The 60,948-nt window shown below is 46.7% G+C and overlaps 10 non-coding genes across 10 annotated transcripts; all 10 read right to left on the reverse strand.

Annotated features, from left to right (window-relative positions):
- Positions 1 to 35,668: 35,668 nt before the first annotated feature.
- Positions 35,669 to 35,740, reverse strand: TRNAW-CCA (transfer RNA tryptophan (anticodon CCA)). The gene has a single exon. It is a non-coding gene; the product is annotated as a tRNA-Trp (tRNA).
- Positions 35,741 to 36,675: 935 nt separating this feature from the next.
- TRNAI-AAU (transfer RNA isoleucine (anticodon AAU)) lies at positions 36,676 to 36,749 on the reverse strand. The gene has a single exon. It is a non-coding gene; the product is annotated as a tRNA-Ile (tRNA).
- A 1,862-nt stretch (positions 36,750 to 38,611) lies between these two features.
- TRNAW-CCA (transfer RNA tryptophan (anticodon CCA)) lies at positions 38,612 to 38,683 on the reverse strand. Its single transcript has one exon. It is a non-coding gene; the product is annotated as a tRNA-Trp (tRNA).
- A 1,589-nt stretch (positions 38,684 to 40,272) lies between these two features.
- TRNAW-CCA (transfer RNA tryptophan (anticodon CCA)) lies at positions 40,273 to 40,344 on the reverse strand. Its single transcript has one exon. It is a non-coding gene; the product is annotated as a tRNA-Trp (tRNA).
- A 939-nt stretch (positions 40,345 to 41,283) lies between these two features.
- Positions 41,284 to 41,357, reverse strand: TRNAI-AAU (transfer RNA isoleucine (anticodon AAU)). Its single transcript has one exon. It is a non-coding gene; the product is annotated as a tRNA-Ile (tRNA).
- Positions 41,358 to 43,223: 1,866 nt separating this feature from the next.
- TRNAW-CCA (transfer RNA tryptophan (anticodon CCA)) lies at positions 43,224 to 43,295 on the reverse strand. The gene has a single exon. It is a non-coding gene; the product is annotated as a tRNA-Trp (tRNA).
- Positions 43,296 to 50,932: 7,637 nt separating this feature from the next.
- On the reverse strand, positions 50,933 to 51,006 carry TRNAI-AAU (transfer RNA isoleucine (anticodon AAU)). Its single transcript has one exon. It is a non-coding gene; the product is annotated as a tRNA-Ile (tRNA).
- Positions 51,007 to 52,646: 1,640 nt separating this feature from the next.
- Positions 52,647 to 52,718, reverse strand: TRNAW-CCA (transfer RNA tryptophan (anticodon CCA)). Its single transcript has one exon. It is a non-coding gene; the product is annotated as a tRNA-Trp (tRNA).
- A 712-nt stretch (positions 52,719 to 53,430) lies between these two features.
- On the reverse strand, positions 53,431 to 53,504 carry TRNAI-AAU (transfer RNA isoleucine (anticodon AAU)). The gene has a single exon. It is a non-coding gene; the product is annotated as a tRNA-Ile (tRNA).
- Positions 53,505 to 54,265: 761 nt separating this feature from the next.
- Positions 54,266 to 54,337, reverse strand: TRNAW-CCA (transfer RNA tryptophan (anticodon CCA)). The gene has a single exon. It is a non-coding gene; the product is annotated as a tRNA-Trp (tRNA).
- Positions 54,338 to 60,948: the final 6,611 nt, after the last annotated feature.

Below are 60,948 nucleotides of genomic sequence, written 5' to 3' on the forward strand. Positions count from 1 at the left end.
TTTTGCTATAAATAACGAGCAAAAGTTGTTCCATTGTCCATAAAGTTACAGTCTCTAAAGTATTGGGCTATCGTAAAAGTTAAAGTCACTAGGGAAATTGGGGCTTGTAGCATAGTTCATCAATGGTCTGTATAAAAGAGGTTGTCAAATTCTTCTTCCAAGTGGATGTCTTTGTACCTTGGAGGAAAACAAAGGAGAAACGGGTGAAAGAAACGGACCGTGGAATCACATTTTCATCACAACATTGTCTCTATCGTTGGGTCATAAATCAAATTAGTTGTTGTTAGTACAGTGTCCTCGCTCCTTAGACTCATCACCCTGGTATAACTTTTACTCTTCGTTAAAACCCGGACGCATCTAAATATCAGGCCAACCAATATGACGACTCCCATAATACACAAAAGAAATTTCCCTACATCCATAATATTACCTTGGGCCCATTCTCCTAAGCCCGAGAACCAATTTCGTGGGTTCAACCATGACACCCAACTGGTCAGCTCATTACCCACAGCAGCGAGTGTGAGATTGTGTTTCCTTCGAAACTCCCACTTTAATTGTAAAATGTCATCCATCTTTTGGTCTATGACCTCGGCTGGGTCCTCCGTGCTGTTTGTAATGTACGTGCAGCACTTTATTCCATATTGAGTTGCTAGGGTAACACAATACCCGCCTGTCACAGCTGTGAGGTAGTTGAGAATCATCCTATGCTGAACCAGTTCTGTTTTGTAGGCCTGTAACTCTTTCCCAGTGTACCTGAACGTGTCGTCATACATTTCGGTGATATTGTCTAATAAATTTGCAAGCGCAGATATATATTTATAATTTATCACTCCTCTGGCGGTACGAGTGATATCTAACGCGAGTAGGAATTGAATCCCGGTGGATTCATGGATCAGATCAGAGGCTGGATGCTCTGTCCTCTCTATCAGGTGCCGTTTAACGACGTGCTCGTAATGAGTGTGAGTATAAGGAGCTTGGGCACTGCGGTGAATATCTTTCATTTTGTTATGGGTTACAGTCATTACTTCAGGCAGTACTTTTCCAATATAGCACAGTCCCTCTGAGTTTGGGGCAAGCCACTTATACGCCTTCCTCCCGCATATGAAATATGCATCATCGGGGAGAACATATGGGACGGAGTATGACATTATCATGTTACAAATTTTCCATGTGAAATCTCCTAACCCTAACTCTCCCATCTGTTTAGTACACGTATCAGGTTGTACGATATGTGCACAGTATCCTGGTGATACTTCTCCAACTCACATGGTCCTACTTCCTAGAGTGTACCTATACCGGAAATATTTTCCATGGTCGGCTATCTGGCGTATAAGTTCTGTGTCTATGGGCATTCTGTCGGCTCTGTATGAAAAGGTCATGGTTTGATTACTCCATGACACTTCCCAATTTCCCGGCTTTCGGGGATTGGAAATGTTAAAGCACACTAAGGACCTATCCACATGATATTGGTGGAGCTTCAAACTAGGAGGACTAGAGATATTAAACCTCTTGTCCACCGGCCTCCCACCACTTAGCTCAAGTACCTCTCCTACAGTTAAAGGGAATGGTACTAGTCCTGATTTGCTATGACCTTGAGGTACTTGAGAGCATACCCAACAGTCTGTCTGATTTAACACTTTACCCACTAAGGAGTGATAGTCACTCAATGGATGCCGGTCCATGTGGACATTAAAACTGGACTGACATTTCTTGATGCACCCATCCTCAACTATATTGTCACAATGCCTACAGATGCAGTTCTCTTCAGCTAACAATCTTTCACAATTTCTTCTATTGTCAATGCTACCAGATCGTTTTCTGATACTCGCCTTTACTCGGAGATTATGTTGCTCTTGGAAATTTACGCCTGCATCCTGGTCATCAGAACCCATTCCCGATCCTTTCTCGACCTCCATGGTACTCTCACCGAAACAGACTGCTCTGGTCAACATCATGGTCAACAGGAAAATCCGGATCACAGTCTCTTGGGGCAAGTCCATCTTAGAGGAGTAAAAGGAGAAAAATATGAAAGGGGAAAGGAAATAGGAGGGAGGTGGGAACTGGAGAAAATAACAAATGGGAAAAAGAAATCTGGCTCGACAAGCTTCCGGTTTTATTATTCTCAGCACTCCGGTGTCGTCTCAATCCTCCCTGAACAGACACTCTAGTGATACAACCTCTACCGTCTGTTCTTTATCACGGGACCTCTCTGGGTCAGTGACCTTTTTACAATGAGACGAATGGACCCAAGTCTCTCTCTCGGCAATCTTCAATGCTGTTGTGCTGGTCAATAAGACTTGATATGGTCCTTCCCATCTGTCAATAAGGCAACCTGAGCGTAGAAAATTCCGTATCATTACATAATCCCCAGGTTCAATGTCATGACAATTACTGTCTGGCAGATCAGGAATCACCAACTTTAGATTATCATTCTGATTCCTCAATTGCTTACTCATCTTAACCAAGTACTTTACGGTTACTTCATTGTTACATTTCAAATCATCCTGGGGGTTAATCATAACATGGGGTTGTCGACCAAACAGAATTTCAAAAGGAGACAGATTAAGAGGGGACCTGGGAGTGGTTCTGATGCTGTATAATACGATTGGCAAAGCTTCAGGCCATAACAGTCCTGTTTCAGTCATTACCTTGCTCAATTTATTTTTAATAGTGCTGTTTACTCTTTCCACCTTCGCACTCGCCTGGGGGCGGTACGGAGTGTGCAGCTTACTATTAATTCCCATCAACTTACACATTGTTTGAAAGACTTCACCTGTAAAATGGGTTCCCCTATCACTTTCAATGATTCTAGGGATACCATACCTACACACAAATTCCTGCACAATTTTCTTTGCAGCAAATACAGCGGTATTTGTGGCCGCGGGAAATGCTTCAACCCAATTTGAGAACACATCAATACAGACCAATACATATTTTAAATTTCTACAAGGTGGCAATTGTATGAAATCAATTTGTATTACCTGGAAAGGACCATCTGTCGGAGGGATATGGGATGGCTCTGTCGGTATTGCCTTTCCGATATTCTTCCTCAAGCAGGTGAGACATGTCATCGCTCTTTTACCCGCATGGGAAGAAAATCCTGGGGCGCACCAATAAGCTCTTACCAACTTACACATTCCTTCTTTGCCTAGATGAGTCAGCCCATGTGCCGCTTCCGCTAGACTTGGAAGGTATGCTCTGGGTGCCACTGGCTTACCCTGTCCATCTGTCCAGAGTCCTGAGGACTCCTGGCCATATCCTTTTGGCCTCCAAACTGCCCTTTCCTGTGGGGAACACAAATTTTGCATTTCACACAATTTCTGTTTGTCTACAGTATTAAATACCATCAGTCGTGTACTATCTGTTTGTATGGGGTTACTAGCTGCTGATTTAGCAGCTTCGTCTGCTCGGCTGTTACCAAGTGATACCGGGTCTTGGCTATATGTGTGAGCTTTACACTTGATAACAGCCACTCTGTCGGGTTCCTGTATCGCTGTTAGAAGTCTTTTGATGTGGGCTGCATGCGCTACGGGTGTGCCAGCTGCCGTCATGAAATTTCTGAGGCGCCATAGGGCCCCGAAATCATGGACTACTCCGAAGGCGTACCTAGAATCTTTGTAAATATTGGCTGATTTGCCCTTAGCCAATTCATATGCTCTGGTTAGGGCAACCAGTTCAGCAACTTGTGCTGAGTGTGGTGGGCCTATCGGTTCCGCTTCTATGGTACCTTGGTCATCTACGACTGCGTATCCAGTACACAAGTCTCCCGAGTCCATCTGTCTGTGACAACTACCGTCAGTGTAAAAAGTAAAATCTACATCTTCCAGTGGGTTGTCACTGATGTCAGGCCTTGCCGTGAAATTTTGGGTCAAATATTCCATACAATCATACGTGTCATCCCCTGTATTAAATCCTCCTTCACCATCACTCTCATCCTCCACCCTTTGTGCCTGTCCAGGCACACCTGGGAGATACGTTGCAGGATTTAATGCACTGCATCTCCTTATGGTGATGTTTACGGGGGCCATCAATGCCAATTCCCATCTTGTAAACCGCGCTGATGAGACGTGTCTGGTTTGGGCCGACACTGCATGTGGTGTATGAATTGTGAGGTTGTGTCCTAGCACTACATCTTCGCTCTTTGTGACTAGCAATGCTATTGCTGCAACGCTTCGCAAGCATGTGGGGAGGGATCGCGCTACTGTATCTAGCTGAGCGCTATAGTAGGCTACCGGCCTGCTGGCATAACCATGCTTCTGGGTTAAGACACCTGCTGCGCACCCAGCACTCTCTGTTCCGTACAGCTCAAAGGGTTTCCCATAGTCAGGCATACCTAATGCCGGTGCCTGCGTTGGGCACTGTTTAAGTCTCTCAAATGCCATCTCAGACTCGTCTGTGTGCGAAATCCGATCAGGTTTGTTTGAGGAGACCAACTCCTGCAAAGGTAGGGCTAGTATGAAAAAACCTGGGATCCAGTTACGGCAATACCCACACATTCCTAAAAATGTTCTTATCTGTTGCTGGGTTTGTGGCAGGGTCATGTCACGAATTGCTTGAATTCTATCAGCGGTATGGTGTCTCAGTCCTTGTGTTAGACAGTGTCCCAAATACTTCACACGGGTTTGGCATAATTGTAACTTGTCCTTGGAAACCTTGTGTCCTGTGTCTGAAAGATGAAACAGGAGTTGTTTCGTATCCCTCAGGGACGCTTCCAGTGAATCTGAACACAGCAGTAAATCATCCACATACTGTATCAATATTGATCCACTCTCTGGTTGGAAAGACTGTAAACAATCATGCAGGGCCTGTGAGAAAATACTTGGACTGTCTATGAAACCTTGTGGTAATCGAGTCCAAGTGTACTGAACTCCTCTGTATGTGAATGCGAATAAGTATTGACTGTCAGGGTGCAGAGGTACCGAGAAGAAGGCGGAGCAGAGGTCAATCACAGTGAAAAATTTGGCAGTGGGAGGGATTTGCATAAGGATGACAGCTGGATTTGGCACTACGGGGAATTGACTCTCAACTATTTTGTTGATCCCTCTTAGATCCTGCACTAATCTGTAACCCCTCCCCCCACTCTTTTTAACAGGGAAGATGGGACTATTGGCAGTGCTGGACGTTCTTACCAGAATGCCCTGTTGTAGCAAGCCCTCTATTACAGGGTAAACTCCTAACTCCACCTCTGGCTTCAGAGGGTATTGTGGGATTTTTGGAGCTATCCTACCATCTTTTACTTGCACAACTACTGGGGCTACGTTTGCCACCAATCCAGTGTCTTGTCCATCCTTGGTCCAAAGTGATTCCGGTATCTGGGAAATCATTTCCTCTACCTTGGACGGACACCTATTTACAACAACAGTGTGTGACATTAATCTTGTTGGGGAGTCTAGCATATCCTGTGCTTCCTGAGCGTGGTTTTCGGGTATGTCCAAGAACACACCTTCAGGAGTACAGTATATGACGCATCCCATTTTGCACAATAAATCTCTCCCTAGGAGATTAGTCGGAGCCGATGCAGCCAGCAGAAAAGAATGCTTGGTATGCAAAGGCCCTATCGTAATCTCTGCAGGTTTGCTTAAAGGGTAGTGCTGTACTACTCCTGTTACTCCCATGGCTGGAATTGTTTTACCAGTGGTTCTCATGCCCACGGTCGAATTTATCACTGACTTGGCCGCCCCCGTATCTACAAGGAAATTTAGAGATTTACCAGCTACATCAATTGTGACCTCGGGTTCATTTTCAATACTCGCAATTAATTTCACTGGCTGCAGATTACAGGTGTGGCCCCGCCCCTATGGTGCGTGGTGACCTCCCTGCATTGCGCTGGCAGCTATTACCTGTGAAGGGGATAAATGGGAACTATCAGAGACTTGCCAGTCTCTTTTTGGGGGATACTTTTTTGTTTCCCCTGCGTGTGGCTCATAACTCCGTCTCTGCGGTCCTCGATCCCAATTTCGTGTGTCATGTCGTTGTCTAGGGGGTTGATATGATTTTGGTGCATTTTTCGATCTACAGTCTCGTGCAAAATGTCCCTCTTTATGACAATAATAACAAGTTACCACATTTGACTTACCCACAGGGGTCGGAGATTTATACTGAGGTGGCCTTGTGGTCAGGGCCTGTATACTTACTGCCATTAACTTATCACTTTGTGACTCCCTGTGTCTGGTATATTCCGATCATGATCAATAGCGGCCTCTCTCAAAGTAGCCACCGACAGACCTCGCCAACATGGTTGGGTGGTCTGTACCCTCGTCCTCAATACTTCCTTTAAACCATCCATTAACACAGATACTGCTACTTATCTATGATTCACATTAGTCTTAATGTCTTCTATGCCTGTATACTTAGCCATTTCCTGTAGTGCCCAATGAAAATAATCAGCAGCTGTTTCTCCCTCTTTTTGTTTGATGGAGAAAATTTTGTTCCATTTGACAACAGCTGGAAAATACTCTTTTAACTGTAAATTTATTCTCTTTACATTATCTTGGTTGTACACATCCGTAAGAGATACCTCTTCATCTAATTTACAGTCAGCTATAAATCTCGCTGAGTCGACATTGGAGGGTAAACATGCCCTCAGCAATATCTGCCAGTCTTTGTTATTGGGCTCCACAGTATTTCCTAGCTCTCTAATGTATTTCTGGCTTGCAACTAGATCTTTCCTAGGATCAGGGAATTCAGACACCATTGATCTTAATTCCATTCGGGAAAAGGGGCAGTGCATGGCGATGTGTCTGAGAGGAGTGACTCCTGAAGTGTCAGTTTTCCCATTTGGCACTGCAATTACCCTAACGGGATTAAGTTCAATAACATCATTCTGAGTAGATTCTACAACATGTGGTGAAATGGTTTCAGCATAGTGTATGGTGCCGTACTTACCAGTTGATACGACCTCACCTGTCCCTCCACTAGGGGCCTTTGATACTGCTCTTACTGGTTGGGACGTGCCAACAACAACCTTTACTAACAATATCTAGCTATGTAAAAAGGGGAAAACAGTTAACAGTTCATACACTACAGGCTAACATCAATATCTAAACATAATAACTACACATATACAATATACAACAGTTTAACAATAACAGAGAGAGGGAGATAGTATGGCAAATACAAACAGAATAAGTTGGTTACAGAGAATAACTTACACACTGGGAATGATCGCTGCGCAGTCCTGGTACCAGCTCCCTAGTTAGTCAATGATGAAAACCGTTGTGGAGAGAAGACTGAGCTGGCCAGGCTGGCTGTTCTTATATACACTGCGTACAGTACACTACAAAGGGACCTATAATCTCATTGTTCATTGGACACAGGAATGTCTCCCCGCATTATAACAACAGGTCATAGGTTAGTTTGAACAGGTGGGTTGTGACTATATCGAACTGCTCAGGTGGGAGGGAATCTGAGAATTCAAGCCGCATGGATAATGAACCGCAAATATAGTAAATGTCCAGAAACTACTAATAGACATAACTATACGCAGGAGCGATTAATCTTTACCTAACCAGCACCGGATTGTTTCTAATAAAATGTTCTTTAGTTAGGTACCAAACACAACTGCTCAAACCCTGTCTGACCCTTCATATCATGCAAAGAGGAATTTCTCTGTCCAGCGACCAGTTACATTAAACAAACTTACAGTCATTATTAAGGGGAACATTATCTATAAAACATACTATGTGGTTTTATTATTTAACAATTGAGTCGCCCGCTAGACGCACACAAACTCTACCGTAAATGCACATACCACACGCTCGAGCGCATGGCCGAGGAGGTGCCATCACGCAGCTGCGAGTATCCGCACGCACGGGAAAGAATGTGCACGTGCAGCGGGCAAGCGCATGAGGTGAATATATGGCAACGTGTAGCATGATATTTTTCCGACTTTGACACTGTGCTCAGGTGCCGTGACAACAGTCCTGCCTCTCAACCTTCCCGGAACAGGCACTCCAGTGATACGATTTCCTCCACACTCTGCTCTTTGACACGGGCTTTCTCTGGGTCAGCGACCTTCTTACAGTGGGACGAGTGGACCCAAGTCTCTCTCTCGGCAACCTTTAATGCTGTCATGCTGGTTAGTAAGACTTGGTACGGTCCTTCCCACCGGTCAATAAGGCAACCTGAGCGTAGAAAATTTCGAATCATTACATAATCCCCAGGTTCAATGTCATGACAATTACTGTCTGGTAGGTCAGGAATCACCAGCTTTAGATTGCTGTTTTGATTCCTCAACTGCTTGCTCATCTTAACCAAATATTTCACAGTCACTTCATTATTGCATTTCAAATCATCCTGGGGGTCAATCAGTACATGGGGTTGTCGAGCAAAAAGAATCTCAAAGGGTGATAGGTTAAGTGGGGACCTGGGAGTGGTTCTGATGCTGTACAATACAATTGGCAAAGCTTCTGGCCACAACAATCCAGTTTCAGCCATCACCTTGCTCAGCTTGTTCTTAATAGTGCTGTTTACTCTTTCCACTTTCGCACTCGCCTGTGGGCAGTACGGAGTATGCAGCTTACTATTAATTCCCATTAGTTTGCACATAACCTGAAAGACTTCACCTGTAAAATGGGTACCCCTGTCACTTTCAATTATCCTAGGGATACCATATCTGCACACAAATTCCTGCACGATCTTCTTTGCAGTGAACGTAGCAGTATTTGTGGCAGCGGGGAATGCTTCTACCCAATTTGAAAACACATCAATATAAACTAACACATACTTTAAATTTCTGCAGGGTGGCAACTGTATGAAATCAATTTGTATTACCTGAAAAGGGCCGTCTGTTGGCGGGATATGGGATGGTTCTGTTGGTATTGACTTTCCAATATTCTTCCTCAAGCAGATAAGACATGTCATTGCTCTCTTACCCGCATGAGAAGAGAATACTGGCACACACCAGCAGGCTCTTACCAGCTTACACATACCCTCTTTGCCCAGATGAGTCAGACCATGTGCCGCCTCAGCTAAAGTTGGAAGGTATGCTCTGGGGGCTACTGGCTTACCCTGTCCATCTGTCCAGAGTCCTGAGGACTCCTGGCCATACCCTTTTGACCTCCAGACTGCCTTTAACTGTGGAGAGCACAAATTTTGCATTTCACTTAATTTTTGTGTGTTGACGGTATTGAATACCATCATTTGTGTGATGTCTGTCTGTATGGAGGTACTGGCTGCTGATTTAGCAGCTTTGTCTACCCGGCTGTTACTAAGTGACACTGGGTCTTGGCTGTACGTGTGGGCTTTGCACTTGATAACAGCCACTCTGTCAGGTTCCTGTATCGCTGTTAGAAGTCTTTTGATGTGGGATGCATGCGCTACAGGTGTGCCAGCTGCCGTCATGAAATTTCTGAGGCGCCATAGGGCCCCGAAATCATGCACTACTCCAAAGGCATACCTAGAATCCGTGTAGATATTGGCTGATTTACCCTTAGCCAATTCACACGCTCTGGTTAGGGCGACCAGCTCAGCAACTTGTGCTGAGTGTGGTGGGCCCAGGGGTTCGGCTTCTATGATACCTTTGTCATCTACGACTGCGTATCCAGTACACAAGTCTCCCGAGTCCGTCTGTCTGTGGCAACTACCATCAGTGTAAAAAGTAAAATCTACGCCTTCCAGTGGGTTGTCACTGATGTCGGGTCTTGCAGTGAAAGTTTGGTTCAGATATTCCATACAATCATGTGTGTCAGTGTCTGTACTAAATCCTCCTTCACCATCACTCTCATCCTCCACCCTTTGTGCCTGTCCAGGCACACCTGGGAGATACGTTGCAGGATTTAGTGCGCTGCATCTCCTTATGGGGATGTTTACAGGGGCCATTAGTGCTAATTCCCACCTTGTAAACCGTGCTGATGAGACATGTCTGGTTTGGGCAGAATTCAGTAAGGCTGACACTGCATGAGGTGTATGGATGGTCAGGCTATGTCCCAACACTACGTCTTCGCTTTTACTCACTAGCAAAGCTATTGCTGCAATACTTCGCAAGCATGTGGGGAGAGATCGTGCTACGGTGTCTAGCTGAGCGCTGTAGTAAGCTACCAGCCTGCTGGCATCACCATGTCTCTGGGTTAAAACACCTGCCGCACACCCAGCACTCTCCATACCGTATAATTCAAAGGGTTTCCCATAATCTGGCATACCTAATGCAGGTGCCTGTGATAGGCACTGTTTGAGTCTCTCAAATGCCAGTTCGGACTCATCTGTGTGCGAAATCCGATCTGGTTTGTTTGACGAGACCATCTCTTGCAAAGGTAAAGCTAGTATGGAGAACCCTGGGATCCAGTTTCGGCAGTACTCACACATTCCTAGGAAAGTGCGGATCTGTTGCTGGGTTTGTGGCAGAGTCATGTCGCGAATCGCCTGTATTCTATCAGCGGTGAGGTGTCTCAGTCCTTGTGTCAAGCAATGTCCCAAATATTTCACCTTGGTCTGGCACAACTGTAACTTATCCTTTGAAACCTTGTGTCCCGTATTAGAAAGGTGAAACAGAAGCTGTTTCGTGTCTTTCAAGGACGATTCGAGTGAATCAGAACACAGCAGTAAGTCATCTACATACTGTATTAATACTGATCCGCTCTCAGGTTGAAAGGATTGTAAACAGTCATGCAAAGCCTGGGAGAAAATACTTGGGCTGTCAATGAAACCTTGGGGTAGGCGAGTCCAGGTGTACTGTACTCCTCTGTATGTAAATGCAAACAAGTATTGGCTGTCAGGGTGCAGAGGGACCGAAAAGAAAGCGGAGCAGAGGTCAATGACAGTGAAAAATTTTGCAGTAGGAGGAATTTGCATGAGGATGACAGCTGGATTTGGCACCAGGGGGAATTGGCTCTCAACTATCTTGTTTATCCCCCTTAGATCCCGCACTAGCCTGTAACCCCTCCCCCCACTCTTTTTCACAGGGAAGATGGGACTATTGGCGGTGCTGGACGTCCTAACTAGGATGCCCTGTTGTAGCAAGCGCTCTATGACTGGGTAAACTCCTAATTCCACCTCTGGCTTCAGAGGATACTGTGGGATTTTTGGAGCTATCCTGCCATCTTTTACTTGCACCACTACAGGAGCTACATTTGCCATCAATCCAGTGTCTTGTCCATCTTTGGTCCAGAGGGACTCCGGTATCTGGGAGATCATTTCCTCTACCTTGGATGGACACCTGTCTATAACAGTAGAGTGTGACATTTACCTTTGTGGAGTGTCTAACATATCCTGCACTTCCTGAACGTGATTCTCGGGTATATCTAAGAAGACACCCTCAGGAGTACAATATATGACACACCTCATCTTGCACAATAAATCTCTCCTGAGTAGATTAGTCGGAGCCGATGCAGCTAGCAAAAAGGAATGCTTGGTCTGCAAAGGCCCTATCGTAATCTCTGCTGGTTTACTTAAAGGGTAGTGTTGCACTACTCCTGTTACCCCCATTGCTGAAATTGTTTTACCCGTTGTTTTCATACCTACCATTGAATTTAACACTGACCTGGCCGCCCCTGTATCTACAAGGAAAGGTAGTGATCTACCAGCTACATCAACTGTAACCTCGGGTTCATTTCCAAGGCTAGCAATCAACTTCACAGGCTGCAAACTACAGGTGTGGCCTAACCCCTATTGTAAGTTGTGACCCTCCCGCAGCGCGCTGGCAGCTACAATATGTGAGGGGGGCAGCTGAGAATGTCCAGAGGTCTGCCAGTCCTTCCTAGGTGGGTACCTCCTTGTTTCCCCTGCATGTGGCTCATAACTCCTCCTATGCGGTCCCTGATCCCAATTACGTGCGCCATACTGTGTGTCATGTTCTGGTCTAGGGGGTCGATATACCTTATGTGGGTCTTTAAAATTACAGTTCCGTGCGTAATGTCCTTCCCTCTGACATTTAAAACATTTTACCACATATGACTTACCATCAGGGGTCTGGGGTTTAGGCTGATGTGGCTTCGTTGTCAGGTCTTTTAAACTTACTGTCATCAGCTTATCCCCCTGTGACTCACTGTGCCTAATGATGTTCAGATCATGCTCAATAGCGGACTCTCTTAATGCAGCCACCGAGATACCTCTCCAATTTGGTTGAGTGGTTTGTACCCTTGTTCTCAACGTTTCCTTCAAGCAGTCCATTAATACGGACACCGCTACCTCTCTATGATGTACATTTTCCTTAATATCCGCGACCCCGGTGTATCTAGCCATTTCCTGCAGTGCTCGATGGAAATATTCAGAAGCCGTTTCACCTTCTTTTTGTCTAATGGAGAAGATTTTATTCCATTTGACAACAGTTGGGAAATATACTCCTAACTGCAGATTGATCTGTTTTACGTTCTCCTGATTGTATTCATCAGTGAGAGGTACCTCTGCGTCTAATTTACAGTCAGCAATGAATTTTACAGGGTCAATATTGGAGGGCAAACATGCCCGTAGCACTGTCCGCCAATCTTTGTTTGTGGGTTCGGTGGCGTTACCTAGTTCGCTAATAAACCTCTGACATGAGGATAGATCTTTTCTGGGATCGGGAAATTCAGACATAATTGTCCTCAATTCTGTCCGGGACCAGGGGCAATGCATAGCAATGTTCCTGACGGGAGTGATTCCCTGAGTGTCAGTCTTCCCATTGGGGACTGCGATCACCCTGACAGGATTTAGTTCAATTACATCATTCTGGGTTGCTTCTACAATGTGAGCACCTCACATTGTAGAAGCAACCCAGAATGATGTAATTGAACTAAATCCTGTCAGGGTGATCGCAGTCCCCAATGGGAAGACTGACACTCAGGAAATCACTCGCGTCAGGAGTGAATTGTCTCTGCATAATGTACTGTACCGTACTTACCTGTGGACACGACCTCACCTGTCCCTCCGCTAGGGGCCTTTGCTACTGCTCTTACTGGTTGGGCCGTGCCCACTTGTGTGTCTTGTATGGTGGCTGCTAGAGAGAGTGCCGATATCGTGCTGGGCTCATCTTCTTGGTCGCAGTCCTGAGGGAAGTTTAAGATGGGATACAACTTGCACGGGTTAGTATTAATACATTTATTAAGTTCACTCTTATCATATATTAGTATGCCATTCTCTGTAGCCATTTTCTCTCCTGTAATGTACGGTGGTGGTTGTGCAGTTGCTATCAGTTTCCTGCTAGGGTTGGAACCAGCTATTTGAGCTAATCCCCTTTGCATATCACCCTCCTGTTGCCATAAATGTAAACAATCTGTATGTCTAATCCTTTGTTTTCTGGATTTTATTAGACATATCCTTCTCCTTAAATTTTGCAACACCTCAGGACTAAAACTGCCTAACTTAGGGAATGGTTCCCTATCTTCCGCAGTCATACGTTCCCATTCATTGCATAAAACCTCTACGTGTGATCCATATTTCTCACACATTATGTATCTCGCCGACCCTTTGGGCCGCGGAATATCAACCTGAACCCTGGTTGATCGTCCCTTACTTGAGCAACTGGCCCCCATTCTTTGCAGGTATTGCCTTCTCAGCTAATTCCTACAAAAACCAAAATACTCAGTGGTAAGGCGACGGTGAAAGTTCTCAGAGCGCTCTCACCCACTCACGCCCACGTTGGCCAATACACCTGAGCACTGTCCTCAGCACTGGTCGTACCCAACCTAGGGCCCTACATAACCTCTATTTACTGAGAGAGTGTGGGAGTGACTTACCCTTCCCAGTAAATATCAGTCGTTGGAGATTTCCTGAGTGACCAGCGAAACTACCTTAGAATAAAAAACTGTTACACAAATCACGTTGCGTGTGTTACAATTAGCGTCTATGATCCCGCGATTTTACGCAAATGGCGTAAAGGGTAACACTTTGAACTAAATGTTGCACACACTAACGCGTGGTACAATCGCACGGCGTATAAGTAACTGTTACTTATCCGCTGTACGACCAATGGAATCGTTTTTCAGGCTGCGAAACCTCAGCCGGAGCTTTTCATAACAGGCATATATGGGTACTACGCTAACCCCGTGGCTGCGCTCTCACCGCTGACCTTTTAGGCCACGGTATTCAGAGCATCGCTTGACTTAGTCAGCAGATTTCTGACTTCGTTGACCTCTTGGTCTGCTGTTATACTAATTGCTCCTTTATACCTTAATCAATGTTAACGTGAGAAAGCCACTCCCACGCCACCAAGTGTCCACTCACCTGCTGTGATCTCCTACGGGATCCCGAATTCTGGGTTCACAAAACCTTTATTGTTTGCACACTCACGCTCGTTCACTCATATACACTTTGGTTTTTCTGTACAGAAAATTAACTTTCATTCAGATAAAACAGCCTAGTCCCAGAGGTGACACAGTAAGAGAAGGTTCTTTTAAACTAAATATTGGAAACTGAACAAATTTGTGCTATTATCGCGTGGCTACCGTATCACCTAAACTAAAACAATGCTATTGTGTGATTTGTATTTAGTGGGCGTACCTGTACGCACGTTGCGTAAACACGCCACGTGTGTAGGCCTATGCGTTGCATACGCAGTCCCGAACGGTGTCCGAGACACGTGTACAAAGGCCGTACGTCCGCAGTACTACAAATCCCACACTTCTATAAATGTAAGCGATATTTAACTATAATCGCTCACTTAACGTTACACACAGTTTCCACTGTATCAACCTTTACAACTAGGCCAGGCTGTGTGTGCGTTTTACACTTACTCCCTTAAATATTAACTCTATATGTTAACTAAATAGCAACAAATTTTCCAGTACAGATCAAAATAAATCTATTAATCAGTGATTATGGCAATGGTGTGAGCAGATATGCAAAGTACAAAATACAGATGTATGCGTGTGTTGCGTGCGCATTTGGCGCCAAAACAGAAATTTACAGATTTTACAAAGAAAACTAGCTTTTTCGTTCTTACCTTACGGATCCCTCCAGCATCCCTTCAAACCATGCAGGGCAGACGCTTATCTAATCAGCACTTATTATATCCCCCGACCAAGAGAAGGTTTACAGGGGATACTCCTCCGCCCTTTGCTGATAGATAAAGTCTGCGAAAACTCTGCTAGGCTGCGGGTATGAGAAGGAACTGGACGAGCTCCCAATTGATAATGTCGATATTATCCTAGACCGCAAAGCTATACCTCTAATACACTTTTACCGTTGAGCCGCTATGGCCGCTAGATTACGTGCACGTGCTACGCACTCTGTACGCTATTTGCGTACGGAGTCCCGTACGTGGTACGTACTTGACGTACACACGCCGCGCTGAGTGTACGGAGTACGCTCAGCGTGCGCACACACAATGAATAACCTTTAAACCTTGTTAATGATACAATGTAATAATATGTTTACACTTTAAACCCTTAACAGTAAAGTACTGCAATGATGTTATACCTTTAAACCTTAAGTAGCGCTGGCGATACAAAGTATCCGCAGTGCGTACACCTTATCAATGCTGATACACCTTATACAGATAAATCTACTTTAAAGCCCATGCAGGAAAGTGAAAACACAATACTGTTTGTAGTTGAAACCACAGGGTTTTAAGGCCACCGTGGATTGATTCCAAAAGATACAAACAATACAATTTATACACTACAGGCTAACAAGTAAATCTAAACAGAATAATGGCTACAGAGAATGTACGTACGTGAGAATATTCGCAAGCGCAACCCGAATCCGGTCCTCCGCTCATCAGGTATATAGCGTTCAGAGTCTTCTGACCGGCCAGGCAACAATGGTCCTTTTATACACAACATGCATACACAATACAATGGTCACTGTAATCTCATTGTTCATTGGACACAGAGATATGTCTCCACATTACAGTAAAGGTCATAGGTGGATTTGAAAGGGTGGGCGATGTCTTTCCCCAACTGCTCTTGTGGGTGGTATCCTCTGGATTCCCGCCGCATATGTAATTTACAGTAAATACAGTTAATGTTCATACTCTACTTTTGCACATAACTATACGCAGGAACAAGCGATCTTTCTCTAACTAACACCGGAATGTTACCCACAAAATACCCTACAGCTGGATACTAGACATCACCTTCCAACCTTTATCTGACCCTTCCTATCATGCAAAGGCGAATCTCTCTGTCCAGGAACTGTTTAAACTAATAATACTCGCTGACATGGTCTAGGGGAACTATATCTACAAAATGCACTATTTGGGTTAAATATGTAATGTTCTAATAACGCGCTACGCGCTCACAAACCCCGCCGTAAATACTTATATCATGCGCATGATCGCCGGAGCGATCCTACGCAAATTGCGGATATGTGCACGCACGGCGGACTGAGTGCACGAGCAGCGGGCATGTGCATGGGGTTAGTACAAGGCATATGCATTATGATATTTTTCGACTGTGACACCAGGTATGTGCAGAAACAGAAGTGATACATCCTGAAAAATTGTTGATGGCTCTAGTAAACCTCTAATAACAGAGAGAGAGGCATGGGACCACAAAAACCATTAATAGGTCATCCTTTGGGATTACCATTGTCTTTGCCAGATAGCCATGACTTACCTGTCTTAGAAGATGGAGAAAAAACGAAATGTTCTACAGTGAGGTCTAGGCTAAGTGGAACAGTCACCTTTCCCTGCTCATCCTCCTTGAGAGCTCTCCAGCTATCTGTATTACTGACACACCTTCGCCCCCTTTTCTCCTTGACGCATGCCACTCCCTTGTGCTTCATGACTCTGTCCTCTCTTGGATCACCTTCTATCTGTAGTGGTCCCTCTTTTCTCGGCCTTATGCTTTTCTCTATATACCACTTTGTTCAGTGACCTGATCAACTTCACTACCACCTCCATGCAGATGACACCCAAATCTACTCCTCTTCCTCTGAGCACTCACCTTCACTTTTACTCTATGTGTCCCATTGCATTTCTACAATCTCTGCTCGGTTTTTCCAAAGTTGCCTAAAGTTCAACTTGTCCAACACAGAGCTGCTCATCTGCCCTCACCCAGTGTCACTAGGCTTCCATTCAAGTTTTGACTACAGTCTACACCAAACTCTCACCGGGTCCCCATGCCCAGTGCCTTGGTTTCATTCCCAACTCACTTTTACTCCACACATTCAGATCCTTGTGCTGTCACAACACCACCTTTAAACCATTGCCAGACTACACCCCTACCTCACTCTGGATGATGTCAAAACCTTTATTTATTCTACTGCCAACTTCATTTCTGTAGCCCTTACTTTCTTCACACCTCTCTGGACTCATGGTGATGATTATGCACCACTTTTCACCCTCTTAGAGCTGCCTCTGACCTGCACCTTTCCTCCTCTTGATATCCAAGACTTAGTACATCTCATCCAAAGTCTGTCCTCTACCCTACTGATCCAACTCCCACTGGGGGTACTACCAGCTACAGTCCTAATCTCTACTCTGAGTCCTACAGTTGTATCAGCAGTGACCTCCGTCCCTAGATATTTGTTGAAACAAGCAGGGCCCTTTTGAATCGATGTTTCATGCCTGCACCTTCTACATCAACCATAAAAACATTGGCATGAACGACTGTATAGTATATAGTGCAAACAGAGCTCAGAGGGGGTTCCAAAGCCTCTCTGCTCCCCGGACAATATAACATGTGAATATGGTTGCCATGGTAGTCCATAACAATGTGCTGAATTATAAATCATTCACTGCAGCCTGAAGAAACAATCCAAGATCTAATGTTAAATACCATGATTGTTCCTATAGCCTGATACAATGATTTATGTTAAAATAAACAAACCTAATTTTTTTATGGGATTACTGCTTTAATATTTAGAATATAGATAAAATAATTTCAAACTTGCAGCAGTTTTCATCATCACTGCAGAAAATTATACTGTACCTATGGGACATACTATGGAGGAGATCTATCAAACCTTGGAGAGAGATAAAGTACCAGCCTATCAGCTCCTGCCATGTTACAAGCCATGTTTGAAAAATGACAGTTAGGAGCTGATTGGTTGGTACTTTTTCCATACTAGCATACTCTTCTGGTTTCTTTGGGAGACACCCGATCTTTCGGATATTTTTCCGCACCCCTGGAAGAGTAGGCATCCCTCCCGCATTCTGCCCACTTCCTAGTGAAGTGGGCAGAATGCAGAGATAAATCCAGGGAATCTGCGGCCCCTGTGGAGGGTCGTGGGGCCTAACAACGCGATTATCTGCTAATTGTGTACTTTTAGCCCTGCCCCATGTGCAAATATGATCCAATCACAGCATTTTCCATGCTAGTGGATGAGGCCTAATGACCCTGGTGGCCTGGCCCCACCCCCGTCTCTGCCCACATGCAAGAAACTGAGTGACAAATAGTACCATTGTGCTCCGAAAATGTGACGGTTGGTGAACTGCAACATGTGATCTGCCAAGTGGTCTGGAAACTGTGAAAGTTATTTGGGCACATCAGCTAGTTTCTTTTAATAAAGCTACCATAATCTGTAGCACTAGTTACTTTATATCAAATTTAATGGGTATTTATAAAGTGCCATGATATGTACAGATGTACAGAGAATATTTTACCATTCACTCTAGACCCTGTCCCAGTGGAGCTTTCAGTCTAATGGTCTGATTCATAGATGTACGTAAAGCCAATTATTTATGTACATTTCCGGTGTTTGTGGGACAACACATGTGCCTGAGCCATTCTACTTATGTGTAGAACAGTTCCTGTGTGCTTACATGTAGTGCACCCCTCACCACAGTCTGATTGACAGGCTGCGGCCATTTGGGAGCAGTGAGGGTGGGTGGTGCTGGGCAGCATTCTAGAAAATGGGGCATGTTGCCACAGTTTCATAGGCAAGATGAGGCCTGGGTCTGAGTCTTCCTGTCCCTACCACCTTGAACATGGGGACTGCGATGGGGTCCAATGTGGCCCCACCATTTGCAAACCTCTTCACGAATACAGATTTGTCCTTGCTCATCACTAGTGTGATTCTTAGCACCAATGATTTGTTTGATACAGCAAGTGAGCACGCACATAGACCCTTGCAAATAGTCACACCCGCGCTTCATAGAGAAAGCATAATGCAACCGCAGGTGCAACTATTCACACCCAATCATGGGTAGGAGCTGCCACGATGATTGAGCATGTGTGTACACATTGTGACATGGATGAGAAAGGACTCGTTTGTATGTACGAGAAACAACATACACTGGCAAATTCAAGTTTTTATAAATACATACTTATTTATGTACGGTTCATTAACAACCTATTTATAGTGTGGGCAGGGGGAGTCGGACAAATGACACAATGTATTGACAACCAGAACTCTTTGAACACCACCATTAGGTTACAGTGAGACCGATGTTGAGTTAAGAAGGAGAATGTACTATCGAATAAAATTTATTGAAAGGAAATGGACAAAAGTACTTTGATGAAAGGGGATAGTTTTCACCCTCTTCCCTTAAAACGTGGTTTCCCTTTATCACAACTTCGATAGAACTGAACTACTGTACGTCAAGCCCCACAGCACGGGATAGACTGAGGCCACACTGCTGACGGGGGCATGCTGCAAGTCAGGGGGGGGCATAGAGTCGCGGCACGCCCCATCTTCCTTTAAACCAAGCACTTCAGGGTGGGGGGAGGAGAGAGACACAGAGAGACGGAAGTGTCATGGGTGTGTGAAGTGTCAGTTCCTGTGCCTTGCTTCTACGTTTTCTGATCCTGTGATGGACATTCAGTATGACAGTCGACATCATTTAAGTTGTGATAGTTGTTATGTTATCTCTTTTTTTTTTTGCAAATAGATTTTATTGAAATTTCAATTGAACGAAAACAGGAAGTTGCAGAAACATTTGAATAGCTTCTCAGATTGTCAGAGGTACATCATCTGGAGAGACTTAACACCGTGTATAATAAAAGAAAAGAAAAATAACTGTATAGGTGGATGTCCTCTTTCCACTAACGTATCATACTTCCAGATAAAGAAAAATATATAGAGCATAAAGGAGTAAGAACCATAAACGTTTCATGAATTACAACTTCTTGATGCAAAAGGGAGAGAGTAGAAGTAGGAGAGGATAGAGGAGTAACGAGATACAAAGAGAAAAATAGAAGGGTAGGGGGTAGTATTACTCTCAGTGTAGAGGGGGAGAAAGAAAGGTAGCTTAGAGAGATAAGGTTTAGGAAGGGGGGGGGGAGGTTTTCTCTTCCTGTCCTAAGGGGCTTAAAGCATGATTAGTTACATATGGCAACTGGAGATAAAGGGGAGGGGTTTCTCTTAAAGAGAAGATTTGTAATGGGTTGACTCTTTGTATTCCAGCCATGGGCTCCAAGTAGCTATAAAGGAGGTGTTTTTCATTTCTAGAGACAAAATGAGATCTTCCCTTGCCATATAGTGGTCTAATCGGGCGGACCATTCTTTCATAGTGGGGGGCACTGTTGATTTCCAGTGAACTGGGATCACTGCCTTAGAGGCACTTAGAATATGGCGAAGTAGTGATTTCTTGAGATGATAACTAGGTGTACGCGTGAGATTTAATAACCAAAAGCTAGGGCAAAAGGGTAAGTCCTCACCGAGGATAATGCTAGCTGTCTCCACCACCTTGCGCCAGAACGGTTGCAAGAGAGAGCATTCCCACCATATATGTAGTGGGGTGCCTACTGCTGTCTCGCATCTCCAGCACGTGTTGGGTACTCCAGGATAAATTTTCGCAAGGATATTTGGGCATCTATACCATCTTGTAAGTATTTTGTAGTGAGTCTCCAAGACTAGCACATTGGTAGTTAATGAGAAGGTATTTTTATAAATACCCTCCCAATCGTCTGTGGTCACCAAACCCCCTAGGTCTAATTCCCAATCCCTGACAAATTTCGGTTGGGAAGAGAATCTATGATTCAAGATCCACTTGTAAAACGTGGAAAGAGTGTGTCTAGGGTATGTGTGGGAGAGGCACATCTGTTCAAATAGAGTCAGTGCTCGTATACCCTTTCCAGAAGAGCAAAAAGTCTGTAGGTAATGTTTAAGTTGGAGATATCTCCAGATTTCTTTATTGGGTAGGTTCCATTTAGTTTGCAGTTCGGGAAAGGGCATTATACCAGATGAATCTAGCATTTGATTAGTTCTCCGGATGCCCTTTTCTTGCCATGCATGAAACGACAAGGAGTGGCATCCAGGGGGAAACTCAGGATTCCCAAACAGTGGTGAGAGTGGGGAGGGATGTGCTGAAATATGTGGGATAGAGCGTAGGAGACGCCAACACGAAAAGATGGGACCAGCCAGTGGGTGCATTACTTGGGGGACTTTAGAAAGCCAGAGGGAGTTTAAGCTAAGAGAGGGAAGAGAGGCCAGTTCAATGTCTACCCATTGTTTCCTGTGGGGTTCACTACTCCATTCCATGGCTCTCGTAAGGAGTACTGCATGGTAATAGGATAAAAAGTGAGGAAGTTGGAGACCTCCTTGATGTTTCCGTCTAAAGAGGATCTCATGCTTAAATCGGGGTTTTCGCCCCGCCCAAATGTAGTCTCTGATCTTTCGTTGTAGTAAGAGGAACCATGATCGAGGAATAGTAACAGGTAGAGTTTGTAGTAGGTAAAGAATTCTGGGTAAAATATTCATTTTGATTACTGCTATTCTCCCTATCCATGAAATTTTTTTCCCGCCCCATTTGGAGAGATCAGATTGGAGTTTTGAAAGGAGTGGAGGGAAATTCAGTTGGTAAATTTGGGAAAGATCCTTGTGAAGGGTTACTCCTAAATATTTTAACTGTGTTGGATGCCATGCAAAGGGCGAGATAGATTGTAGTACTTGGAGGCTGGTCTGGTCTAGTGTTAAATTCATTGCTGTAGATTTTGATAAATTAATTTTAAAATTGGAGAGAGTACCAAACCGCTTGAACTCTTTAAGGAGATTGGGTATAGAGGTCAAGGGATTGGAAATCACTGCAAGGAGGTCATCTGCAAATAGGGCGAGCTTGTACTCCGTCCTCCCCACCTGTAGCCCTGTGATGTTAACATTCTGGCGAATGGCCCTCGCCAGGGTCTCCATGCATAGCACAAAAATAAGTGGTGACAGAGGACACCCCTGACGAGTCCCATTCCGTATCTGGAACGGGTCTGATAGTTCACCATTGATACGTACGCGAGCAGCGGGGTCAGAATACAGGGCCCTAATTCTCTGGAGGCTTACCATGCCCATGTGTTCCAGTACCCCCAATAGGAAATCCCAGTCCACCCTGTCGAACGCTTTTTCTGCGTCTGTTGAGAGGAGGATGGAGGGGGATTTACAAGTTGATGCGTAATGAATCAAATCGAGAACCTTCGTGGTGTTGTCCCTGGCCTCGCGGCCCGGAACGAAACCCACCTGGTCCGAGTGTATCAGTTTTGGAAGGAAGAGTTTTAAGCGATTCGCCATTAATTTGGCGAAGAGCTTCAAGTCTACGTTTAGTAGGGAAATTGGTCTATAGCTGGAACATTGTGACGGGTCTTTGCCTTCCTTATGGATCACTGTGATATGTGCGAGCATAGACTGGGGGGAGAAGGAGGACTGGTCTGAAACCTGATTAAAAGCTCTGAGCATCATAGGTAGCAAGACATCTCCAAATGTCTTATAGTAGGCTAAAGAGAAGCCGTCAGGGCCCGGGCTCCTGCCATTTGGGGTGGTCTTAACAGCGTCTTCGAGTTCAGCCAGAGTGTAGGGGTTCTCAAGTGACTCGACTTCTTCAGGTGTAAGAGTGGGGAATTTAATTTCCCTTAAAAACTCTGCAATGGAGGCCTTTCGGGAGAGATCAGATTCTGCCTCCGTGGAGCCTCTTAGGTTGTATAATTGGGTATAATAATGTCGGAAGGCTGCTGCTATCTCTGTCGTGGTGTGTTGTGTTGTTCCCGTATGAGATTTTACTTTAGATATAAAAGATGCCGCGCGTTGAGCCTGGAGAGCCCGCGCTAGCAGCTTCCCAGGTTTGTTCCCCCATAGGAAATAGCGACTACGACATTTTCTAGCCTCTAACTTCAATCTGTGGGACATAAGCGAGTCTAATTCCTTCCGAGCTATTAGTAATGATTGAAGGTTTTCATCTGACATGGTGGATTTATGGAGAAGTTCTAAGGCTTGAATTCTTTGTAACAAGGCCTCCCGTGCCGCCATATGTTGTCTTTTCCTATGGGCACCCAGTTGGATGAGTTTTCCTCTTATTACACATTTGTGTGCCTCCCAAACTACCACTTTAGAGATCTCCTCTGTGTCGTTGACCTCAATATAATCGGCTATCGCCTCTCTGATCTGCTGCTGGCAACCGGGGTCCTGGATGATCGTCTCGTTTAGTCTCCATGTGTAGGAGTTCGGGCGGGCTGGGGACAGGCGAACCCCCAGAGAGACGGGAGCATGGTCTGTCCAGGACATGTTGCCCACAGCAGATACCTCAGCCAGATGCAAAAATCTATGCGAGATAAATAAGTAGTCAATCCTAGTGTAAGTGTTGTGAGGGTGTGAATAGAAGCTAAAGTCCCTAGTGGAGGGGTGTTGTAATCTCCAGACATCCATAAGTTGGAAGTTATGTAGAATCTTCCGGACCCTACGATGTAATTTATCTGAATACCTTGGGGAGGGGTTGGAGGAGTCTAACCGAGGCTCCAAAGACCAGTTTAAATCCCCGCCAAAAAGCAGAATCCCATTAATATGAGGTTGGGCTAGCGTGAGGACTCTTTCCAAAAAGCCTGGCTGAGCCTTATTGGGGGCATAAACATTAAGAAATGTAAGAGCTCTATTAGCGATGGCGCAGTTTATAAGTAAAGCCCTGCCGGGGACAAGTTGGTGACAAACAACATCAGCGAGGGCAACATGCTTGGCGATCAGAATCGCTACCCCCAATGTCTTACCATCAACGTTATTTGAGAAATACCCTGTGGGGAAGTCTCGATTCCTGAGAGAGGGGGCCACTCCCTCTTTAAAGTGGGTTTCTTGCACAAAGGCAATATCTGCTTTTTCGGCTTTCAATTCTCGTAAGGCCCTTGACCTCCTCTCAGGAATGTTGAGTCCCCGGGCATTAATAGAAACCACTTTTAGTAGCGCCATTTATCTGTTCCAATAAGAAATAGTAAATCTGGTCTTACCGAGATCCCAGCAGCATAGAGTAGGGTTTGGGCATTGGTGAGTCTAGGTAATTTTGGAAGGGAAGAGAGAACCTGAAGAAGAGGAGGGGAGAGAGAAAGGGATAGGGGAAGAACAACAGAACAGAAAAACATAGCAATATAGAACAGTTGAACATGTGGAAACGTAGCACCGCTCCTGGTGATACGAACAACGGGGACAGTGTCCCCATCGATCATTCCAGGACCAAACATTGCGGTGCAAATGGGGTAACGAGGGGGGGGAACGGATCCGCCCTCCCACACGAACTATATCAATGGAACATAATGAATAACCACAATAATGTGAACATTGCATGCCATCACACTAGGTACAGTACATTACCCGAGCTACGATAGTACAGTAAATACCGTGGCAGAGTTGCTTAAATCTCACTCTATTCGGGAAGTTAAAATGTCTAGGTCCCTCGGGCATGACGGGACTATTAAATATAGAGGCGAGAGACCGAGAGGCAACGCGCCCCTCAACTGCATGGTGTCTCGAGGGAGGCAGTCTTCATATAAAAGCCATGGATCCTCCCATGGGGACTTGACATATTGGAGTAGTCCTCTCCGTGCCCGTCAGTCCTGCGTAGCGAGGAAAGGTTGCCATTTTAAAGGTGGTGCGATCAGGTCTTCGCAGTCGAGGGAGAAGATGGAGACAGAGGGGACGAAAGGGAGCGATTCCTCTTCTGTGCTGCTGAAGGAGATCCCCTTGTTTGGAAAGGTATGTCAGCCCGGGGAGGCTGGGGGGGGCGTATTCTCGAGCCTACGGATTGCCACTCAGGGACCTGTACTGGGTCAATAGATAGGGTGGAGCAGAAGGGGGCGACATCCTCGGGGGTCCGAATCGTTGCAGACCTGCCGTCATTGGTCGCTGTGATGCTGAACGGAAAACCCCACCTGTATTTGATGTTGTTTTTACGGAGGGCGTCTGTTTGGGGTTTTATTTGACGTCTTGACTGTAGGGTGTGACGAGAAAGGTCCTGAAAGACCTGGATAGGTGCGCCGTTGAAGTCTAGGTCTCCGGCGTTCCGGAGTTTCCTGATTATCTCTTCTTTTTGGCTGTAGTAGTGTAGGCGGCAAATAATGTCTCTTGGTCGGTCGGACTGCAAGCCTCTGGGACGCAGTGCTCTGTGTGCCCTGTCGAAAACAATGGGGTCGTTCGGGTCGGTTTCCAGGACTGCACCGAAGATCTTGTTGAGGACATCTGAGATGCTTTGCTGTGGTATGTCTTCTGGAATGCCCCTCACTCGCAGGTTATTCCTACGTCCCCTGTTGTCTATATCATCAAGATGGTCGTGCAGGTTCTGAATCTCTTCTGCTTGAAGTCTGATAGTATCCACCAGTGCGTGTTGGAAAGCGTTGGATTCTTCTCCCCTGGTCTCCAATGTTTCAATTCGAGAACCCAGGTGAGTCAGTTCAGACCGAAGTGAGGACACCTCAGAGTGGACCACATCTCGGAGTTTACTCTCCAAAGATGTGAAGTCCGCCTTAGTGGGCAAGGTCTGCAGGAGTGTGAGAACCTTCTGCATGTCCTGCTGTTCAGTGGAATTCCTATCCGGTGTAGTCACTCTGTTTTCGCCTTGCTTCTCTGCCCTCTCGGAATGTGCCGGAGAGGAAGGCGTCGGTGGAGTCGACATAACTGTATCTTTCCGGAGATTGAGAAACCGCCTTAGGTCTGAGCGGGGGGTAACTTCAGACTGACCGATAGAGGTTTTCACTCCCCTACGTCTCCTGCGACTCATGGGTAATAAGAAGGGGATGTGGGCGTCGAAACCTGTGCGACAGGCGTTGGGGCAGATGTGATGGGCAATTCAGTATCGCAGGTCACACTTTGAGCACTCCCTCGGTCCCATATCCCAGAGCTTGGGGCTGATATTCACTGATCCCTAAGTCGCCACCGTACAGAAGAGAGTGTCAGGTGCAGTGGTGGGTGCGTTCGGTGAATCGCGCCGTTAAAGACATGTCAGGGTGGATGCGTTATCGTGTCGGGTCTGGCAAGAAATTGCAGAATCAGCAGAACAGATCTGTGGTCATTTTGGTAGTAGAACGTGTCAGGAGGCGTCAGCCCTCATCCCTCGAGACGGCCCTACATGGCTGCAGGAGGAGGCGTCTATTTCCTTTTGGGTGGGGACATGGTGGTCACACAGCGGTGGCTAGTTGTAGGCAAGTTATTTTGTTATAATACAAGCAAGTGTAGCAGTAGGGGAGGTGAGATGTAGCAGGGGTCCACCAGGGGGAGCTTCAGTTCCCTATGTCAGGCAAAGAATGTGCAGCTTGTCCCCTTTAATTAGTGGGGTGGTTGGGATCCTGTGTCAACAGCCCCTGTCACCTACACCCTATTTGGCAGCAGGGCTATACAGCACTCTTAGTATGGGCGCCTTTCCAGATTTAAAAATGGCGTCGGCGGCTCCTATTGCCAGTGGTGTCTGCCAGGATCCAAGATGGCGCCGCCAGGCTGCCACCTCCAGGTGCCTGCAACGGGCCCCAAGTATCCCCTGTCTGCAGGATAGCTTCAGTGGTGGCAGTGGCTGGCTTCCCCCGAGCCCAGTCGGGGCCTCCTGGGGCACGCCGTGGGCTTTGATTAAGTCAGTGGCCGCGTCTGTCCCCGGGAGCGGCACCACGTGACCGGCGCCGCACTCCCTCTCACAACGGAGCCAGCCGCCGGACGCACGGGAACCCGCCGCACAGAGCGGATCGTCAGGGCATTGACTCACCAGGATGAGTTGACGGGTGGTAAGTGGTGCGGGGGCTCTGGGGGTGTTGGGGACAGCTCCGGCCCGTCTCTCAGCCGCGGGGCGCCGCACTTCCGGTCCGGGGTAGCTCCACACGCGAGGTCCCGGCTCCAGCTGGCGGGGTAGGCCGCAACCCGCACGGGTCCAGGGGGCACCCGCCGGCTCCGCAACCGCCCTGCTTATTGCTGTGGGGGTACGAGTAGGGTATATGAAAGGTGTCAGGTACGATTGTAGGGCAAAAGAGCAGTTAAAACTGCTACTGTGGCAGGAGCTTGAGTGCAGCACAACCTCCTGCATCCACAGCCAGGCCACACCCCTATGTTATCTCTTTGATCATATGTCCCTGTAATTTCCTGTATGTGGGCGAAACCATAAGACGTTTGAAAGAGAGGATTGCATTACTTGGTCTTCAAATAAGAAAGCCATGCAGCCTGTGGATGCCTGCACACGACCGCTTCAGCACAATACAGTGTACTCTCCCACTTAGGAGAGGTGGGGACCACAATAAATTGTTATTACAGAAGGAGCGCTTTTCATGAATTGCCTCAATTCCTGGTTACCATGACGATTGCTATGTCATTTCTATGTTGTTTTTTGTGCAATATTGTAAGGTTTTTTTTTTATGACTATGGTTTACTGGAGTCGAGTTTCTGGTTTCTGGCATGTCCAACCAGAGGCTTCCTCTATCGCGCAGTGAGTAACATTGGTTGCTAGTGGCGACGGATGACGAGTTATGGACCTAGGCTGTGTCCCCAACACTATGCCATTTTCCGGCCAGTTTGCTGGGTGATTCGGAGCCGTAACAAGTGAGTGCGTTCTACTGATTAGGAAGGTGCAGGTATATAGGACGCACTGGGTTACGGTACCATTTGCTCATGATTAAGATGTTATACACACACCAAAATGGCTGCTGTCGGGCTGTCTCTCTGGGGGGATGCTTATACATATGCATTTTCGGCCAAAAGTAGAGTTTAGTATCGGGGACAGCAACAGTGTAGCATAAATCACTGGGAAAATGGTGCGGCGGCCATTTTCCTGGTGTTTTGTGCATGTGCAGTAGGGAACTTGCAGGGAAAATGGTTGCCACACCATGTTCCCTGAGACCTGCAAGTGCTCTAGTGCTTATTGTCCCGAAGATCTGTGCTGCTGCCTAGAGAGAAGGATGCGTGGACAGACACTGCGCACAGAACCCCTCCTCTCTTAATACACCCCTGGCCTGATGATCACGGTTAGTCACTTCGCAGGTTTTCTCTCTGGTGCAATGACTGAGCGCTCAGGTCCACACACACAGTAGACTTGGTAGGAATATCTGCTGCCACTGGGCATTTGCAGCAGCTCCATTCAGCTGTTTATAATGCAAGTAATGGCCACTGGCCAAACTGTGGGTAAAAGGCAGGTTTCTGGGCAAATGGAAACCCCCTTGCATTTGCCAATGTTCCTGATTACCCAGGATCTGGCTCTATGGGATGGTGCAGCTGGAATCATAGTTCTCTTGCTGAACATGCAAATCATTTCTCTATACAAAAATTAGACAACATACAGTATACCCTTGTTTTTGGCTGGTGGTAGCGATGCCTTTATAACATGATGTAGTGTAATTATATCCAGAGACGCGGCAATAGGCACAAGGTGTACAGTACAACAAGTGACTGTATGAAAAGGATCTATTGCGCCTCTGACGTTACAGCTGCAGTAATATCTTATACCAGCGGGTTACTAATATGACGTACACTTCCTTACGGAAACAATTTGTCTCTTTACAGAAGTTTAGACAATTCACAAAATGCAGGTATGCGCACCCCGGGGTAGTACGGGATAGTTGTTCGAGTATTAGTTTTGTATGCAAAGCGTTCGATATTCAAATATTCAAATATTCAGATCCTTCCCTTTAGATCAGAACAGAGTTCCTCTTCGTTCCCTCAAAGAAACAGAGATGAGGGAATATATAGTGAAGTACAATTTCATTATGGGTGTAAACAACATAAACAGGTATTACACAATTCCACCAACTTGTAGTGGGGCAAATATGCGTACCAGAATATGTGGGGTCCCCAGCGATGGTTACCCTTTAGCACTTATGAGGTTGTAAACAGATACCTCCAGGGATCTCAGCACTGTTCCTCCTCTAGCCGTGGTAATCCTGGGTACTTCCACTCTTACTGGATCAACGCGTTTCTGCTCTCAGGGAGCCTTTCTCAAGGTGTGTGGTGGCTGCAATTACACTGCTCCTCCTCAGCCTGGTCTGGCCCCCCCCTCTGGCTCCCCCGTACGTTTCGCATTTGCTTCGTCAGGGACCCTGACGAAGCAAATGTGAAACGTGCGTAGGGCCTGAGCGTCCTACGTACCTGTCTATCATGTCTAATTGAAATGTACATATTTTACCATAAGTGCTTACTATATTAATGGAAACTATAGCAGTGTATTATTATATATCAGTGGAGCGATCTATGGCAAATGTAAATAGGTAGAGATTACTGTGATTACTCAGTATCGAATTTAGACTACTCATTATGAGTCAGATATATATGCAAGCATAGTCTATTCTGAGTATCATAGACAAATGATCTCATTGCCTAGACGACTACATTATTTGGCTATATACAATGACTTCCATTTGGCTACAGCACGTGTAATAGCCAAAGGATTCCCAAATATAACAGGGAAATCCACATATGGCTATCTGTACATCTGTATACTAATAAAAACCCTACAGTTGATTTACTGTGTATGATATGGGCATGAGGATTTTGATAAATCCAGAACGGAACCAAATAATTTAATCATCTGCAACTACATATACTAACATCTATATATATATCGGATTACCACAAAATATTGTATTTATTTATTCTAATACAATAGGACCAGACATAAATAAGTGAGAGATTTTGGGAAATTGGATTACAATATATATGGGGTCATGCCGTCTTACGAGTCACTGTAGGGATCTGGCAATACTATATGAGAGATCTGGTGATGCTAATGTATGAATTATTTATATTCTTTTGAAAATACACTCACCACTTTAAATATGAAATCATAATATGGTACAGCATTACTGAGAGATAGGTGGATTTACATCTGACACTATAAGTGAGAGATGATCCACTAATATTTATTGTGGCAACATATATGAGTGACACTCATCACTATTATGAGGTAGATGGATTTTACATCTGACACTATAAGTGAGAGATGATCCACTAATACCCATTGTCAAGCTTATGTGAGTGACACCAGACACTATATGAGAGAAGTGACTGGCTGACCTAATACATATGTGAGGTGTATCTCTACTTTGAAATCTGATATTATATGCAAGAGGTACTCTAAATCACATCTCACCATACATATATCTATATATATATACTCTTTCCCTAGCCTACGTGTCAGAAAAAAAAACCCTCTATATGACACAGTGACACCTGACACTATATGTGAGAGGTGACTGGCTGACCTAATCCATACGTGAAGTGTGTTTTCACTTTATTCTGAAATTTGATTCTATATGCAAGAGTTACTTTAAGTCACACTTCACCATACATATATTTTTATATATCTTCTCACGATTCTATAAGTCCGAGGAGGGGGAAAGAAAAATCCCTTATATATATATATATATAAATAAATATTTGACAGATTGGTCCTATCTGCACTATAAACGGTTTTTGGATTAACAGGATCTGGATGTTACGATGACCTCCCATTAAATGCACTTTATGGGAGATCATACAATAATAGTTGCATAATACAGACGATCACTAGTGTATTATAGAGTTCTTTACAACATCAATTTTGGGCAACTAGCCAAGGTTCTTGACAGGGGTATTAAAAGTGATACTTTGTTATAAGTTTATGATTAACAAGGAATACAATTGTATCTAACCCTCCCCTTAAGTAACATATTACAATGCCCATAGAAGCACATTGATACTAGGGAAGCCAATCCCGGGCCATTTTTTCAATCCCGGGATTGGCTTTAGACTGAGTCCGGCCGCCCCCCACGCCCCGCCCCTCCCGCCCTGCAGACATAAAAAAAACCCGTACAAATCTGAGCAGCCAGGTAACAGGTGAGGAGGAGCCGGCGGGTGAGTGCAGCGGAGCCGGGAGGAGGCAGCGGGTGAGTACAGGGTGAGCCGGGAGGAGGCGGCGGGTGAAGACTGCCATACTTTCCGGCTCGGCGGCTGCTGAAAGCGCAGCGTGACCTCACAGTCACAGGTCACGCTGCGCAGGGGGAGACAGGAGGAGGGAGCCGGGCAGCGTCTGAGCGTCCTGAGGACACTCAACGTTGATCCCTCAATCCCCGGGATTGGAGCTTCCAATCCCGGGATTGAATCCCGGACGTTTTTGGGCCTAGATCCCGTGATCCCGCCGATCCCAATCCCGGGATTGGCCTCCCTAATTGATACTATACTCTAAGAATATATATATCATCTCCTGTAGCAGATAAACAGTATAAGGGTTCTGTACAAGAGACATAAATTATAGAGGACAGGTACGAAAGAGACGCTCAGAGGTTTTTAATAATTGTTTATTGTTTATATTTTTCTTTAATTCACAGTGTTGTGTCATTACACTAATGTTACATGCTTTTTTAATATTTCGCAATAGTCAGACTTTGCAGACATGTAATAATAAAAACATGTCTTCACATTCATAATAATTTTTAAGATAAAACATAAAGGTTATATTTTACTTAAATAACTCACTACCTTGCGCACCGGAAACAGATCCTTTCTCCTTTATTTCCCTTAACATTTACTATAGGTACTCTTATCTGATCTGTGGTAGCACCCCCACTTTCTGTATGACCGATTTTTATGGTATTTAGATTTGGGGTTTTGAATTATTAACCATATATTCATATGTGACAGATACTGTTATTCCTGTGCAACAGTTCCCCTCTTTTTTCCCCTTTCCCTTATGTATGGGGGTGGTATGCAGGAAATGGGCTTTACCAGGAGTGGAATGTTGGTCCAGGGGATGGGCACCACCAGGAGAGAGAGAGAGAGAGTGAGTGTGTGTGTGTGTGTGTGTGTGTGTGTGTGTGTGTGTGTGTGTGTGTGTGTTATGTATGTGTGTATGGGGGTGGGTTATGTGTGTGTATGGGGGTGGGGTGTGTGTGTGTGTGTGTGTGTGTGTGTGTGTGTGTGTGTGTGTGTGTGTGTGTGTGTGTGTGTGTGTGTGTGTGTGTCTGGGTATATGTGTATGTATGGGGGTAGTATGCAGGAAATATGCATTACCAGGATTGTGTGTGGGTAGGTATGTGTGTATGGTGGGGGCATGCAGGAAATGGGTATTACCAGGAGTGGGATGTGGGCCCAGGAGATGGGATCTACCAGGAGGATGAGGTGGGTCCAGGAGATGGGATCTACCAGGAGGATGAGGTGGGTCCAGGAGATGGGAATCTACCAGGAGGATGAGGTGGGTCCAGGAGATGGGATCTACCAGGAGGATGAGGTGGGTCCAGGAGATGGGAGCTCCCAAGAGGGTATGGTGGGTCCAAGAGAAGGGAGCCACCTGGAGGGTGGGGTGGGTCCATGATATGGACACTACCAGAAGGATAAGGTGGGTCCAGGTGGTGGGCACTACCAGGAAGGTATGGTGGGTCCAGGAGATGGGAGCCACCTGGAGGGTGGGGTGGGTCCAGGAGATGAGAGCTACCAGGAGAGTGAGGTGGGTCTAGACGATGGGCAAAACATGTTTCTGCTGTATTTTCTTTGCTGTCGGCCCTCCTGTATTCCAGAGTCATGCAGTTATTGGGGCTTATGTATTAGCCTGTGAGATGCTGACACTGTTGAGATTCTGGTGAGTTTGCCCATATTTGGCAATCATTTAAAAGGCAAGACCAGGTTGGTGTAGTCTGTCATGGCAGAGGTTATTTGTGAACCCGGTCTAGGTCTGGTCTCTGGGTCTGGACTTGAGGAGTTGTGGACAGAATTGCGCAGGCTTAAGATATGATTTCCTCATGCAGACGTGGCAGTTCGCTGAGGAACGTAGGAGAGGAAGTGACCAGCTATTTGGGTACTGAAACACTGGTGGCGTGAACCACCAGTGCAATCGGTAGCTGGAGGGTCCCCGAGAACGGAAAGTCTATGAAGACCAGCATTAGGAAGGCTGGGAGTTACCAGCAGACAGACTGGCAGAAGGCTGGGTGGAACCAGCACAGCAGGTTTTCCAGATGCTGGATGGAACCAGTGAAGTAGAGTTTGCTAAGGATGCTGTGTGGAGTCAGCAAGGCAGGTTTTCCGAAGTGCTGAACGGAACCAGCAGCACAGGTTTTCTGAGAATGCTGTGTGATGTCAGCAAGGCAGGTTTTCCGAATTGCTGGACAGAACCAGCAGCACAGGTTTTCTGAGAATGCTGTGTGATGTCAGCAATGCAGGTTTTCCGAAGTGCTGGACGGAACCAGCAGCACAGGTTTTCTGAGAATGCAGTGAGATATCAGCAATGCAGGTTTTCCGGATGCTGGTTGGAACCAACAAGGCACAGATGCTGCGGTGGTCTTCAGAACAGTCTTTAGATGCACTGGTATGGCACACCTATGCACCTGGACACGCTGAGATGTAAATACCGCTATGGCCCTTTAAGATCAGCCAGGGAGTCAGCTAGTACTGAGATAGGATTAGTAGTACTTGGTCACTTATAGCTGGAGATTCAGGAGCTCTACACAGACTGAGAGACAACAAAGCACTGACAGCTTACCTGTGCTGGGACTTGGAATTTATGCCTCCTGCTCTCTGCTGACTGGCTGAGGGATTCACCTGATGAGGAAGTGATTCCGGATTGGGCCCAGGAAGGTCAGCTGACCAGGAACTGTCATGGTGACGTCCATAGCTGGTTTTGTAGGGAACTCCGGCGTGGTGAGGCCTAGGCAGTTCGCTAAGGTCACCGGATCCATTGGCACTGACAGGGGAGCCACAGCGTAGCAGCTGACCGCGCAGGATGCCAGGATACCGCACAGATGACGGAGCACACCAGGGCTTGCGGCAGAGGTAAGACAGAGCATGGCTGGGTAGCGCTGAAAGCCTCCGTTTTGTGATTTTGCCCTTTTAACAATTGGTGCTTTAAAAATACGGTCTGACTCGCAGGACATTATATACTGTAAGATACAGGCACTGGACCCACTGTAGTTTACTGAGTATGAGAATGGACAGAATGTGACATTACACATGTGACACTAGTCTCTATAGGTGCTGTAACAACAGTACAGACAACACAGCCAATATAATATAAAAAGATGCAACTGACCCCGACGTGATTTGAACCTTCTGATCAGGAGTCAGACGCGCTACCGTTGCGCCACGAGGTCCCTTACAAATCCTTGAACCGCATATAAGCTAATAACGCCAAGGTCGTGGGTTCAATCCCAATGTGGGCAGCTTTGTTTTTTCTTTTACTGTATTTATTTTTTGCTGTACAGTTTGTGTACATGTGCGAGAAATTTTGGCCAAACATGTGCTTAGAGCCTCACGTATACTCCATGTGAATTGTACAGTTTATCATCATTATTTTGACTGTTAGTATCCTCAGTGCTTTGAGTGTCCACCTGCATATGGCACTACAAGTCTCAGCATATAACTTTAAATTATGTAACCTTGCCTGAAGCTTGGCGAGCGCAGCAGCGCAGTAATGTTTGGGGGGTTTTTCAGGGAAAAGAGTGAGGCGGGGGGAATGCATTCAAAAGTGTGTTGACCTTTTTGTGTCGACCATTTCCATGTCAACCTTTTGACCCTGTGGAACATTTCTACTGTCTACCTTGACTCTGTCGACTTTTTGACCCTGTCGACCTTTTCATGTTGACCATTTGGGGTCGACCTTCTGACTGTAGACCTGTTTAATGTAGATCTATTGAACGACACCTGACCTGACCCTACAGACACCTGACCTGACCCTACAGGATGGTGCAGCCGGAATCATTGTTCTATTGTGGAACATGCAAATCATTTTTTATATAAATATTGAGACTATATATTGATGTGCGTCCCTGTCTGACGCTAAGATGCACAAGACAAGCACCACTGGTGAGTGTGTGGTTGGGTGGTATGCCAGAGGAAGGCATCACCAGGATTGTGTGTGTTGCTGGTATGCAGGAGATGAGCACCACCAGGATTGTGTGTGGGGGTCATATGCATGAGATGGTCACCACCAGGATTGTGGGTGTGTGGTATGCGGGAGATTGGCACCACCAAGACTGTGTGTATGGTGGTGGTATGCAGGAAATGGGTATTACCAGGAGTGGGATGTGGGTCCAGGAGATGGGCACTGCCAGGAGGTTGAGGAGGGTCCAGGAGATGGGACCTACTAAGAGGGTGATGTGGGTCCAGGAGATGGGCACTATCAGGAGGATGAGGTGGGTCCAGGAGATGGACACTACCAGGAGGGTGAGGTAGGTCCATGATATGGACACTACCAGGAGGATAAGGTTGGTCCAGGTGGTGTGCACTACCAGGAAGGTATGGTGGGTCCAGGAGATGGGAGCCACCTGGAGGGTGGGGTGGGTCCAGGAGATGGGAGCTACCAGGAGAGTTAGGTGGGTTTAGAAGATGGGCAAAACATGTTTCTGCTGTATTTTCTTTACTGACGGCACTCCTGTAATCCAGATTCATGCAGCTATGGGGGCTTATGTATTAGCCTGTAAGATGAGGATACTAGTGAGATTCTGCTGAGTTTGCCCATATTTTTAAAGTGGCAATCATTTAAAAGGTAAGGCCACATTGGTGTTGCCCTTTTAATAATTGGTGCTTTAAAAATACGGCGAGACTGGCAGGACATTACATTCTGTAAGATCCATGCACTGGACCCACTGTAGTTTACTAAGTATGAGAATGGACAGAATGTGGCATTACACATGTGACACTGGTCTCTATGGGAGATGTAACAACCGTACAAACGACATCGCCAATATAATATAAAAGATACAACTGACCCCGACGTGATTTAAACACGCAACCTTCTGATCTGGAGTCAGACGCGCTACCATTGCGCCACGAGGCCCCTTGTAAACCGGAATCATAATATAAGCTAATAACGTCAAGGTCGTGGGTTCAATCCCCGTGTGGGCAGCTTTGTTTGTTCTTTTACTGTATTTATTTTTTGCTTTAAAGTTTGTGTACATGTGCGTACAATTTTGGCCAAACATGTGCTAAGAGCCTCACGTATACGCCATGTGAATTGTAGAGTTTATCATCATTATTTTGACTTAGTATTCTCAGTGCTTTGAGTGTCCGCCTGCTTATAGCACTACAAGTCTCAGCATATAACCTTTTATTATGTAACCTGTGCTGAGCGTAGCAGAACGAGGCACCTTGCCCGAAGCGTTGCAAGCGAAACGATACACTAATGTTTTGGGGGGTTTTCTGGGAAAAAAGTGTGGGGGGGGGAAATTCAATAAAAAGTGTGCTGACCTTTTTGTTTCGACCATTTTCATGTGGAATTTTTCTACCGTCTACCTTTTGACTCTTATCGACCTTTTCATGTTAACCATTTGGGGTCATCCTAAAGACTGTAGACCTTTTTAATGTAGATGTACTGAGTCACACCTGACCTGACCCTACTGGATGGTGCAGCCGGAATCACTGTTCTATCGTGGAACATGCAAATCATTTCTTATACAAGTAATGAGACTACATAGTGATGTGCGTCCCTGTTTGTGGCTGGGGGTAGCGGTGCCTTTATAACACCATCTAGTGTAATTGCATCCAGAGACGCGGCAACAGGCATCAGTACAAGGTAATGTGTACAACAAGTGACTCTATGAAAAGGATCTATTGCGCCTCTGATGTTACAGCTGCAGTAATATCTTATACCAGCGGGTTACTCTTATGACAGACACTTCTTAAGGGAAATAATTTAACTTTCTATGGAAGTTACCAGCTTTCATTATCCTTCTGCCTGCATAGGGGGATGAGCTGTTAAAAAAAACCCACATGTGGCCCGTACGGGGATTGAACCCGCGACCTTGGCGTTATTAGCACCACGCTCTAACCAACTGAGCTAACCGGCCAGCTGCCTCACAATCTTCTGGTCACACATCAGTCACAATATGTAGGTCTAGGTGTAATGGTGGAGGGGAATAATGGGTCCAGGAGATGGGCACTGCCAGGAGGGTGAGGAGGGTCCAGGAGATAGGACCTATCAAGAGGGTGATGTGGGTCTAGGAGATGGGCACTATCAGGAGGATGAGGTGGGTCCAGGAGATGGACACTACCAGGAGGGTGAGGTGGGTCCATGATATGGACACTACCAGGAGGATCAGGTGGGTCCTGGGGATGGGCACTACCAGGAGGGTATGGTGGGCCCAGGAGATGGGAGCCACCTGGAGGGTGGGGTGGGTCCAGGAGATGGGAGCTACCAGGAGAGTGAGGTGGGTCTAGAAGATGGGCAAAACATGTTTCTGCTGTATTTTCTTTGCTGTCGGCCCTCCTGTATTCCAGAGTCATGCAGTTATGGGGGCTTATGTATTAGTCTGTAAGATGAGGATACTGGTGAGATTCTGGTGAGTTAGAAACATAGAAACATAGAATTTGATGGCAGATAAGAACCACTTGGCCCATCTAGTCTGCCCCTTTTTTATTTTATCCTTTAGGCAATCTCAACCCTTATAGAAACATAGAATTTGACGGCAGATAAGAACCACTTAATTTGCCCATATATTTAAAGCAGCAATCATTTAAAAGGCAAGACCTGGTTGGTGTAGTCTGTCATGGCAGAGGTTGTGAACACGGTCTAGGTCTGGTCTCTGGGTCTGGACTTGAGGAGTTGTGGACAGAATTGCGCAGGCTTAAGATATGATTTCCTCATGCAGACGTGGCAGTTCGCTGAGGAACGTAGGAGAGGAAGTGACCAGCTATTTGGGTACTGAAACACTGGTGGCGTGAACCACCAGTGCAATCGGTAGCTGGAGGGTCCCCGAGAACGGAAAGTCTATGAAGACTAGCATTAGGAAGGCTGGGAGTTACCAGCAGACAGACTGGCAGAAGGCTGGGTGGAACCAGCACAGCAGGTTTTCCAGATGCTGGACGGAACCAGCGGAGTAGAGTTTGCTAAGGATGCTGTCTGGAGTCAGCTATGCAGGTTTTCTGGATGCTGGTTGGCACCAGCAAGTCACAGATGCTGCGGTGGTCTTCAGAACAGTCTTTAGATGCACTGGTATGGCACACCTATGCACCTGGACACGCTGAGATGTAATTACCGGTATGGCCCTTTAAGATCAGCCAGGGAGTCAGCTAGTACTGAGATAGGATTAGTACTTAGTCACTTATAGCTGGAGATTCAGGAGCTCTACACAGACTGAAAGACAACAAAGCACTGACAGCTTACCTGTGCTGGGACTTGGAATTTATGCCTCCTGCTCTCTGCTGACTGGCTGATGGATTCACCTGACGAGGAAGTGATTCCGGATTGGGCCCAGGAAGGTCAGCTGACCAGGAACTGTCATGGTGACGTCCATAGCTGGTTTTGTAGGGAACTCCGGCGTGGTAAGGCCTAGGCAGTTTGCTAAGGTCACCGGATCCATCGGCGCTGACAGGGGAGCCACAGCGTAGCAGCTGACCGCGCAGGATGACAGGAGACCGCACAGATGACGGAGCACGCCAGGGCTTGTGGCAGAGGTAAGACAGAGCAAGGCTGGGTAGCTCTGAAAGCTTCCGTTTTGTGATTTTGCCCTTTTAATAATTGGTGCTTTAAAAATACGGTAAGACTCGCAGGACATTATATACTGTAAGATAGATACAGGCACTGGACACACTGTAGTTTACTGAGTATGAGAATGGACAGAATGTGACATTACACATGTGACACTGGTCTCTATAGGTGCTGTAACAACAGTACAGACAACACAGCCAATATAATATAAAAAGATGCAACTGACCCCGACATGATTTGAACACGCAACCTTCTGATCTGGAGTCAGACGCGCTACCGTTGCGCCACGAGGTCCCTTACAAATCCTTGAACCGCATATAAGCTAATAACACCAAGGTCGTGGGTTCAATCCCCGTGTGGGCAGCTTTGTTTTTTCTTTTACTGTATTTAATTTTTGCTGTACAGTTTGTGTACATGTGCAAGGAATTTTGGCCGAACATGTGCTAAGAACCTCACGTGTACTCCATGTGAATTGTAGAGTTTATCATCATTATTTTGACTGTTAGTATCCTCAGTGCTTTGAGTGTCCACTGCATATGGCACTACAAGTCTCAGCATATAACTTTTTATTATGTAACCTTGCCCGAAGCTTGGCGAGCGCAGCAGCGCAGTAATGTTTGGGGTTTTTTTCAGGGAAAAGAGTGAGGCGGGGCGAATGCATTAAAAAGTGTGTTGACCTTTTTGTGTCGACCATTTCCATGACAACCTTTTGACCCTGTGGAACATTTCTACTGTCTACCTTGACTCTGTCGACTTTTTGACCCTGTCGACCTTTTCATGTTGACCATTTAGGGTCGACCTTCTGACTGTAGACCTGTTTAATGTAGATCTATTGAACGACACCTGACCTGACCCTACAGGATGGTGCAGCCGGAATCATTGTTCTATTGTGGAACATGCAAATCATTTTTTATATAAATATTGAGACTATATATTGATGTGCGTCCCTGTCTGACGCTAAGATGCACAAGACAAGCACCACTGGTGAGTGTGTGGTTGGGTGGTATGCCAGAGGAAGGCATCACCAGGATTGTGTGTTGCTGGTTTGCAGGAGATGAGCACCACCAGGATTGTGTGTGGGCGTCATATGCATGAGATGGTCACCACCAGGATTGTGGGTGTGTGGTATGCGGGAGATTGGCACCACCAAGATTGTGTGTATGGTGGTGGTATGCAGGAAATGGGAATTACCAGGAGTGGGATGTGGGTCCAGGAGATGGGCACTGCCAGGAGGTTGAGGAGGGTCCAGGAGATGGGACCTACTAAGAGGGTGATGTGGGTCCAGGAGATGGGCACTATCAGGAGGATGAGGTGGGTCCAGGAGATGGACACTACCAGGAGGGTGAGGTAGGTCCATGATATGGACACTACCAGGAGGATAAGGTGGGTCCAGGTGGTGGGCACTACCAGGAAGGTATGGTGGGTCCAGGAGATGGGAGCCACCTGGAGGGTGGGGTGGGTCCAGGAGATGGGAGCTACCAGGAGAGTGAGGTGGGTCTAGAAGATGGGCAAAACATGTTTCTGCTGTATTTTCTTTATTGTCGGCACTCCTGTAATCCAGAGTCATGCAGCTATGGGGGCTTATGTATTAGCCTGTAAAATGAGGATACTAGTGAGATTCTGCTGAGTTTGCCCATATTTTTAAAGTGGCAATCATTTAAAAGGTAAGGCCACATTGGTGTTGCCCTTTTAATAATAGGTGCTTTAAAAATACGGCGAGACTGGCAGGACATTACATACTGTAAGATACAGGCACTGGACCCACTGTAGTTTACTGAGTATGAGAATGGACAGAATGTGGCATTACACATGTGACACTGGTCTCTATGGGAGATGTAACAACCGTACAAACGACATCGCCAATATAATATAAAAGATACAGCTGACCCCGACGTGATTTAAACACGCAACCTTCTGATCTGGAGTCAGACGCGCTACCGTTGCGCCACGAAGCCCCTTGCAAACCTGAATCATAATATAAGCTAATAACGCCAAGGTCGTGGGTTCAATCCCTGTGTGGGCAGCTTTGTTTGTTCTTTTACTGTATTTATTTTTTGCTTTAAAGTTTGTGTACATGTGCGTACAATTTTGGCCAAACATGCTAAGAGCCTCACGTATACGCCATGTGAATTGTAGAGTTTATCATCATTATTTTGACTGTTAGTATTCTCAGTGCTTTGAGTGTCCGCCTGCTTATAGCACTACAAGTCTCAGCATATAACCTTTTATTATGTAACCTGTGCTGAGCGTAGCAGAACGAGGCACCTTGCCCGAAGCGTTGCAAGCGAAACGATACACTAATGTTTTGGGGGGTTTTCTGGGAAAAAAGTGTGTGGGGGGGGATTCAATAAAAATTGTGCTGACCTTTTTGTTTCGACCATTTTCATGTGGAATTTTTCTACCGTCTACCTTTTGACTCTTATCGACCTTTTCATGTTAACCATTTGGGGTCATCCTAAAGACTGTAGACCTTTTTAATGTAGACGTACTGAGTCACACCTGACCTGACCTGACCCTACCGGATGGTGCATCCGGAATCACTGTTCTATCGTGGAACATGCAAATCATTTCTTATACAAGTAATGAGACTACATAGTGATGTGCGTCCCTGTTTGTGGCTGGGGGTAGCGGTGCCTTTATAACACCATCTAGTGTAATTGCATCCAGAGACGCGGCAACAGGCATCAGTACAAGGTAATGTGTACAACAAGTGACTGTATGAAAAGGATCTATTGCGCCTCTGATGTTACAGCTGCAGTAATATCTTATACCAGCGGGTTACTCTTATGACAGACACTTCTTAAGGGAAATAATTTCACTTTCTATGGAAGTTACCAGCTTTCATTATCCTTCTGCCTGCATAGGGGGATGAGCTGTTAAAAAAAAACCACATGTGGCCCGTACGGGGATCGAACCCACGACCTTGGCGTTATTAGCACCACGCTCTAACCAACTGAGCTAACCGGCCAGCTGCCTCACAATCTTCTGGTCACACATCAGTCACAATATGTAGGTCTAGGTGTAATGGTGGAGGGGAATAATGGGCCCAGGGGATGGGCACTGCCAGGAGGGTGAGGAGGGTCCAGGAGATAGGACCTATCAAGAGGGTGATGTGGGTCCAGGAGATGGGCACTATCAGGAGGATGAGGTGGGTCCAGGAGATGGACACTACCAGGAGGGTGAGGTGGGTCCATGATATGGACACTACCAGGAGGATCAGGTGGGTCCAGGGGATGGGCACTACCAGGAGGGTATGGTGGGCCCAGGAGATGGGAGCCACCTGGAGGGTGGAAAGGGTCCAGGAGATGGGAGCTACCAGGAGAGTGAGGTGGGTCTAGAAGATGGGCAAAACATTTTTCTGCTGTATTTTCTTTGCTGTCGGCCCTCCTGTATTCCAGAGTCATGCAGTTATGGGGGCTTATGTATTAGTCTGTAAGATGAGGATACTGGTGAGATTCTGGTGAGTTAGAAACATAGAAACATAGAATTTGACGGCAGATAAGAACCACTTGGCCCATCTAGTCTGCCCCTTTTTTATTTTATCCTTTAGGCAATCTCAACCCTTATAGAAACATAGAATTTGACGGCAGATAAGAACCACTTAATTTGCCCATATATTTAAAGCAGCAATCATTTAAAAGGCAAGACCTGGTTGGTGTAGTCTGTCATGGCAGAGGTTATTTGTGAACACGGTCTAGGTCTGGTCTCTGGGTCTGGACTTGAGGAGTTGTGGACAGAATTGCGCAGGCTTAAGATATGATTTCCTCATGCAGACGTGGCAGTTCGCTGAGGAACGTAGGAGAGGAAGTGACCAGCTATTTGGGTACTGAAACACTGGTGGCGTGAACCACCAGTGCAATCGGTAGCTGGAGGGTCCCCGAGAACGGAAAGTCTATGAAGACTAGCATTAGGAAGGCTGGGAGTTACCAGCAGACAGACTGGCAGAAGGCTGGGTGGAACCAGCACAGCAGGTTTTCCAGATGCTGGACGGAACCAGCGGAGTAGAGTTTGCTAAGGATGCTGTCTGGAGTCAGCTATGCAGGTTTTCTGGACGCTGGTTGGCACCAGCAAGTCACAGATGCTGCGGTGGTCTTCAGAACAGTCTTTAGATGCACTGGTATGGCACACCTATGCACCTGGACATGCTGAGATGTAAATACCGGTATGGCCCTTTAAGATCAGCCAGGGAGTCAGCTAGTACTGAGATAGGATTAGTACTTAGTCACTTATAGCTGGAGATTCAGGAGCTCTACACAGACTGAAAGACAACAAAGCACTGACAGCTTACCTGTGCTGGGACTTGGAATTTATGCCTCCTGCTCTCTGCTGACTGGCTGATGGATTCACCTGACGAGGAAGTGATTCCGGATTGGGCCCAGGAAGGTCAGCTGACCAGGAACTGTCATGGTGACGTCCATAGCTGGTTTTGTAGGGAACTCCGGCGTGGTAAGGCCTAGGCAGTTTGCTAAGGTCACCGGATCCATCGGCGCTGACAGGGGAGCCACAGCGTAGCAGCTGACCGCGCAGGATGACAGGAGACCGCACAGATGACGGAGCACGCCAGGGCTTGTGGCAGAGGTAAGACAGAGCAAGGCTGGGTAGCGCTGAAAGCTTCCATTTTGTGATTTTGCCCTTTTAATAATTGGTGCTTTAAAAATACGGTAAGACTCGCAGGACATTATATACTGTAAGATAGATACAGGCACTGGACACACTGTAGTTTACTGAGTATGAGAATGGACAGAATGTGACATTATACATGTGACACTAGTCTCTATAGGTGCTGTAACAACAGTACAGACAACACAGCCAATATAATATAAAAGGATGCAACTGACCCCGACGTGATTTGAACACGCAACTTTCTGATCTGGAGTCAGACGCACTACCGTTGCGCCACGAGGTCCCTTACAAATCCTGGAACCGCATATAAGCTAATAACGCCAAGGTCGTGGGTTCAATCCCCGTGTGGGCAGCTTTGTTTTTTCTTTTACTGTATTTAATTTTTGCTGTACAGTTTGTGTACATGTGCGAGGAATTTTGGCCAAACATGTGCTAAGAACCTCACGTGTACTCCATGTGAATTGTAGAGTTTATCATCATTATTTTGACTGTTAGTATCCTCAGTGCTTTGAGTGTCCACTGCATATGGCACTACAAGTCTCAGCATATAACTTTTTATTATGTAACCTTGCCCGAAGCTTGGCGAGCGCAGCAGCGCAGTAATGTTTGGGGGTTTTTTCAGGGAAAAGAGTGAGGCGGGGGGAATGCATTAAAAAGTGTGTTGACCTTTTTGTGTCGACCATTTCCATGACAACCTTTTGACCCTGTGGAACATTTCTACTGTCTACCTTGACTCTGTCGACTTTTTGACCCTGTCGACCTTTTCATGTTGACCATTTAGGGTCGACCTTCTGACTGTAGACCTGTTTAATGTAGATCTATTGAACGACACCTGACCTGACCCTACAGGATGGTGCAGCCGGAATCATTGTTCTATTGTGGAACATGCAAATCATTTTTTATATAAATATTGAGACTATATATTGATGTGCGTCCCTGTCTGACGCTAAGATGCACAAGACAAGCAAGACTGGTGAGTGTGTGGTTGGGTGGTATGCCAGAGGAAGGCATCACCAGGATTGTGTGTGTTGCTGGTATGCAGGAGATGAGCACCACCAGGATTGTGTGTGGGGGTCATATGCATGAGATGGTCACCACCAGGATTGTGGGTGTGTGGTATGCGGGAGATTAGCACCACCAAGATTGTGTGTATGGTGGTGGTATGCAAGAAATGGGAATTACCAGGAGTGGGATGTGGGTCCAGGAGATGGGCACTGCCAGGAGGTTGAGGAGGGTCCAGGAGATGGAACCTACCAAGAGGGTGATGTGGGTCCAGGAGATGGGCACTATCAGGAGGATGAGGTGGGTCCAGGAGATGGACACTACCAGGAGGGTGAGGTAGGTCCATGATATGGACACTACCAGGAGGATAAGGTGGGTCCAGGTGGTGTGCACTACCAGGAAGGTATGGTGGGTCCAGGAGATGGGAGCCACCTGGAGGGTGGGGTGGGTCCAGGAGATGGGAGCTACCAGGAGAGTAAGGTGGGTCTAGAAGATGGGCAAAACATGTTTCTGCTGTATTTTCTTTACTGTCGGCACTCCTGTAATCCAGAGTCATGCAGCTATGGGGGCTTATGTATTAGCCTGTAAGATGAGGATACTAGTGAGATTCTGGTGAGTTTGCCCATATTTTTAAAGTGGCATTCATTTAAAAGGTAAGGCCACACTGGTGTTGCCCTTTTAATAATTGGTGCTTTTAAAATACGGCGAGACTGGCAGGACATTACGTACTGTAAAATCCATGCACTGGACCCACTGTAGTTTACTGAGTATGAGAATGGACAGAATGTGGCATTACACATGTGACACTGGTCTCTATGGGAGATGTAACAACCGTACAAACAACATCGCCAATATAATATAAAAGATACAACTGACCCCGACATGATTTAAACACGCAACCTTCTGATATGGAGTCAGATGCGCTACCGTTGCGCCACGAGTTCCCTTACAAATCTTGGAACCGCATATAAGCTAATAACGCCAAGGTCGTGGGTTCAATCCCCGTGTGGGCAGCTTTGTTTTTTCTTTTACTGTATTTATTTTTTGCTGTACAGTTTGTGTACATATGCGAGAAATTTTGGCCAAACATGTGCTAAGAGCCTCACGTGTACTCCATGTGAATTGTAGAGTTTATCATCATTATTTTGACTGTTAGTATCCTCAGTGCTTTGAGTGTTTACCTGCATATGGCACTACAAGTCTCAGCATATAACTTTTTATTATGTAACCTTGCCCGAAGCTTGGCGAGCGCAGCAGCGCAGTAATGTTTGGGGGGTTTTCATAGAAAAGAGTGAGGCGGGGGGAATGCATTAAAAAGTGTGTTCACCTTTTTGTGTCGACCATTTCCATGTCAAACTTTTGACCCTGTGGAACATTTCTACTGTCTACCTTGACTCTGTCGACTTTTTGACCCTGTCGACCTTTTCATGTTGACCATTTGGGGTTGACCTTCTGACTGTAGACCTGTTTAATGTAGATCTATTGAACGACACCTGACCTGACCCTACAGACACCTGACCTGACCCTACAGGATGGTGCAGCCGGAATCATTGTTCTATTGTGTAACATGCAAATCATTTTTTATATAAATATTGAGACTATATATTGATGTGCGTCCCTGTCTGATGCTAAGATGCACAAGACAAGCACCACTGGTGAGTGTGTGGTTGGGTGGTATGCCAGAGGAAGGCATCACCAGGATTGTGTGTGTTGCTGGTATGCAGGAGATGAGCACCACCAGGATTGTGTGTGGGGGTCATATGCATGAGATGGTCACCACCAGGATTGTGGGTGTGTGGTATGCGGGAGATTAGCACCACCAAGATTGTGTGTATGGTGGTGGTATGCAGGAAATGGGAATTACCAGGAGTGGGATGTGGGTCCAGGAGATGGGCACTGCCAGGAGGTTGAGGAGGGTCCAGGAGATGGGACCTACCAAGAGGGTGATGTGGGTCCAGGAGATGGGCACTATCAGGAGGATCAGGTGGGTCCAGGAGATGGACACTACCAGGAGGGTGAGTTAGGTCCATGATATGGACACTACCAGGAGGATATGGTGGGTCCAGGTGGTGTGCACTACCAGGAAGGTATGGTGGGTCCAGGAGATGGGAGCCACCTGGAGGGTGGGGTGGGTCCAGGAGATGGGAGCTACCAGGAGAGTGAGGTGGGTCTAGAAGATGGGCAAAACATGTTTCTGCTGTATTTTCTTTACTGACGGCACTCCTGTAATCCAGAGTCATGCAGCTATGGGGGCTTATGTATTAGCCTGTAAGATGAGGATACTGGTGAGATTCTGGTGAGTTTGCCCATATTTTTAAAGTGGCATTCATTTAAAAGGTAAGGCCACACTGGTGTTGCCCTTTTAATAATTGGTGCTTTTAAAATACGGCGAGACTGGCAGGACATTACGTACTGTAAAATCCATGCACTGGACCCACTGTAGTTTACTGAGTATGAGAATGGACAGAATGTGGCATTACACATGTGACACTGGTCTCTATGGGAGATGTAACAACCGTACAAACGACATCGCCAATATAATATAAAAGATACAACTGACCCCGACGTGATTTAAACACGCAACCTTCTGATATGGAGTCAGATGCGCTACCGTTGCGCCACGAGTTCCCTTACAAATCTAAGAACCGCATATAAGCTAATAACGCCAAGGTCGTGGGTTCAATCCCCGTGTGGGCAGCTTTGTTTTTTCTTTTACTGTATTTATTTTTTGCTGTACAGTTTGTGTACATATGCGAGAAATTTTGGCCAAACATGTGCTAAGAGCCTCACGTGTACTCCATGTGAATTGTAGAGTTTATCATCATTATTTTGACTGTTAGTATCCTCAGTGCTTTGAGTGTCCACTGCATATGGCACTACAAGTCTCAGCATATAACTTTTTATTATGTAACCTTGCCCAAAGCTTGGCGAGCGCAGCAGCGCAGTAATGTTTGGGGTTTTTTTCAGGGAAAAGAGTGAGGCGGGGGGAATGCATTAAAAAGTGTGTTGACCTTTTTGTGTCGACCATTTTCATGTCAACCTTTTGACCCCGTGGAACATTTCTACTGTCGACTTTTTGACCCTGTCGACCTTTTCATGTTGACCATTTGGGGTCGACCTTCTGACTGTAGACCTGTTCAATGTAGATCTATTGAACGACACCTGACCTGACCCTACAGACACCTGACCTGACCCTACAGGATGGTGCAGCCGGAATCATTGTTCTATTGTGGAACATGCAAATCATTTTTTATATAAATATTGAGACTATATATTGATGTGCGTCCCTGTCTGACGCTAAGATGCACAAGACAAGCACCACTGGTGAGTGTGTGGTTGGGTGGTATGCCAGAGGAAGGCATCACCAGGATTGTGTGTGTTGCTGGTATGCAGGAGATGAGCACCACCAGGATTGTGTGTGGGGGTCATATGCATGAGATAGTCACCACCAGGATTGTGGGTGTGTGGTATGCGGGAGATTGGCACCACCAAGATTGTGTGTATGGTGGTGGTATGCAGGAAATGGGTATTACCAGGAGTGGGATGTGAGTCCAGGAGATGGGCACTGCCAGGAGGTTGAGGAGGGTCCAGGAGATGGGACCTACCAAGAGGGTGATGTGGGTCCAGGAGATGGGCACTATCAGGAGGATGAGGTGGGTCCAGGAGATGGACACTACCAGGAGGGTGAGGTAGGTCCATGATATGGACACTACCAGGAGGATAAGATGGGTCCAGGTGGTGTGCACTACCAGGAAGGTATGGTGGGTCCAGCTAATGGGAGCCACCTGGAGGGTGGGGTGGGTCCAGGAGATGGGAGCTACCAGGAGAGTAAGGTGGGTCTAGAAGATGGGCAAAACATGTTTCTGCTGTATTTTCTTTACTGTCGGCACTCCTGTAATCCAGAGTCATGCAGCTATGGGGGCTTATGTATTAGCCTGTAAGATGAGGATACTAGTGAGATTCTGGTGAGTTTGCCCATATTTTTAAAGTGGCAATCATTTAAAAGGTAAGGTTACATTGGTGTTGCCCTTTTAATAATTGGTGCTTTAAAAATACGGCGAGACTGGCAGGACATTACATACTTTAAGATACAGGCACTGGACCCACTGTAGTTTACTGAGTATGAGAATGGACAGAATGTGGCATTACACATGTGACACTGGTCTCTATGGGAGATGTAACAACCGTACAAACGACATCGCCAATATAATATAAAAGATACAACTGACCCCGACGTGATTTAAATACGCAACCTTCTGATCTGGAGTTAGACGCGCTACCGTTGCGCCACGAGGTTCCTTACAAATCCTGGAACCGCATATAAGCTAATAACGCCCAGGTCGTGGGTTCAATCCCCGTGTGGGCAGCTTTGTTTTTTCTTTTACTGTATTTATTTTTTGCTGTACAGTTTGTGTACATGTGCGAGAAATTTTGGCCAAACATGTGCTAAGAGCCTCACGTGTACTCCATGTGAATTGTAGAGTTTATCATCATTATTTTGACTGTTAGTATCCTCAGTGCTTTGAGTGTTTACCTGCATATGGCACTACAAGTCTCAGCATATAACTTTTTATTATGTAACCTTGCCCGAAGCTTGGCGAGAGCAGCAGCGCAGTAATGTTTGGGGGGTTTTCATAGAAAAGAGTGAGGCAGGGGGAATGCATTAAAAAGTGTGTTCACCTTTTTGTGTCGACCATTTCCATGTCAACCTTTTGACCCTGTGGAACATTTCTACTGTCTACCTTGACTCTGTCGACTTTTTGACCCTGTCGACCTTTTCATGTTAACCATTTGGGGTCGACCTTCTGACTGTAGACCTGTTTAATGTAGATCTATTGAACGACACCTGACCTGACCCTACAGACACCTGACCTGACCCTACAGGATGGTGCAGCCGGAATCATTGTTCTATTGTGTAACATGCAAATCATTTTTTATATAAATATTGAGACTATATATTGATGTGCGTCCCTGTCTGACGCTAAGATGCACAAGACAAGCACCACTGGTGAGTGTGTGGTTGGATGGTATGCCAGAGGAAGGCATCACCAGGATTGTGTGTGTTGCTGGTATGCAGGAGATGAGCACCACCAGGATTGTGTGTGGGGGTCATATGCATGAGATGGTCACCACCAGGATTGTGGGTGTGTGGTATGCGGGAGATTAGCACCACCAAGATTGTGTGTATGGTGGTGGTATGCAGGAAATGGGAATTACCAGGAGTGGGATGTGGGTCCAGGAGATGGGCACTGCCAGGAGGTTGAGGAGGGTCCAGGAGATGGGACCTACCAAGAGGGTGATGTGGGTCCAGGAGATGGGCACTATCAGGAGGATCAGGTGGGTCCAGGAGATGGACACTACCAGGAGGGTGAGGTAGGTCCATGATATGGACACTACCAGGAGGATAAGGTGGGTCCAGGTGGTGTGCACTACCAGGAAGGTATGGTGGGTCCAGGAGATGGGAGCCACCTGGAGGGTGGGGTGGGTCCAGGAGATGGGAGCTACCAGGAGAGTAAGGTGGGTCTAGAAGATGGGCAAAACATGTTTCTGCTGTATTTTCTTTACTGACGGCACTCCTGTAATCCAGAGTCATGCAGCTATGGGGGCTTATGTATTAGCCTGTAAGATGAGGATACTAGTGAGATTCTGCTGAGTTTGCCCATATTTTTAAAGTGGCATTCATTTAAAAGGTAAGGCCACACTGGTGTTGCCCTTTTAATAATTGGTGCTTTTAAAATACGGCGAGACTGGCAGGACATTACATACTGTAAGATACAGGCACTGGACCCACTGTAGTTTACTGAGTATGAGAATGGACAGAATGTGGCATTACACATGTGACACTGGTCTCTATGGGAGATGTAACAACCGTACAAACGACATCGCCAATATAATATAAAAGATACAACTGACCCCGACATGATTTAAACACGCAACCTTCTGATCTGGAGTCAGACGCGCTACCGTTGCGCCATGCGGCCCCTTGCAAATCGGAATCCTAATATAAGCTAATAACGCCAAGGTCGTGGGTTCAATCCCCGTGTGGGCAGCTTTGTTTTTTATTTTACTGTATTTATTTTGTGCTGTACAGTTTGTGTACATGTGCGAGAAATTTTGGGCAAACATGTGCTAAGAGCCTCACGTGTACTCCATGTGAATTGTAGAGTTTATCATCATTATTTTGACTGTTAGTATTCTCAGTGCTTTGAGTGCCCGCCTGCATATGGCACTACAAGTCTCAGCATATAACCTTTTATTATGTAACCTGTGCTGAGCGTAGCAGAACGAGGCACCTTGCCCGAAGCGTTGCAAGCGAAACGATACACTAATGTTTTGGGGGGGGGGTTTCGGGGAAAAAAGTGGGGGGGGAAATTCAATAAAAATTGTGCTGTCCTTTTTGTTTCGACCATTTTCATGTGGAATTTTTCTACCGTCTACCTTTTGACTCTGTCGACCTTTTCATGTTAACCATTTGGGGTCATCCTAAAGACTGTAGACCTTTTTAATGTAGACCTACTGAGTCACACCTGACCTGACCCTACTGGATGGTGCAGCCGGAATCATTGTTCTATCTTTGAACATGCAAATCATTTCTTATACAAGTAATGAGACTACATAGTGATTTGCGTCCCTGTTTGTGGCTGGGGGTAGCGATGCCTTTATAACACCATCTAGTGTAATTGCATCCAGAGACGCGGCAACAGGCATCAGTACAAGGTAATGTGTACAACAAGTGACTGTATGAAAAGGATCTATTGCGCCTCTGATGTTACAGCTGCAGTAATATCTTATACCAGCGGGTTACTAATATGACAGACACTTCTTAAGGGAAATAATTTCACTTTCTATGGAAGTTACCAGCTTTCATTATCCTTCTGCCTGCATAGGGGGATGAGCTGTTAAAAAAAAAAACACCTGTGGCCCGTACGGGGATCGAACCCGCGACCTTGGCGTTATTAGCACCACGCTCTAACCAACTGAGCTAACCGGCCAGCTGCCCCACAACCTTCTGGTCACACATCAGTCACAATATGTAGGTCTAGGTGTGATGGTGGAGGGGAATAATGGGTCCAGGAGATGGGCACTGCCAGGAGGGTGAGGAGGGTCCAGGAGATAGGACCTATCAAGAGGGTGATGTGGGTCCAGGAGATGGGCACTATCAGGAGGATGAGGTGGGTCCAGGAGATGGACACTACCAGGAGGGTGAGGTGGGTCCATGATATGGACACTACCAGGAGGATCAGGTGGGTCCAGGGGATGGGCACTACCAGGAGGGTATGGTGGGTCCAGGAGATGGGAGCCACCTGAAGGGTGGGGTGGGTTCAGGAGATGGGAGCTACCAGGAGAGTGAGGTGGGTCTAGAAGATGGGCAAAACATGTTTCTGCTGTATTTTCTTTGCTGACGGCCCTCCTGTATTCCAGAGTCATGCAGCTATGGGGGCTTATGTATTAGTCTGTAAGATGAGGATACTGGTGAGATTCTGGTGAGTTTGCCCATATTTTTAAAGCAGCAATCATTTAAAAGGCAACGCCAGATTGGTGTTGCCCTTTTAATAATTGGTGCTTTAAAAAATACAGCAAGACTTACAGGACATTACATCAGTGCCGTAATTAGGCATTTTTGCGCTGTGTGCAAGAAATGGCATTGGCGCCTCCCCCCCAACACACACATGCAAGACAGGGGCAGTGCGCGCCGTAGGCGTGCAAAAATATATATAGGGGCGTGGCTTCGTGGGGAAGGGGCGTGGTCACAAAATAATACCAATTCATACTACGGTGCACAGTACTCTCCATTATTCACATTACGCTGCACAGTAGCGCCACTACACCAGGTAAAGCCCCTTTTACACATTACAGCAGTCAGTCCCCCTTTTTACACATTACGGCAGACAGCGTCCCCCTTTTCTACACATTACGGCAGACAGCATCCCCTTTATTACACATTACGGCAGACAGCGTCCCCTTTTTTTTACACATTACGGCAGACAGCGTCCCCTTTTTTTACCAATTTCGGCAGACAGCGTCCTTTTTTTACACATTATGGCAGACAGCGTCCCCTTTTTACACATTATGGCAGACAGCGTCCCCCTTTTTTTACACATTACAGCAGACAGCGTCCCCTTTTTACACATTGCGGCAGACAGCGTCCCCCTTTTTTACACATTACGGCAGACAGCGTCCCCCTTTTTACACATTGCGGCACAGAATAGATAGAGCAATAGAGAGAGAGAGAGATACTTACTATATCCCCGCTGGCAGTCAGGCTCCTCGTGCTGGCATCTCCCTCGGTGCAGGCAGCGGAGAAGGAGTAGGAGGGAGGGGGACTGGAGCCGCAGCAGCGCTATGTCATTGGTACAGGCGCCGCTGCAGCTGTCCCCTCTCCTTCCGTACAGGCTGCCCCAATGGGCCTTTGACTCATTACATGCGCTCTCAGGGCAACTGCGCTGTGTGCCAGGCACACACGTAGTTACGGCCCTGCATTACGTACTGTAAGATCCATGCACTGGATCCACTGTAGTTTACTGAGTATGAGAATGGACAGAATGTGACATTACACATGTGATACTGGTCTCTATGGGAGATGTACCAACCGTACAAACGACACAGTCAATATAATATAAAAAGATGCAACTGACCCCGACGTGATTTGAACACGCAACCTTCTGATCTGGAGTCAGACGCGCTACCGTTGCGCCACGAGGTCCCCTGCAAAGCATATGTCAGAATATAAGCTAATAACGCCAAGGTCGTGGGTTCAATCCCCATGTGGGCAGCTTTGTTTTTTCTTTTACTGTATTTATTTTTTGCTGTACAGTTTGTGTACATGTGCGAGAAATTTTGGCCAAACATGTGCTAAGAGCCTCACGTATACTCCATGTGGATTGTAGAGTTTATCATCATTATTTTGACTGTTAGTATCCTCAGTGCTTTGAGTGTCCGCCTGCATATGGCACTACAAGTCTCAGCATATAACTTTTTATTATGTAACTTGTGCCGAGTGCAGCAGTAGCAGAACGAGGCACCTTGCCCGAAGTGTTGCGAGCGAAGCGGAACACGCATTTTTTTTTTTTTTTCAGGGAAAAGAGTGGGGAAAAAATGCATTAAATATTGTGTTGATCTTTTTGTGTCGACCATTTTCATGTCAACCTTTGGACCCTGCGGAATTATTCTACCGTCTACCTTTTGACTCTGTCGACCTTTTTCATGTTGCCCATTTGGGGTAGACCTATTGACTGTAGACGTAGATCTATAGAGCCACACCTGACCTGACCCTATAGGACGGTGCAGCCGGAATCTTTGTTCTATCGTGTTACATGCAAATAATGAAATAATTTGCCTTTTTGTGGTAGTTACCAGCTTTCCGAGCCTTCTGCCTGCATAGAGGGGATGACTGATTAAAAAAAAAAAAACACATGTGGCCCGTACGGGGATCGAACCCGCGACCTTGGCGTTATTAGCACCACGCTCTAACCAACTGAGCTAACCGGCCAGCTGCTGCACAATTCTCTGATCACACATTGGTCACAATGGTTCAGTCTCAGTGTGACGGGGGAAGGGGAACTATTCACAGCCCCGAAGCTTTCACGAAAGACATAAACATATAAATGGGAGCGGAGGGGGCACATTCTCCACCATTCTGTGCAGCAGCAGGAGGCTGCCCTGAATTGTGTCACATAGCCCTGGTGAGCTGGGGAGTATATCACATTATTTGCAAAGAGTATACAAATATTGCCAGGACATTTTTTACCTTTTTCATACTTTACGATCCGCGTGGACTATGATGTTCTGTAGGAACTGTGGCGCTATTGGCAGATACGTTGTGCATAGGACACACTGGGGGAGGTGTATCACAACTTGGAGAAATCTAAAATGGGGAGACATAAAGTACGAACCAATCAGCTTCAGTCATGTTTCAAACTGGATAGTACTTTAATTTTCTCCACTTTATCTCTCTCCAAAGTTTGATCCATCTCCCCCACTGTATTCAATATTAGGAAAGTTATCTATGGGAAATAATTCTACATAAATAAGATTGCGGATGGTCTGCGATTATCACTTACTGTTCTCCCTTACGGAGCGGATCATTCTAACAGTATAAGAGAGAGAACGGAGCAGATGTGAGTGACCCTGGGCGTGCGATACGGGGGTCAGTGTGAGTTTTAATCACGTTACACAGGTAAAGTGGGATTATTGGGTGTTCCTCTCTTTTAGGGTGTTTTATAAGACGCATCTCAGCATCAAAAAAGTAACTGACCCCGACGTGATTTGAACACGCAACCTTCTGATCTGGAGTCAGACGCGCTACCGTTGCGCCACGAGGTCCCTTGCAAAGCCAGCTGCGGAATATCAGCTGAGAACGTGGGTTCGATCCCCGTACGGGCCACTGTGTTTTTCCTTTATCCAGTAACTGGTGTGTGTTGTGCGTCACAGTCTCTGTAGTGCGCAATATAATCTTCATGGCTGTAGCTGGTCCTGGAAACCTCACAGGTAGGTTATAGGACTTTGTGAACAAACAAAAGTTAAAAAAACAAAACAAAACTGGGCATTAAAAGACAGGCAGAGGTAGGAGGGCCCTGCTCGCAGGATTACGCTCTATAGGGAAACAGGAATGAGATACATTAGGATAAGTGCTACATATTGCATATTGGTCTATCCAGATTACAGAGGTTTTTTGTGGGCTGTATGACGCAGTGATTCTTGTGTGTTGCTGTGGGCAGTGCGGCATTTATAACGCCGTTGGCATTGCCCCTCTCTGCACAGTCATGCTGAGAAAGGAGAAGATGTGGCCGGCTATGAGGTGGCTCCATCACAGAGAGTCCAGAGGGTTGAACATATCTCTTCTTCTTCTCCTCATTCCCATTCATATACATAGCTGTGGGCCTGTGGTCCCCCCTCCTCCTCTTCCTCCATCACATCTAGAGCTGCACACTGTGACTGACTCACGTCATGCTGTTATCAGCGTGCAGGTTGGTAGCTCAGCTGGTTAGTGTGTTGTGTTTGTAATCATATGGTTGTGGGTTCAATCCCCATACAAGTAAGTGTTGTTTTGTTTTTTTTCGGCACAAAGTAGTAACACATTTATTTTACATCACAGATTATTATGTACTTTGTCATCGCTATTGCTTGATACGAAATAAACAAAAAAGAAGTTAAAATCAGCTAGGTGCAGATATTGTTATGTAATACCGTTATAAAGCGTACGTTTCATCTATTTTGGCCTTTTCATTATATTTTATGCTAGTGCGGTTCTCCCACTTAACAAACACATATAAAGGGACACGGTATTAGAGTGTAAGCTGGCGAGCAGGGACCTCCTACCTTTATGGCTGTAAGCTATTGCCCAGTTTTGTTTCGTCACTGTGGTTTCCAATTGTAAAGCGCAACGGAATTTGCTGCATTATATAAGAAACTGCTAATGATTGAAATAAATAAATAAATTAGGGGTCTCTGGCATTAGTGAAATATAAAGGGACACGGCGTGAGGGAGCTCTGACATTAGTGACATATAAAGGAACACGGCGTGAGTGGGCTCTGGTATTAGTGACATATAAAGGGACATGGTGTGAGGGGGCTCTGGTATTAGTGACATATAAAGGGACACGGTGTGAGGGGCCTCTGGCATTAGTGACATATAAAGGGACACGGTGTGAGGGAGCTCTGACATTAGTGACATATAAAGGGACACGGCGTGAGTGGGCTCTGGCATTAGTGACATATAAAGGGCCACGGCGTCAGGGGGCTCTGACATTAGTGACATATAAAGGGACGCAGTGTGAGGGGGCTCTGGAATTAGTGGTATATAAAGGGACACGGTGTGAGGGGGCTCTGACATTAGTGACATATAAAGGGACACGGCGTGAGTGGGCTCTGGCATTAGTGACATATAAAGGGGCACGGCGTGAGGGGGCTCTGGCATTAGTGACATGTAAAGGGACACGGAATGAGGGGGCTCTGGCATTAGTGTCATATAAAGGGGCACGGCGTGAGGGGGCTTTGGCATTAGTGACATATAAAGGGACACAGCATGAGGGGGCTCTGGCATTAGTGGTATATTGAGGGACACGGGTTGAGGGGCTCTGGCATTAGTGACATATAGAGGGACACGGTGTGAGGGGGTTCTGGCATTAGTGACATATAAAGGGACACGTGTGAGGGGGCTCTGGCATTAGTGACATATAAAGGGACACAGTGTGAGGTGGCTCTGAATTTAGTGACATATAAAGGGACACGGCATGAGGGGGCTCTGTTATTAGTGACATATAAAGGTACACGGCATGAGGGGGCTCTCGCATTAGTGACATATAGAGGGACATGGTGTGAGGGGGCTCTGGCATTAGTGACATATAAAGGGACACGGTGTTAGGGGGCTCTGACATTAGTGACATATAAAGGGACACGGTGTTAGGGGGCTCTGGCATTAGTGACATATAAAGGGGCATGGTGTGAGGGGGCTCTGACATTAGTGGTATATAGAGGGACACAGTGTGAGGGGGTTCTGCCATTAGTGGTATATAAAGGGACACGGTGTGAGGGGGCTCTGGCATTAGTGACATATAGACAGACACGGTGTGAGGGGGCTCTGTCATTAGTGACATATAAAGGGACACGGTGTGAGGGGGCTCTGGCATTAGTGACATATAAAGGGACACGGTATGAGGGGGCTCTGGCATTAGTGGTATACAAAGGGGCACGGTGTGAGGGGGCTCTGACATTAGTGACATATAGAGGGATACGGTGTGAGGGGGCTCTGACATTAGTGACATATAAAGGGGCTCGGCGTGAGGGGGCTCTGACATTAGTGACATATAAAGGGACACGGCATGAGGGCTCTGTTATTAGTGACATATAAAGGGACACGGTGTGAGGGGGCTCTGGCATTAGTGACATATAGAGGGACACGGTGTGAGGGGGCTCTGGCATTAGTGACATATAAAGGGGCTCGGCGTGAGGGGGCTCTGACATTAGTGACATATAAAGGGACACGGCATGAGGGCTCTGTTATTAGTGACATATAAAGGGACACGGTGTGAGGGGGCTCTGGCATTAGTGACATATAGAGGGACACGGTGTGAGGGGGCTCTGGCATTAGTGACATATAAAGGGGCTCGGCGTGAGGGGGCTCTGACATTAGTGACATATAAAGGGACACGGCATGAGGGCTCTGTTATTAGTGACATATAAAGGGACACGGTGTGAGGGGGCTCTGGCATTAGTGACATATAGAGGGACACGGTGTGAGGGGGCTCTGGCATGAGTGACATATAAAGAGACATGGTGTGAGTGGGCTCTGACATTAGTGACATATAAAGGTGCACGGTGTGAGGGGGCTCTGGCATTAGTGACGTATAAAGGGGCACGGTGTGAGGGGGCTCTGGCATTAGTGACGTATAAAGGGGCACGGTGTGAGGGGGCTCTGGCATTAGTGACGTATAAAGGGACACGACGTGAGGGGGCTCTGGCATTAGTGACATATAAAGGGACACGGTGTGAGGGGGCTCTGGTATTAGTGACATATAAAGGGACACGGTGTGAGGGGGCTCTGGCATTAGTGACGTATAAAGGGACACGGTGTGAGGGGGAACTGGCATTAGTGACATATAAAGGGATACAGCGTGAGGGGGCTCTGACATTAGTGACATATAAAGGGATATGGTGTGAGGGGGCTCTGGCATTAGTGACATATAAAGGGATATGGTGTGAGGGGGCTCTGGCATTAGTGACATATAAAGGGACACGGTGTGAGGGGGCTCTGGCATTAGTGACATATAAAGTGACCCGACGTGAGGGGGCTCTGGCATTAGTGACATATAAAGGGACACGGTGTGAGGAGGCTCTGGTATTAGTGACATATAAAGGGGCACGGTGTGAGGGGGCTCTGGTATTAGTGACATATAAAGGATACGGCATGAGGGGGCTCTGACATTAGTGACATATAAAGGGGCACGTGTGAGGGGGCTCTGGTATTAGTGACATATAAAGGGACACGGTGTGAGGGGGCTCTGGCATTAGTGGTATATAGAGGGACACGGGTTGAGGGGCTCTGGCATTAGTGACATATAGAGGGACACGGGTTGAGGAGGCTCTGGCATTAGTGATATATAAAGGGGCATGGTGTGAGGGGGCTCTGGCATTAGTGACATATAAAGGGACACAGTGTGAGGGGGCTCTGACATTAGTGACATATAAAGGGTCACGGTGTGAGGGGGCTCTGACATTAGTGACATATAAAGGGGAACGGTGTGAGGGGGCTTTGGCATTAGTGACATATAAAGGGACACGGTGTGAGGGGGCTCTGGCATTAGTGGTATATATAGGGACACGGTGTGAGGGGCTCTGGCATTAGTGACATATAAAGGGACACGGCGTGAGGGGGCTCTGACATTAGTGACATATAAAGGGGCACGGCGTGAGGGGGCTCTGGTATTAGTGACAAATAAAGAGGCACGGCGAGAGGGGCTCTGGCATTAGTGACATATAAAGGGGCACGGCGTGTGGGGGCTCTGGTATTAGTGACATATAAAGGGACACGGTGTGAGGGGGCTCTGGCATTAGTGACATATAAAGGGACACGATGTGAGGTGGCTCTGACATTAGTGACATATAAAGGGACACGGCATGAGGGCGCTCTGTTATTAGTGACATATAAAGGTACACGGCGTGAGGGGGCTCTGGCATTAGTGACATATAAAGGGACACGGTGTGAGGGGGCTCTGGCATTAGTGACATATAAAGAGACACGGTGTGAGGGGGCTCTGACATTAGTGACATATAAAGGGACACGGTGTGAGGGGGCTCTGGCATTAGTGACATATAAAGGGGCATGGTGTGAGGGGGCTCTGACATTAGTGGTATATAGAGGGACACAGTGTGAGGGGGCTCTGCCATTAGTGGTATATAAAGGGACACGGTGTGAGGGGGCTCTGGCATTAGTGACATATAGAGGGACACGGTGTGAGGGGGCTCTGTCATTAGTGACATATAAAGGGACATGGTGTGAGGGGGCTCTGGCATTAGTGACATATAAAGGGACACGGTGTGAGGGGGCTCTGGCATTAGTGGTATACAAAGGGGCACGGTGTGAGGGGGCTCTGACATTAGTGACATATAGAGGGATACGGTGTGAGGGGGCTCTGGTATTAGTGACATATAAAGGGGCACGGTGTGAGGGGGCTCTGGCATTAGTGACATATAAAGGGGCACGGCGTGAGGGGGCTCTGACATTAGTGACATATAAAGGGACACGGCATGAGGGCTCTGTTATTAGTGACATCTAAAGGGACACGGTGTGAGGGGGCTCTGGCATTAGTGACATATAGAGGGACACGGTGTGAGGGGGCTCTGGCATTAGTGACATATAAAGGGACACGGTGTGAGTGGGCTCTGACATTAGTGACATATAAAGGTGCACGGTGTGAGGGGGCTCTGGCATTAGTGACGTATAAAGGGGCACGGTGTGAGGGGGCTCTGGCATTAGTGACGTATAAAGGGGCACGGTATGAGGGGGCTCTGGCATTAGTGACGTATAAAGGGACACGACGTGAGGGGGCTCTGGCATTAGTGACATATAAAGGGACACGGTGTGAGGGGGCTCTGGTATTAGTGACATATAAAAGGGACACGGTGTGAGGGGGCTCTGGCATTAGTGACGTATAAAGGGACATGGTGTGAGGGGGCTCTGGCATTAGTGACATATAAAGGGACACAGCGTGAGGGGGCTCTGACATTAGTGACATATAAAGGGACAAGGCGTAAGGGGGCTCTGATATTAGTGACATATAAAGGGATATGGTGTGAAGGGGCTCTGGCATTAGTGACATATAAAGTGACACGACGTGAGGGGGCTCTGGCATTAGTGACATATAAAGGGACACGGTGTGAGGAGGCTCTGGTATTAGTGACATCTAAAGGGGCACGGTGTGAGGGGGCTCTGGTATTAGTGACATATAAAGGGACACGGCGTGAGGGGGCTCTGACATTAGTGACATATAAAGGGGCACATGTGAGGGGGCTCTGGTATTAGTGACATATAAAGGGACACGGTGTGAGGGGGTTCTGGCATTAGTGGTATATATAGGGACACGGTGTGAGTGGGCTCTGGCATTAGTGGTATATAGAGGGACACGGGTTGAGGGGCTCTGGCATTAGTGACATATAAAGGGACACGGCGTGAGGGGGCTCTGGCATTATTGACATATAAAGGGACACGGTGTGAGGAGGCTCTGGCATTAGTGACATATAAAGGGACACGATGTGAGGGGGCTCTGGCATTAGTGACATATAAAGGGACACGGCATGAGGGGGCTCTGGCATTAGTGACATATAAAGGGGCACGGCGTGAGGGGGCTCTGGCATTAGTGGTATATAGAGGGACACGGGTTGAGGGGCTCTGGCATTAGTGACATATAGAGGGACACGGGTTGAGGGGGCTCTGGCATTAGTGATATATAAAGGGGCACGGTGTGAGGGGGCTCTGGCATTAGTGACATATAAAGGGACACAGTGTGAGGGGGCTCTGACATTAGTGACATATAAAGGGTCACGGTGTGAGGGGGATCTGACATTAGTGACATATAAAGGGGCGCGGTGTGAGGGGGCTCTGGCATTAGTGACATATAAAGGGACACGGTGTGAGGGGGCTCTGGCATTAGTGGTATATATAGGGACACGGTGTGAGGGGCTCTGGCATTAGTGACATATAAAGGGACACGGCGTGAGGGGGCTCTGACATTAGTGACATATAAAGGGGCACGGCGTGAGGGGGCTCTGGCATTAGTGACATATAAAGGGACACGGCGTGAGGGGGCTCTGACATTAGTGACATATAAAGGGGCACGGCGTGAGGGGGCTCTGGCATTAGTGACATATAAAGGAGCACGGCGTGAGGGGCTCTGGCATTAGTGACATATAAAGGGACACGGTGTGAGTGGGCTCTG

This window comes from Pseudophryne corroboree, chromosome 6 (assembly GCF_028390025.1).
Source record: "Pseudophryne corroboree isolate aPseCor3 chromosome 6, aPseCor3.hap2, whole genome shotgun sequence".
Lineage (NCBI taxonomy): Eukaryota > Metazoa > Chordata > Amphibia > Anura > Myobatrachidae > Pseudophryne > Pseudophryne corroboree.